Source organism: Propithecus coquereli, unplaced genomic scaffold (assembly GCF_000956105.1).
Source record: "Propithecus coquereli isolate 6110/MARCELLA unplaced genomic scaffold, Pcoq_1.0 Scaffold10, whole genome shotgun sequence".
Taxonomy (NCBI): domain Eukaryota; kingdom Metazoa; phylum Chordata; class Mammalia; order Primates; family Indriidae; genus Propithecus; species Propithecus coquereli.
Genome location: NW_012133858.1, coordinates 19062018 through 19132182, shown reverse-complemented (window position 1 = coordinate 19132182; position 70165 = coordinate 19062018). Strand labels below are relative to the sequence as shown.

Sequence of the window (70165 nt, the reverse complement as noted above, 5' to 3'; positions counted from 1 at the left end):
ATCAGAAATCAATAGCAATAAGACAGTCAGAAAATCACCAAATATTTGGAAATTAAACAAGGTGTTTCTAAATAAATTATGGATCAAAGAAGAAATCACAAGAGAAATTAGAAAACAGTTAAAGCTGAATGATAATGGAAATATAAAACAATGAACTTTGTGAAATGCTCCCAAGCAGTAGTTGGAGGAAAGGTTATAGGTTTAAATGCTTGTATCATAAAAGAGACAAGGGTTTAAAATCATCGTCTAAGTTTCCACATTAAGAAACAAGAATAATGAAGATAAGGGCAAAGGTCAATAATATAGACAACGGTCAAATAATAGAGGCAATGGATAAAGCCAAAAGGCAGCTCCGTGAGAAGATTGATAAAAGCGATAAATCTTCCATAAGACTTACCAAGTTAAAAAAAGAGAGAGAGAGATAGCAAATCTCTATTCTGGGGGTTGTGGGGGAAGAGAGAAGACACAAATTACTAATTTCAGGAACAAAAGAGGGAAGCTTTATCTTTAAGCCTTACTTTTATTATTGGCAGGGATATGGAGCCACTAGAATCATCCTAAATTATTACTAGTACCTGTGTAAAATGCTACAACACTTCGGAAAAATTTTTTGCAGTTTCTTATATGAAGATAAACATACACCTAGTTTATGATCCAAGTGTTGTAGACAGAATAATATTCCCCTAAAGACGTCCACATCCTAATCCCTAGAACCTGTGACTATGTTATGTGGCAAAAGGGACTTCGCAAATGTGATTAAGTTAAGGACCTTAAAATTGGGAGTTTATCTTGGATTATTGAGGTGGGCTTGATGTCCTTGCAAGGGTCCTTAAAAGTGGAAGAAGGAGGCAAAAAGAACAGGCTGGAGTGACGCAATGTGAGAAGGGTTCTACTGGCTGTTGTTGGCTTTGAAGGTGGAGGAAGGGGCCATGACCCAAGGAATGTGCACAGCCTCTAGAAACTGGAAACGGCAAGGGAACAGATTCCCCCCTAGAGCTTCCAGGAAGGAACACAGCCCTGATGGATGCTTTGATTTTAGCCTCGCGAGACCTGTGTTAGACTTGTGACCTTCTGCTGGTAAGAGGTGGAGCCTGGATTTGAACTCAGGCAGCCGAACAGTAGAGCACATGGTTGAAACCTCTCCTCTATGCTGCAGTCATTTAAATGTTGCATAATCTTCCAAATGGTTGGATGAACCAAATTTTATTTAACCGTTTTTATATTGTTAGAGATTTAGATTGTATTATATTTCTTGGGGCTCTGCAAATAATATATTGCTGAACATCTTGAAGTTATTCCCTCCTCCCCCCTCCCGCCCATGTTATGGAGAGATTCCTTAGAATTCTTTATTTTGTAAAGTTTGCTAAATTAGGCTGAAAAAGTCTGTTTCCTCTCTGAATTATGTATTGCATACAAATGACCTCATTATTGACAAGACATTCATCACTGGATGTTAAGTGTTTTGGTTCAGCTCTCTCAGTTTGCAAATTATTCTCTATAAAATATTAATCTGCTTTTGTTGATGTTTGGGCCCTGAAGATAGTTGAGTAGACAGACACAAATTCTTCGTCTTATGTAACAGAGAAACAGAATTTTTCACTGGAAAAGGATCTCACAGTTTATCTGATCCAATTCTTTAGCTGATGGAGAAAGATAGTTCTAAAAACAGATGGGCAAAAATAGAAATTTTATAAATTGAATCACATTTTTTACTTACAAGGCAAGCTTGCTCTCAAAGAGAGTCTGTGATGAATGCGTCAGTAAGTGAAAATTTAGCTTGTGAACAATTAACAGCCATTAAAGCCAAGATGCAGAAAGGGACCAAACTGCAAGCTGACAAATTGGACCTCAGCTTTTGAAGTGATTTGGCTGTTACAAAATCACAGTTAACGTTTACTGAGTGCTTAACTGCACATCAAACACTGTGCTCAGCACTTTACGGACTTCCTCTCATTTAATCTCAGAGCAAACCTATGAAGTCTATATTGTTAATATCCCTATTGTACAAATGAGGAAACGAGCTTGGGGAGGTTAAATGAGGATACATTACTTTTCAAGAGCAGAAAACACTCCCAACTAAATAGTTCATGAAATCTCATTAACATGAGATTTATATCTTAGATTCTTTGTACAACAGGGTTGGAGATGGAGTGGGAAATTCCACTCAGGTTAGATAAGCCCAAATCCTAAAATTGTCTTAGTTTCCCAGGTTAAAAAAAAAAAAAAGGCTAGAAAGCTAACTAGTATGGTGAAAATCTAGCTTTTCTTGAAAGCTGAAGTTGGAAGCGAGGTCTGATGGATTGATTGATTGATGACCTTTCCAGAAGGGGAGGCCCACCAAGAAGTCTGTTGTAGAGTTTCTGTTCTCTGTCGCTGGCTCCTTCTCTGTTTCACAGCCCTCCCACCAAGTGTCCCGGGGTCCCTCCCTCCTCCCTTTTCTTTCTTTCCTCCTCCCACACCTTTCTCCCAGGGCCTCTTCCCAGGCCCAGCCTTCCCTGCCGGCCTCAGTCCTTCCCTGTCATTCAACCCTGTGGAAGCTTCTTGAACTCAGAAAGGAGAGGCTGACTTCCAACAGGCTGAACCTGTATACATGAGCAATTCCTCCCCAGAGCCCAGCCCTTATCCCAAGGAGCACAGTACCTGTTGTTCCTCGTGGGGAGCAGAGGTGTATGACGTGGGCTGCCTGTTCACTAAGGATTGTCCTTCAGGCTCAGGTGCCACAGGAGGCTGAGTGCTCACTCGGAGGGAGTCAGAGGGGGAGGCAGATCCCAGGGATAAGGAACTGTGGTGTCCTTCGTGGAGCAGAGAACAGCCAGACACTTACTCTCCCTCACTTAGATGGAAACTGCATCAATAGAAAGCCCATGCTCTCTCTTAGGACCAGAAATCCAACTGTTGGCAAGATTGAGCCAGAATCCAAATCATTTGATTTGGAAGGTTTTGGGTTCAGGCCCAGCCTCTCTGGCCAGCTGTGTAACCTGGAACAAGTCAGCTAAAGTCTCTGAGCCTGTCTTTTGATGAGATGAGGATGACAATACCAACATCTCAAGATTGTTTTGAAGCTTCACTACAAAAAAATCTACCTGAGGTGCTGTGAAAACCTTAAAATCCCTAATGCAATATAATGTATTCTTAAACAAAAAAGAAAACAGAAAACAACGTTCTCTCCACCCCCTCAATCCAGCATTAGTCAAGCTCTTTAACCTACTCTTGGATGTACAAGGAGCCTTCTTCTCTCAGCCTGTCCTGGGTAGATGTGGATTCTCTCTCCCTCTCTCCCCAGTTCCTGAAGTTTCCATGGCTCCACTCTCCGTAACAAGGAAAAGAGAAATCCACCCTCCTCCCTCCTGGAGTTTCTGCACAGGTGAGCCCTTTGCCTCCAAAGGATGTACCTGTTCAGCCATCGCCCCCTCGTGGTGACTCCTACGATGCTCTCTGATTTCCCTGGCAGCGAGGTAGCTTGGACATTCAGGGGAGGAAGTATCCGGATGGAGCTTGATAAGGGGGAATTGAGCTGTTGGGTCCATGTGTGACCTCCACTTCTGCACTGTAGCCACTGTGCCCATCATGCCGGCAGCAGGGTGTGCCTCTCTCATAGTGGGTGCTCTCTGGCAGGTGCTAACATGTGCTAGAAAGATCTTCACCCTTTGGCCCACTCCAAATATCCATCCACGTCCTCTACCCCAGATCTCCTGGTCCTCATCTAATCTCTTTCCTTCTACACCCCTGCCCAGTGTGCCAAGCCATTAGCCACTGCCACAGGCTGTGCATATTTTAACTTCAGGATACTTGTCTTTCCACACAAAGGGGATGATTAAATGCACCATCTGAAACTCTGCCTGTTTATTGGAGGATTTTCTCCATGTTTTTTCAAGGCTACCCCTGAGTGACGCTGTAGCGCAGCTACCATCACGTTCAGTTTGCACTTACATATGAAGCGGACACATTTGTGCCCCAAGCTCAGGCTTTTCCATACTCCTTCGGCCGGCTGGACAGGAACCCATAAGGTCATGAGCATGAGCTCAGGCAGGGGCCACGCAGCTGGCCTGTGACTTCCGGTCTTCCGGTCTGCTCATGTTCAACCCTGCGAGTGCCATCTCCATGTCATAGTGTGTTCCTGCAGGCCCGCTTGACTTAGTGCGGTAGGTCTGACATGATCCAGCTCACGATGGGCCGTCCTGGCTGCACGGTCACTTGGTGCCCCCCATGGAAGTTTTTGATTTTATTTTTCTTCCTTTTCTTTTGTTTTTTGGCACATAGTTCTCTGCTGCAGATGGCACGACCTTGCTAGAGAATCTCAGGGGCCCCACTGGAGCTTGCCCCAGACATGGCCAAACTCCATAGGCATCTTTTCTCGCTGCTGGGTCAGATGGCTCAGGTGACAGGGCTGCATCTCTGGGTGACACAGGGCCACTTGGAGACATTAGGGTGGGGGGCCTGAGCAGGGGCTTCCCCTTCCTTCTCAGGTGAAGCTCTTGTGAATGCAAACTGAATATGTTAAGTCAGGGCGGTGGGGCAGGGAGGGAAAAGGAGAAAGAGAAAAGAAGAAGGAAAATGAAGTTGCTCTTTGCTGGATCCTCTTGTGTTGTTTTGGATCTTTTTATGTAGATATCACCCCAATTAACTGTGAGCTCCTTCAGGGCTCCTCTAGCTACTAGCCACGTGATCCTGGGCAAGCCACTTCACTTCTCCGAGCCTTGGTGCCCTCCTCTGTAAAATGGGGCTGGTATCTCAGCCCGTATCACCGAGGTGCTGTGAGCATTGAGAGAGAGCCGGCGAAGCCCTGGCACGGTGTCTGTACCCAATCAGCACTCCTCACACGCCGGGTGGCATTCTTCTCCCCTGTGACCCTCTGACTAGAGATCCCTCACACCAACCTCAGCTCTCAGTAAATCTGTGCTAATGTGTTAGCGGGTATTGATGAGTTCATATAACCCTTGGGTAACATGTGGTTAACATGTGTGCATTTTAGTAGGACTCTTTACAGTGACTCTAATGATGTGTGGATTGTCTGGGGGCCGTGGCGTTGTTCTCTCAAGTTGTAAACTCACCACTGTTCTGCTTCTCATTCTCCTCGGAGCGTCTGACCTACCTCCACTGCAGCCCGGGGCCTGCCCACAGCTGGCTCCGCACAGGTGCGCAAAGCCTGGGGCTGCATGGTGTGTGTATTGGTTTCGTGACGTATGCATATATGTGTGTGTTGTTTGTGTGATGTGAGTGTGGGTGTTGCTTGTATGTTGTTTGCATGAACATGTGTTATGTAAGGTATGTATATGTATTGTGTGTTGTGTGTATTTGTGTATCCTATAAAGTCCCCGGAGCTGACCCTGCCTGGGTGCCACCTCCTCAGCCCCTCCGCGGGCTCTGAACCCCCCCTCTCGCCCCCAACACAGCAGTGGGCAGCACCTGTGCCCTGCCTCATCTTTGTATCTCAGCGTCTAGCCCAGGGCATTGTGCCTAAAGGGAGCTCTACATGGTAGTACTTGGCGGATTGAATGCAAAGCAGCGTTGGGATGGTCTTTTCAGGACGGTGCTGCAGTGCCCTCTAGCGGATTTTCTCTGAACCTCTCGAGCTTTGCGGTTCCTCTTGTCCTTGAGCGGTAAACTCAGAAGTTAGCCTGGGAGCCCAGCCAGCGCTCGGCCTTCTGGTCACACCGCCGCCTTCCAGAGGGCGGGACCCCGGAGGAGCTGGGGCTGTGTGCCCGAGGCTGGAGTCCGGCTGGGGAGGGGTTGCTTTTGGGAGACCAGACCTCTCCTCCTCATCTCCTCTTTTTTCTTTTCAGGCAGAAATGCCTCAACAGATGTCCTGATTCTCCGTGTGGAAAAAGAAGGGAGAAACGGATGTTTGCATATCAGACACTTTTATAAGTAATTTGTTGAAAGGGGGAAAGGAAAATAAGATAGATGATAAGAAACAAAACTTGATAAATCCAGCAAGTCAGGAATGAGAAACAAGGTAACAACTAGAAAAACGACTAGTACAATAACCAGAAAATATAATCAAACGAAAAGACAGGTATTATGTCAATGATCGCAGTAATTGTGAGTAGATTAAACTATCCATTATATTAATATGAATTTTTAAAATTTAGCTATTTCTTGTTGATAAAAATGGCACTGGGCTGGATGTGGTGGCTCATGCTTGTAATCCCAGCACTTTGGGAGGCTGAGGCCAGGACTTTGAAACCAGCCTGGGCAACAAAGTGAGACTCCATTTCTACAAAAAATAAAATAAATTAGCCAGGCATGGTGGCACGTGCCTGGAGCTACTCGAGAGGTTGAGGTGGAAAGTGCCTGAGCCAGGAGTTTGAGGCTACAGTGAGCTATGATCACTGCAAATGAAGTGAGCATGCCAGCCTGGGTGACAGAACGAGACCCTGTCTCAAAAAAAAAAAAAAAAAAATGACAGAACGAGACCCTGTCTCAAAAAAAAAAAAAAATGGCACCTAAAAGAAGATGACACAGAAAGGCCAAAATTCTCTCATACCAGGTGAATATTCACACGGCCACTTCTAATCCGTCAGCGTGTCTTATTGGCTCTAGGTCCAAAACACACGCCGTGTCCACCTTCACTGCCGTCTCCGCTGCCCAAGCCACCGTCATCTCCGGCTTGAATCACCCCAGTAGCTTCCCAGCCCTCCTCTGGGTTCCACTCTTACTCCCCTATAATCCAGGCTTCACACAGTACCAGAACATTCTTTTGGAATCATAAATGAAATCACGTTGCCACCCCCTGTTTAATAATTATTAATTCGTCTCCTATTTCACTTGAAATAAAATCCAAACTCGTCGCTGTGGCCTGCACGACCCTACGGGTGGGACAAAAGAATGATGCCACTCCAGAGGGCGGGATCGGGGCCGAATGATAAGAGTTGCAGAGCATGAACTTTGACCCAAAGAAGGAGGAATTTTCTAATAATCGAGACCATCCAGGCTGACTGCGCAATGAGGGGTAAGGCTCCCACCTGGAGAATGAGGAGCTGCAGCTGAGAGGATTTCTGCGTGGGGCTGGCTGGAGGCTGGAGTAGAAGATCTCCGTCTTGCCTTCGTGCACAAGATTCTGTAACTCTAGGAATAAGAAATGTGAGAAGGAAATAAATGCCCATTTTAGTCATGGTGGAGAGATAAACAAATAGAATCTGAACATGGGCAATAGCCCTTTATGAAGCATCAGCCTCTGCTTCTTATTGAATACTTCTTCCAACAGGGAGCTCAGTACCTGCAGGCGGCCCTTCCTTTTGGTTATCACTTTAAATATTGGGCAAGCCAAGGCCGTCTGCTTCCCTGAAACTTCCTCTTCTCAGTTTCAGTTTTTCTCTCTTGCAGAGTTCTGAGCACTCTTCCAAAACTGTGCCAGAGATTGTGCTCCAGAGATTACTGGGGACATAAAGATGAAAAGTGCAAACTCTGTTGTCAAGAAATTCACAGACTAGAGGGAGCTGGAGCACCATAAGGAGGGTTGGACTGGTGGGGGTTGCAAGGGGCAGAGCAGGAGCTGCAGTGCAGGATACCTCAACCCTGGCTGGGCAGAAACAGCGCCCAGAGAGCTCTGAAAAATACCACCCCTGTGTGGCTGTGGTATCCAGAGATTTTGAGGGCAAAGCCTAGGCTTTGGTGTTTTTTGAAGATCCCCAGGAAGTCCTAAGGTGACTAAGCTTGTGGACCCCTGGCTTAGTTGGGAAGTGCTTCATCTTTGAGACACTTGGATTAGATTCCAAGTTTTGCCACTTGTCAGCTGGGTGACCTTGGCACTCACCTCTCTAGTCCTGTGAATGAGAAGGAGAAGAAACAGAAAGGAGGGAGGGAGAGAGAGGGAGAGAAGGAGAGATATCTTGAGCAGTGTTCCTGGCGAGAGAACACCAGAGCAGGGGTGGGGGTGACTTTGCAAATGGCCACATCACCCCAGGCCCAGCTGCATCCCAGGCCACCCGCACAGTCGTGGGCACCCACTCAGTCCAGTTTCCGTTTCTGGAGCACCTGCCGTCAAGGTTTATTGCAGGAGGAGCCAAGATCATACCCATATGTAAGGAACAAAGTAAATCCTTACAGAACATTACGAAAGGATTTTCACAGGCACCCTGTGAGGCAGGTGCTGTGAGTACCCCCGTTACAGAGAAGGAAGGGATTAGGCAGTATGTCTAAGGCCACCTGAAGCTAAGGACTGGACTGGAATTAGAACACAGATGTGCACGCAAAAGCCTGGAATGAGTCTTGTGTATCCACCCCCCAGCTTAAGAAATACAATATCTCAGGCAGATGAAGCTGTCTGTGTTCCTCCCCTGATCCTTGTCATCTCTCTCCCCTCCTCTCTCCCCTCCTGAATTTGGAAGTTCATCATTTTCATGAGTGTTTATATACCTTTGCCATATATACAAGAATCCATCAACAGTGCATAGTATCCTATTGCATATTCTTGAGCCTTTTTTTTTTTTTTTTTTTGAGACAGAATCTCACTGTGTTGCCTGGGCTAGAGTGCCGTGGTCATCTTAGCTCACAGCAACCTCAAACTCCTGGGCTCAAGCGATCCTCCTGCCTCAGCCTCCCGAGTAGCTGGGACTACAGGTATGAGCCACCATGCCCGGCTAATTTTTTCTATATATATTTTTAGTTGTCTGATTAATTTCTTTCTATTTTTAGTAGAGACAGGGTCTCGCTCTTGCTCAGGCTGGTTTTGAACTCCCGAGCTCAAACAATCCGCCCGCCTCGGCCTCCCAGAGAGCTAGGATTACAGGCGTGAGCCACCGCGCCCGGCCCTCTGAGCCTTTTATAGACAGCATCATAGTAAAGAAATCCTCCTCCTGCATATTGTGTTTTTCTCTTAAAATTGTTTTTGGCATTTGTCCATGTGAGTACATTTATCTCCAATTCATGCATTGTTACTGTTTTTTAAAGTTCATGACTCTGTTGACAGAACTTTAGGTCGCTTCCAGGTTTTACTATTATAGATAATGCCGTTGCAAACATTTTTGTTCGGCGTCCTGCACATGTGTGAGAGTTTCACGGGGGTACGCGGGGGGGTGGAGTTATTGGCGGAGGGTACTGTGTTCTCCCTGTCTGCTGTGCAGTTACTGTCATGCCAGCAGTGTGCCAGTTTCTCTCGCCCTGTGCCCTCGCCCACACTTGGTGTGGCCAGATTTCACATGTACAAGGCTGTATTCTTTCTACTGTGCTTAATAGCCTTTTATGATAAAAACAATGGCAGAACAGTTACACGGGGAACCGCAACTGGACTATGTTCTTGGCTATGACATCCTCAGCAAAGTCTGGATGGAGGTCATGAAGGCAAGCCGTGCCACTCTTAATTCAGAACATCCTGTTCCAAAACATGGAGCGAAAGATATGAAGCTAAAGAGGCACTTGGAAAGGCTTGTTGGTCATCTCCACCAACAGTCTGCTCCAGGGCCTCATCCTTTTGTCTTGACCTTTTGTTTGAGGGAATCAGTAGGGAGGCCAAACTCGTGTGTTTGTCTGGGGTGGTCCCAGTTCGTGTTGGTTGTCCCAGTGTAATTATTAATAGCACCTCCTTTGACTCTTCAAAGTGTTCAGGTTTGAAAGATAATTTATATGGTCACCCGCTATATGAGGGTGGCAGTTCAGATCAATTTTCTAGCCACAGATACTCTGCTGTGGTCACTGTGGATACGACTGAGAGCCGGACAGCCTGTGATCTGTGCAAATCCCAGGGGAAGGAGTGCAATTGTTTCTGCGACAACAAGGTTTAAGAGGGAAGTAGGAGCCCTCGGAAGCTTTCAGAGAAGAAGCTGACCACAGCTCAGAAGCCGTTTCCCAAGAAGGCCTGGCCCCACCCCTGTGGTGTCCCGGCCATGCTTCTTGGTCACTGCCCATGGGACAGCCAGCTTCCAGGCAGGTGGTGCTGGGCAGCCTGGCGGCTGTCCCCCTCCCAGTCTCCTCAAGATGAGAATCTGTTCCAGGCCACCAGACAGAGCTCCCTGCCAGCACTTTCACTAGAGCAGTTCCTGGATGTGTTTCGGGAGTTGTGGCCAAGCTCTTGTGACAACACCTCCTAGAATAACAAAGGGATCCTTTGTGGGCAACCGGTTCCAGCTAACAGCTTGTGGGTGGCTGGACTCCCTTTGGCACGTTCTTTTCTAGACAGCGCCCCCATTCCCATCCATTCAGTCCAAGACAATCTGGGATCCTATATAGATAATTGGGCCATTTGATCAACCTGAAGAGGTAGGTCAGGGCGGCCTTCTAATGTCAAAACTTCCGGAGGAAATGACAGGACACAATGGGAGACCTGTGGGGGAGACAGCTCAGGGCCTCAGCATCCAGTGGTTCCCGTCCAGCATTGTGCCACCTCCCAGTAAAAGCCTTCAGCTCAGCAGCGTGCTCATGTGACAAGGGCTTATCCTTACAAATAAGTCCACAGAGGATTTCCAACTGAGCAGCTTTGGAAGCCTGGGCTTTTATGCGAAGGGCAGATCCACTGAGGATTACTCCTGTCAGTGGAGTTTCGAGACGCCTCTGGGGGTCACTACCTCCATGAGGTCTTGTTGAGGTGCCCCCTGCCCAGTGTTGGCCCAGAGATGGTAGCTGCGCCCTCTTGCTCTTGTGCCGCCTGCATTGCCCACTATGAGTGTGTGTGTACACATGTACATATGCCTGTCACAGCACAGCTATTCCCCCAGGGACAGTGACACTACCTTACTATTTTCTCTATTCTTCTTTATGACTAGGAGCTCAATAAAAGTTTGTTAAATGAAGAAAAGAGTCAATCTTTCACCTGAGGGGGTTGGTTCCAGAAGCGGACTGGATAGAGGAATTCAAATGATGTTGTCAAGTCTCTTTTTGCCTTCTGCATTCCTCTGTTTCCTTTTGTGTTACTGCAGGTGGGCTTTCTCCACGTCTGGGGAAGACGGCCACCAGCAACACCCACTGACAGCATTTCGCCTTGGAAATGAAGGCAGCTCCGTGGTCCCGGCCCTGTGGCCATGGGGCAGGGTACCATGACTAGGGGGTCCACTAGAATGACAAGATCAGAGTAGGGAAGCAGCAGTTTCGCAAAGTCTGGGGAATGAGGTGGTTCTGAAGAGACAAAAGCAACAGACATCCAGAACATACACATGGACATTTGAGGAGTTCCTAGGAAGACAGATTCTGACCTGGAGACCAGGATGGCTCCTGTGAGAAGGATGATTCTGGAACCTTTGATAACCACAGGCTGAGGAACTTGGGCCGGGCCAGGTTTTACAAAGACCATCCCCTCCGAAAGAAGGGCGAGTAATAGAATCTGCAGACTCTGAACATCAGTCAACAGCAAATTGTTGTTTACTGAAGACCTACTAAATGCCAGGTGCTGTGCAGGGGTGGGAGAGTCAGTGGTCAGCAAGCCAGACACAATCCCTGCCCCAGTACTAGATGCCCATGGTCCCTTAGACAGCCCCACTGAGACAAACCTCCCACTGGGCTGGCTCCAGGGTGCTCGGGCCGGTGGCCTTCATAACAACAGCTAAGATTCTTGGAACTAGGCTACATGGGCACTGCCCCATTTCATCCTGGCAGCAGTGCTATGATGTAGATTTTAGGATTTAGGGTCAGGCCCTAACTTAAGCAGAGAAAGAGAAGGAGGGAGGGAAGAGGTAGAAAGAAAGAGAGAGAGAGAGAGAGAGAGAGAATGCTAGAAGTACACTGGACAGTTTGCAGAATTGAAGGAGAATATGAACAGCCAGGTTTGGGATGGACTGGGACAAGACCAAGGTTCACACTCCACTGACTCAACACCAACCACCTTCCGTCCCTGGGACTGCCCTCCAGATCCAGTTCCCAAGAGAAAGGTTCTGGCCAGCCTAACTTGGGCCTATGCCCACCCCCATGACTGGGGACAGGCTCTGTGTTTGGCAACCCCACCATGTGGAGCTGAGGGGGGCAGTCACCCAAAGGAAAGGTCAGATGGAAGGAAGGATATTGTGGGCAGGCACAACCAGCAGCCCTTAGGTACCTGTTAGCTAATAGCACAGAGGTGCTATTATCTGCTCTGTTTTCCAGTTGAGGAAACAGGCTTAGAGAGATGGCATGACTTGCTTGAGGTCACACTGACAGTAAGTAACAGGACTTGAGCCCTTCTTGCTTGACTGCAGAGCCTGCATTTTGTTTTTGTTTTTTTTTTTTTGAGACAGAGTCTTGCTCTGTCACCTGGGCTATAGTGCAGTGGAATCATCATAGCTCACTGGAACCTCAAATTCCTGGGCTCAAGTGATCCTCCTGCCTCAGCCTCCCGAGTAGCTGGGACTATAGGTGCATGCCACCATGCCTGGCTAAAGAGCCTGCATTCTTAATCACTATATCTGTTCCCCACCCAACCAAGGATGGGAGACTGGTGGGGACAACGCACTTGATCACAAATAGTCAAGAGTTTGGGGACCAGTTAGAAGGTAATTGCAATCAAACAGGTAAGAGAGGAAGGACTAACCTGCATGGAGGCAGTACTAAGAGGATGGGAGACACGAATGACTAGATGCCAAGAGAGCATGAAGAGAAATGTTGAGTAACTGAAATCTGTCATGACTGAGAGCAAACAGGATGTGTGGCGGGAGGAAGGAGAAGCGTCTAGAGACATCAGGGTTCTGGTTTGGGCACCGGGTGAATGGAACTGTCCTTCACTGAGATGCAGAACCCAGCAGGAGGAAGTGGGGAGTGGGTTGGAATGGGGATGGGTGTAATTTTGGACATGCTGGATCCGAGGTGTGAGAAGGACACTCCCATGGAGATGCCCAGGAGCCAGTGGGTACATGGGGTCTGGAGCACGAGAAAGAGCCGTAGGGGTAGCTGGTGCCCCTAAGGGCATTGTGTAGTATGAGACTGGCAAAGGCTTGAGGACTGAGCCTGGGTATCTCAGCATTGAGGAGCAGGTGAGTTCAGAACACTCTCTGGCCTTAGTAATTTTGTGAGAAAGTATCAGGGAGGGTGGCTCATTCATTACTGGGCATCAGTGAGATTCCTGCCCTGCCCACTCTCCCCACCTTGCTCTGCTTGGGAGGTCATTCCTAGCATTTCAGTTCCTCTGCATAGCCTTGCCTGGTCTCCCAAACATGCTTTTATAACCTCCCACAATTTTCCTGCATAGCACTTATTACATTGTAACAACTTAGTCATGCTGCTAATTATTGTTCCTGCGAGTCTGTAAGCCCCATGAAGGCAGGGACCAGGCCTACCTTGCTCATTGCTGCATCCCTGTGGGAGATAGAGAAACTCTCCTTGCCCCGCCTCTTGCAGGGATGCTGATTTACCTGTCAGTTTCCAAGGCGCAGACAATGACAGAGTCCCCGTGTACAGAAACTCACCTACATTTCTGTGGTCTGTCTTCAGCTTCCTTCACTGGTGCCACTGGGTCAGTAAGACAACCTTGGCTCTCTTGCAGGCTGGCATCTTCTCTCTCCTGTCTTCCCAGAGTGCCAGGGCATTTGGCAGGGCTCTTCATTTGGGCCTGCAGCCCCTGGTAAAGCTCCAGTCTGTGCTGTGAGGCTGGAGCAGGTTTCTGCCGCCCCTGCCCCCAGCTCCAAAAGCAGCCTGCTTCCAGGGAATCATGCACTCACCCCAGGTCCTAATAAAGTGGCACCTCGGTTTCTCATTTATTTTTACTCTCACGGCCTTGGGAACTTTATGGAAAGGGGGATGACTGGAGGCCAAGATTTGGCCATACCTGGATTCTCTGGTCAAATTCCATCAAATAAACCCTTCTCATTTAAGTCCTCCTCGGTGAATGAAGGAAAGAAGGAGGGAAGAAATGCACAAACCAGAGCTGGCTTCTACCCTGTTTGTAGTCAGGACCATTTATGGGGATTTGTCCCTGGAAGGATCTTCCCTTCGACTGGTCAAATGCCATATAGATCCAGGGCTTTGCCTTCAGGGCACTGCAGCCGGACGATGGGCCATGTTACAAAGTTCCCAGGCTTCATCCAGGCAGTGGTGTAAACCTCCATAACCTGCGCAGGTCAAAAGGCCTGTGGGTCTGTTAGATATTTAGCATTTTTTTGGCCCATGAGTAGCCTCCAGATCTAATAAAAAGTCTCTCACGTCTCTCAAACTGCCAGCATGCTGGTATACACATCAACCCCACAGGCGGGGTGGCACATCTTCTTATTTTACAAACGGGGCCACTGAAGCTCAAAGAAATTTTGTAATTAGGCAGAGCACTCACCACAAGTAATAATAATAATTAACATTAATTAAGAATAGTAAATGGTGCTACCATTTATTGAAGACCTACCATATGCTAGGTACTCCAGATTTTACATGTTTCTCTCATTTAATCCTTACAACTGTCCCATGAGGTTGGTGTCATTCTTTTACAAATGAGGAAACTGAGAATCAGAGATTCAGTGACTTGCTAGAGGTCACAAAGCTAATGAGAAGTGGGGTCAAGTTTCCAATCCAAGACTGTCCCTAAAGCCTTTCTTCTCCCTGCAGCTGGTAACAGGAGGTACAGCCGGGATTACAGCCGGATTCTGTGAGTAGCGGCAGGGAGCCAGCCAGGCCTGACCGAATGCATTCTGAAGGAGAAGGCTGTTAGGCCTGGCCCCGGGTGGTAGCTTTGGAAAACAGGGAGAAGAAATTGCCTCACTTGTACTGTGTGTGCAGATGAGGTGCCATTTCTGACAGTGCTGGGAAAGAAGCCCAGGGTGAAATTGGCCAGATGTGGCACATGGGCAGATGTTGGGGAGCAGGGACAAGAGAGGAGAAGGGGCTGGGCATTTGGATAACCATTCCCCACCCAAGTCAGGAGCAAAGGATTCCCTGCCCAGGGACATAGGCAGGGCCTGCCAAAGGCCTGTAGCTCTGCAGAGGAAAGGAGAGGGCTGAGGAGATGGGCCAGGATACCTCGAAGGTCCTATTGACTCTGGTGGTACAGAGTGAACCTCTCTGGAGTCCTTCTACATCAGCAGCAGGAGGAGGGAGGGAGAGGAAATACTGAGTTAAGATTTTCCTAAAAGGCTCGGGTTTATAAAGCAATGTGACTGGCTTATGCCTATGCTTGAAGCCTTAAAACCCATCTGGGACTTCCTATCTCCCTGGGGCTGAACTCCAAACTCCTTCAAACAGCTACTAAAGTCCTCTACGATATGGTCACTGCTGAGCCCACCAGCTCCTCCTGGACTGCCCTCTCCTCAATACATATTTTTTTATGATCTAGTGGCTCACCCTACTTCCCCTCCCCGCCTCCCAACCCGAGACCGCCTGGGAAGCTTCTAAACTGCCCTGCCCAAGACCAGTGCCTCTGGGCCTGGGCATCGTCATTTTAATAAGCTCCCCGGGTCATTCCAGTGTGTATCTAGGGCTGAGACCTCTGGCCTGTCCCCTCTGTCATCCTCCCCTGGCCAACTCTTCTCATTCTCCAGGTCTCAGCCAGGTCTCAGTGCAGGTTCTACTTCCCGGGGAGACCTTCCATGACCCTCTCCCCGAGTCGTCCTCGGCAGGCTGGGTCGGGTGCCCCATCTATGCGTACACTGGCTTTCTCCCCGTGACTGCGACCTCCCTGAGGACAGGGGCCTTGTCTACTGGTTTACCGTTATATTCCTGCACGTGGCATAGGATAATCATTCAATAAACGAGCTGAAATGTGAAATATAAAGGTAAAAATCTGTCTTCCTAAAAATGTCCCCTAGTCCCTGATATTCCCTCCTTCCAAATTAAACATGAAAGCCCAAGTCTTTTCAATTTTTTAAGTTTCCCCAAATGTCTCTGGGTATTGGTCCTTAATTAGCACTTTTGGATCCCTCTGGGTCCTGCCTGTCCTCCTGAGCAGAGAACTGGCTCTCTGTTCCTGCAAACATTAGTGTTTCCCCAAATAGCTCCTAGGAAAGGAAGTGTAGCTTCTCCACAAGAAAAGACAGTTTGCAAACAAGAGCTCTGCACAGGCAGGTTCAAAGGCAACTGAAACGCTCCCCTCTCTGGGAGATGTTTAAAGCACCTCTATTTAAGATCACAGAGAGGTTTAGTCAATACTCATCCATTTCCTCCTCCACCCTTCCTCAAGGGAAGCCAGAACTGAGCTCTTGTCAGAGAGGGTACTGGTTGCAGAATAGCTTCAAGAGCGTGCAAGGGATGATCCATGTTGGATCGGAAGAAGATGAAGGTGAGAAGCTTCCAACAGGGCATTAATTGGCTTGGAACAGCTAAGAGCCTTCCCCTGGCCCAAACAACCTGAGGCAATTTCTGAAAGCAACTGTGGAGGAAGAGGCCTGCGCCTTTCTCACCTCCTTTGAATGGGTGGCTCAGAAGTGGGAGACAGAGCCAGGAACCCACAGGGCATCCTTCTCCCGCCAACTGCCGGGGGCTGGAGGGAAGCCAGGCTGCTCACCTCCTGGGGTTTGGGAGAGTGCCCAGGTATGAGGAGCTGTGGCCCCTGTATCTCCATCATTGGGAGGAGGTATTGACTGGTGCCCCAGCAGAGCCGGGGGACAGGGATGGTGGCTACTAAGATGCTGGCTGTGGACAACTAGTCTTTGTTGGGTTTCTGGCTCCATTGATTTTCCTTCTCTGAGCTCAGTTTCCTCATCCGAAATGGGGGATTTTTTGGACCAATATCAAAGGTCCCTTCTAGCCTTGCCTTCTGGGGCTGGTGACAAAACAGGGAAGCAGGAGAGGGAAGTCCTGAGCGGTTTCCAGAGAAAGATGGGAACTGAGCTTCCTGGCTATGGGATTGGACACATCTGCATTGTGGATCCAGGTCCTTGACTGGGGGCCCAGGCATAAAGGGAGTGAAAATTCTACCCCTACATCTTTTTTTTTTTTTTTTTTTTTGAGACAGGGACTTGATCTGTTGCCCAGGCTAGAGTGCAATGGTGTCATCATACCTCACTGCAGCCTCACACTTCTGGGCTCAAGCAGTCCTCCTGCCTCAGCCTCACAAGTAGCTGGGACTACAGGCACGCATTACCACAATGCCCAGCTAATTTTTCTATTTTTAGTAGAGATGGCTCTCACTCTTGCTCAGGCTGGTCTCGAGCTCCTGACCGCAAGCCATCGTCCCGCCTCGGCCTCCCAGAGTGCTAGGATTACAGGCATGAGCCATCGCGCCTGGCTGACCCCTCCATCTTGTATGAGACATCACCTGAGGAAACCAAGGTCCGAAGAGCTTTAAAAAGACTCACACAAGGTCACATGGGTAGCAAGCAGGGGAGCTTTATCCATCACAGGGATGGCAGGTAGATTTAACCGCATGCTCCAACTCTTGTAGATTGGCCAAGGCTATTGGGGGCAGCATGTGGAGGAGACAGTGTGTGATCTATTAGCAGCGTCTGCCACAGGCTTGGGAAACACAGAAGTGGCAGCATGGCTTACCGATTCTCTTAGTATATTGTCATTGAGAGGCTACTTCACTTGGGGCACTGGTCCTCATGCTGGAGATTTAGTGGTAAATAAGACCAGCCCCTGCCCTCAGGACGTTTACATTCTAGAAGGGAAGACAAACAATACACATATGAGCGAATGACCAAATAATGTAATCTCAGCTAGTGCTGGTAGTATAAGGAAAATAAAATAGTGCAGTGGGGTAGACAGTGACAGTGTGCATGGGGCGGGGGATCAGGGTGGTCGGCGTAACATTTAGGCTGAGACCTAAATACTGAGAAGGAGGCATCCTGTGAAGAGCTGGAGGAAGGACATCCAGGGAGAGGGACCCTCCACAGCACCGGGAGACCAGAGTTGGGCAGGGGAGGAGGTGAGTGGGGAGGTGGGAGTGTCGAGGAGGCCAGCAGTCTGCTCAGTGTGCCCGTCTGGATGCCTCACAGGTCTCCCGAACTCAGCATTGTAGAACAAACCCCTCAGCCCCATCCCCCTTCCCCGTTCACACACAACTAAAGCTGGTCCTCCCCAAGTCCTTCCCTTCCCTTCTCAGTAAATGATGCCACCAGCCACCCCACTGCTCAGGCCACTGTGCTATAACCAATCAAGCCAATCCCACCATCACTTACTGACCCCAAGCTCTCTTCTTCCCAGTTTTGTCTTTTTTGAACTATCTCCAACCCACAAATCCAGGGACAGATTCTTTATTATCTTTTTAAAAGAGAATCTGGGGCCGGGCGCGGTGGCTCACGCCTGTAATCCTAGCACTCTGGGAGGCCGAGGCGGGAGGATCGTTTGAGCTCAGGAGTTTGAGACCAGCCTGAGCAAGAGCGAGACCCTGTCTATATACTAAAAATAGAAAGAAATTATCTGGACAGCTAAAATTACATAGAAAAAAATTAGCCGGGCATGGTGGTACATGCCTGTAGTCCCAGCTACTGGGGAGGCTGAGGCAGAAGGATTGCTTGAGCCCAGGAGTTTGCGGTTGCTATGAGCTAGGCTGATGCCACGGCACTCTAGCCTGGGCAACAGAGCGGGACTCTGTCTCATAAAAATAAAAAAGAGAATCTGGGGTTGGTTATAGCCACAGGAGCAGTAAGCCCCAATTAAACTCACACACATTCCTCTAGTTGTCTCCAAACAGTGTTTCCAGAGTGGATCTGGTGATGAGGCATTTATTATCACAGGGACCATTTATCAGGCTCTGGCAGCGCTCCTGGCTCCCTTGCCAGAGCATCACAATAGCCCTGCGAGGGTGGTATGATCATCACCCCACTTTCATCCACATGGATACTTAGAAAGTTTCAGCTTCTTATCATAAATCCCACATGGATAATGGCTGAGCCAGAATTCGGACTTAGGTCTCTCTAATGCCAAAGCCCAAGCTCTTGCTTCTGCATCAAATTTCCTCCAGACTCAGTTGAGCAAAGGATGATAGGCTCAGAAACACTCCCTGACCCCAGGCTGAACATTTCCCTTAATTCCAAAATCAAAGGTCAGAGCCTGCTGCCTGGGTTCTTTGGGGCTTCCTCAGCCTGGAAAGATAGGAGGGTTCAGATCTTCTGCCCACTTATCCCCAAAGAAACAGAGGTGTCCCAGCCCTCCTTATCTGGCTTGGCTTTCAGTCCTCATCCTTCTACCTGCCCCCCTCCCAAGTCCTCTCTGTCACCAGGTGGTCAGCTTTTGGCTGTTGTAGATAGTATCCTGGTGCTCTCCAGCCTGTCGGCCTCTTGATTGGGAGGCATTCCCGTGGGAACCATGGTGCCAATATCCGGTGTGGAAAGGCCTTCCGTTACCTGCCGGCCCTGTTGCCTCTGCTATCGGCCCAAGAACAAAGGAGCCTGGTGCCTGCCGCCTGGCTGGCTATGTTTGTCCAGGGTGAGGCCTTGCCTGGCACAGATGCTGAGCAAACAGGAGTGCCGGCCTCACAGATCCGCCTTACAACAAGCAGGGTTTTAGCTGGGAGGTGTTGCTGCCAGGCCACCTGCTGAAATCTCATCCTGCCCAACCCCAACCAGCACCCCAAGGCAGAGGGGACTGGAGGCCAAGCAGTCCCGTCTCTTGGCCTTAGGCTGTCCTGCTCTACAATGGGAGAGTGGGGACAAGATGATCTCCAAGAGCCTTTTTGTAGTCTGGAGCCTTGATTGGTGTTTCTGAAAGCGTTCAGGGCTTGAGAACAGATGTGGGATGCAGACATGCATGGGGACTGGGGTGGAATCAGGACCCCTGAATTGTGGCACTCCCCCAACCCATCCCCACATGTGCCTCTGTCTCTGGCTGGGTGTCTGTCAGAGCAATGTATTGGAGCAGTGGATTCATGACCTCATTCACCCTAAAGGAGCTTCCAGGACAGGAACTAGGGTACTTCACAGTCAGAGGACTAAATATGTCTATCTTGCTTCTGAGGCCACCTAGAATCTGACCTCTCACTTTGTGCCCCCAGAAATCTGAGAGTAGCTGGGGGAGGCTCCATGGGACCACGGAGGGTCATTTCTCCAGTTAGGGTAGTGAGAAGCTGCATAGTGATAGTGGTTCTCAGAATTTAGTGTCATCAGAAGCACCTGCTTGTTAAAAATGCAGAATTCTGGGCCTCACACCCGAGAGATTCTGAGTCCCAAGGTCCAAGGTGGGGAAGGGTAGTTCAGGATTCTGAGTTTTTAACAAGCACCTCAGTGCTCCTTAGGTCTCTGATGAAGTGGAATGAGTGTGTCTAAAAGCTATAGTCCTGGGTTCAAATCCCACGTCTGCCACTTTTTAGCTGTGTGACTTAGGGCAAGTCACTACGCCTTTCTGATGTCAGTTTTGTCTGTGAAATGAGGCTATAATACCTCTCAATAAGTGTGGGCTATTGTTTCAAAGTGTTTATTGCACTTTGTATGTTTGTGGAATGAATAGGGGAGAAGTCCATTTGCCCAAACCAGAAACCTAGGAGTTCTTGATGTCTTCATTTACCATATATATGAAGCACTCAACCACAAATTTCCATGAACTCTACCTCCTAAATATGTCTTAAACCTGCCTGTCTCCATGCGTTTGGTCACCACTCTACTCCAAGCCAGCATCTCCCACTACCTGACCACTTGCACGGCTTCCTCACAGGCCCCACTTTTCCATTCTTGCCTGGCCCATTCATCCTCCCCCATCAGCCATGCTAATCTGATAAGGTCATGCCCTTGCTTCAAATCCTAGCTCTCAGGAAGGCCTTATCATGAGCTGCCCCCCAAAAAACTCCTTTGGTCTCCCACACCTACTTCTAAGCCTCCTTTCAGCCCCTCTTACATGCAAGCTATTCTGAACTTCTTTCCAATTCACTCAATGAATCACAGTTTCTCTCGCCCCCAGGTCTTCACACAAAGTGCATATGTTCCCCCCGGCCCCCAACGCACATTCTTTCCTCACTACTCATCTTTCCTATTGCAGGTTGGATGTCATTTCCTCAGGGCCAGACATTAGGTGTCCCCCTCACATGTGCTCCGTGAACTGTTCTTCCTCTACAATAACGCTTGTTACAGTTTAACCAGGATGACTTAAGCCTACCTGCCTCCACCGCTAAACTAGCTCCAAGACAACACAAACCTCTGTCTAGTATCGTGGTAGCACCATAGAGTCTTGACACACTGTAGATGCTCAAAAATATTTGTTGAATGAACGATTAAATACACAGCTGAATGAGAGAACGAATAGACGAAGGAGAAGGCCCCAGTCCCAGGATATGTCCTGGCGGGCGCCCCCAGGCAGCGCCTAAGCTGCAGCCACACGGGGGCGTCCCAGCGCACGCGCCGGCCACCGGGGGGCGCCCCCGGCTCGTTGTAGCTGGCTGGCAGGTCCTCCGACTCAGCTTCGATTACTAATCGCCAATGTGCAACAGGGGGCGGGGTTCTCCTTCTGATGGACAGTATCGCTCCGCCCAATCTAATTCATCTTTTCCTTGGCCCCGCCCACTCCAGGGCCCGAGACCCCGAGGGTGGACCCGACGGAGGCGCCGCCAACTGAACTCCAGCTGAGTGCTCTCGAGGCCGAACCAGCCGGCCAGACGGTCTGTGAGTGGGCGGCCAATCGCTAGGGGCGTGGCCGCGGCGTTGACGGGCAGGAGGGCGGTCCCGCCCCTCTCGCCCAGAGCGGCAGCGCCAGCGCAGGGCACAGCAGAAGTGAGTACGTGAGCGGCGCAGCAAGATCCCAGCTCGGACCCCGGACGGCACGCGCGCCCGAAGCCCCGGATCCGAGTCAGGCCCGCGGCGAACCGCCAGATTACTGTGCACCCTGAACCACGACCACCTGCAGCCTTCCGTCCCGGCCCTACTCCTCGAGCCCTCCGGCACGGAGCTCCCTAGCACCCCGGATACTCTTGGACCGGTCCGTCCAGATTCCCGCGGGACCGACCTGCCCGCACCTCCCGGAATCGGCGGCTCGGGGCACCGCCTCGGTTCCGGAGCTGCCTGTCTGGATTGCACCCCCTCCTTGCCCGGATCTCCTAGGACCATACGCAAACCTTCCCCGGAGCCCCCAGAGCGGACCCTCCCTTGGGTGCTCGCAGCCCCGCCGGCGGGGCCCGGCCCGGTGCGGCCCGGCTTGGCTCCCGGAGCCGCCCCGGCCATGGCCAGAGCCCGCCCGCTGTCGCCGCCACCGCCGCCACCGGGGCTCCTGCCACTGCTCCCTCCGCTGCTGCTGCTGCCGCTGCTGCTGCCCGCGGGCTGCGGGGCTCTGGAAGGTGAGAGGCGTTGGGGGCGCGCCCGGGGTAAGGTGCCCCGGGTCGCCGGACTGCGGGCCAGAGACGGCCGACAGTGTGGGTCCGATGCGAGCTGAGTGCACGTCGGAGGCGGCCGCGCCACCCGCGCTCGCTTCAGGGCCGGAGGATGGGGTGGGGTGGACGCCCCCGGAGCCGCCTAGGAGGCTAGAGGCACTCTGCGGGTTGGGAGACCGCGGGCAGCTGGACTCGGGATGAGCGTCCCCGAAAGTCGTGGCCCGGCTGTGAGCTTTTGTGGGACTACCTCACACTCGCGGCAGAGAAGCTGGGGCCCTCGACACCTCTCGGAGGCGAGGAAGTGTGGGCGACCCATCAGGCAAGGCGGGGGCCGCGGGGCAGTGGCGGGTGGGGGCGAAGCGCATTGTCCCGATGGGGGGAGCAGCGCTGATGAGGAACCCGCTGGAGTTAACTGGGAGAGTGTGAGTACGTGCACCCCGCTTTGTCAGGGTACTGCTGCGGGGGTGGCGAGGCGGGGGGCGGGGGCTGTTATTGTTTATGGTTCACTGAGCGCCAGCTACATACGAGGTGCTGTGTGCGTGGGCACTGCACCCTTCTCTGAGGCTCTCCCTCCGTCTTCCAGCAGGGCACCCCGAACTTGGGTCTTCCTTGAACCCCTGAAGTTGTGGGGTTTGCCCTAGGTAGCACGGAAGCCGGTGCGTTACTCATTAAGCGGTGGGAAAAGGCCCGGCTTCTCAATGGGTTCTGTGAAACCTGCCAAGACTGCTGCTGAGGGGGTAGCTCCAGCTTCCAAATGATTGTACTTGGATGAACAGCCCAAGTGTTGTTGGCCTTGGCAGGAGAGCTCACACATGCCACTTGACACAAGCCTGCCCCGGACAGGGGCACCAACACAGGTCACAAACAATAGGGAGGCCCACACACATTTACACACATCCCGTTTTCAACGAATTTTGGAGCCATTAAATGAGAGGGGTAAACACCTTCCTTAAGGTAGTGAGAGGGACGCCACAGAAATTTGGAGGAAATTGGAATATAGGCAGTACTTATTTGGGCATCTTTAACAGATCGAGTCACTTTCTTAGTTTAGGAACAAAAGCATGCATTCTGTGTAACTTGATTTGTTCATATGTTCGCAATCGGGAAACTTAAAGGTTGGAAGGAAAAAAGAACACAGTTCAGAGAGAAAGGCATCTTGTGGTGCTTTCTCATTTTCTCCATGGGAAAACTGTTCTTATGATCCCTGTCCCCTTTTATCTCTAAGCCCTCTGTGCTGACAGATCGATTCCCACGGGTGGGCACATGCAAATTCAGACCTACCCACCAAGGTCGCGCCCACACTGTCGAACACTCACCCACAAGTGTGTGATAGGATCGCAGGCGTGAGAAAACCGTGTGGGGCTTTGTTGTTGATTGCCTTAAGGGTGTGAGCCAGGGAGCCTGTTGCAGTTGCCAGGTCTGTGTCTGGGTCTGTGTCTTCGCCCAGGAGAAGAGACATTGACATGCGTGCACTCATCCACACACTTAGGGGGCTGTGTGCCACTCATGTGTGTCAGGCCCCAAGGCCCTTGTTGTGGGTGTGGTAGGTGCCAGTGCTGAGAGTGGAGTGGGGGGTGTGGTTTGGGGCAGGTGAGCAAGGGCTACCTGAGGAGGCTAACCCCTTCCTTCCTCCCTCCTTCCCTCTTTCCTTTCCTCTCTTCCTCCTTTTCCTCCCTCACACCCTCCCAGACCCTCTGAGGCAGGCCTTAGCAGGAGCTGGTGTCCAAGTCTCCAGGCCAAGGAGCTGGGACGACCAGGAGACAGAGTGCCATTTGCTCCCCACTCCCTCCTTTTTCCTCCACCATCAAGTGGGAGCTCGGGCTACTCCCTGGGTGGGAGGCCAGGCCAGTGTGGGGTGTCCCTAGGAAGTAGCAATGCTTACAAGGGTGGCTCTCACCAATTCCTTCACTTCTGCAACACCTCAGACCCTGTGCTCTTCGGTTTGTGTGCGTGTGAGACTGTAAGAAAGAGATACCAGGTGCTAATCCCAGACCTTCCACCTACCTACTGTCCGGTTCTCCCTCATCGTGAGTTGGGATAGTTACAGCACCAACCTCCTGGGTAGTTGTGAAGACTGAGTTGTTAACTATGTATAAAGAGCTTGGCACATAGTCATTGTTATTCAAGGCTTGGCTGTTGTTATTATTATTATATTATTATTATCCTGAGGTCTGCTCCTGGGGAGCCTCAGTGAAACTGGTGTGTGCCCCTGCTGTGCTGGAGGCAAGTTAGAGGACACAATGATGGTAGGTGGGTTGGGCGGGGATGTCTCTCCCCATTTCCCTGCAGCTCCAAGCAGGGAAGAAATGGGAAGAGAGCTGGGTCAATGGGCAGCTATTCTCCGCCTATGCCCAATCCCCTATTCCGGAGCTTGAAGTGTGGGATGAATGGACTTCGAGGTCCTGGGCTATGACCAGATGGCAAGGGCTATGTGGGTTCCTTAGCACTGAAGATCTCTTTAGGCTCCAGGCTTTACAGGTAGGGGTTCCAGCTTCCCCAATCCAACTTTCCATTTGCTTTTCACTTTGCCTTTGGCTCTCTGCATCTAAGGGTCATTATATTTAGGCCCAGGGTCCATGAGCTATGGGTGCTGCCCATCATATACCCACTTGTTAGATGCTATCTGACACCTGGGTTCTCTTCCTTCCTTGAACGCTGAGGGTTCACCAAGACTCTGCATCCAAGGATCTCAGGATCTCATCAGTTTTTCATGTGGATGGAGCCAGGCTCCTTGCTTGTCTTCCCTGGTTGAAAAAACACCCCTCCCTTTACCCTCTAATTGATTACCCCTCCCCCCTCAAATTGCCCTTGGATGTACCCACAGATACAGGGAAATGGGGCCCCCTTGTCACTCACTCTCCTTTTAAGTAATGCTCCCCAGTTCCCCAAAGCCAAGATCATTCTCCTGTTCAGGACCATGAGTGGGTGCAGGAGAGGGGTCCAGTAGGGAGAGTAGACCAGGAATGGGGCCTGGGCTGAGGAATGGTGTCTGAACCACAGGGCCCTTGTGCCTGAGATAGGGTGGGGAGGTCCCTACTAGGAACAGATCCTTTTGAGAAAAGAGAAAAGTTACCAGATCCTGAGAGGTGGGGCGGACACATCCCCCTCCAGCCAAGCCATGCTGGCTGGGTTGTCACTGCAGTGGAAACTGTCCCTAAGGGAACAAGGAGTGTGTGAGTCCACCTCTTCCTCAGAGGCAGCAGGAGTGACCACTGAGGCTGTGGGAGCTGAGGGGGACAACAAGCCGGGATTTGGGGGGCTCGCTCACTTATTTGAACTGCCTCTGGAACCCCCCACCCCAGCCCTTCTTGTCAGGAGCTGGTGCTTCAGAACTGCCGATGAGGGACTGCGCGGACTACGTGGGTATTTGGGGGAACCAGTTTGCTTGTCACTGCCCTCCATTTAGCCAGAGCTGCTGCCTCCACCACTGCAGCCTCGGCGGTTGCGAGCTGAAGCCGAAGCTGCCATGGGCAAGGCCTCTGTCACCCGGCCTTCCACTAATTAAACAGCATGAAGAGGCTGAATCACCAGGCCTGCATAGTTTGAAAATTGTAGCCCTGCCTGTTGTGCTGAGTCAAACTGGTTTGTCGGGATTGGGCAGCTGGGGGTGGGGGGTGGAGGGAGACTGGGTACAGCTGGGCACCTGATGAGGTGGGGAGGCCCCCTGCCCCAAGGGGTGGCCCTGGTGCCTGGCCTTCTGTCCCCTCTGGCTCCAGCCTCCTGGCCAGACCCCCTAGGTCAGCATCCCAGAGTAGGGCTGGAAGGGCTCATGGAAGGGGCTAGCTGTCCGTCCATCCTTCTGGCTGGCTGGCAGGGCCAGGGCTGGGGTAGGGGCACGGATGAGCACTGAGGCATCCGGGCTCTCTGCCCTGGCTTCTCCCCTCTTCTCTTTCCTCTCAGGTTTATTTAATTATAAATCCCCATGATCTGAGGGGAAGAATGAAAAACAAAATGTGTTCTCCGTTCAGAGATGCTCCCCTCCCCTCCATCCCAGCCTAGGGGGTCAAGGGGCTGTGGCAGGGGAGGAGGAGGTGGCCTTGAGTGAGTCAAGCTCCCCCACAACATGTATCCTCTCCAGGTCCTGTGGCAGGTTCCCCCCAAGACCCCTTTCTCTAGCTGACCACCCTGAGTATACTGGCTGGTACATGCGTGTGCACACAGACACATGGGGGAGGACTGGGAACCAGATCCTTCTGCTTGGTGGCTGAGGTGGGGACTCCATGAAGAGGGGGAGGGCATTTACCTCAGGGGCAGCATGGCATGGAGCTTTCTCCCCCTCTCTTTGCAGGCAGGGCTTCAGGGTGCTCCTCCCTGCCCAGACCCTGGCCTCTGCCCTCCTGCCCCAGCACACTCTGCAGGCCCAGCCTGGGGCCTGACCTTTCCTTCTATCTCCACATCTCCAGTCTAGAGTTTGGGCTGGAGGTTTCTTGCTCTGTCTTCAGTTTTGTTTTCTTGTTGTTGTTGTTTGTTTTTTGGTTTCCTAGGTCTCAGTGACACTCCTGCTCCCAGGATGGGGTGCTCTGGGTGCTTGGGCCTGGGGTGCTATGGGGCCTGGCTGTTCACCAGAGCAGATGGCAGGTGCCCCTCCTACAGGTCAGGGTGCCTGTGGTGTCCTCCTCATGCCCTCCTCGTCCTCAACTTGCATATGGAAGAGCCTTGCTCAAAGCTCCTGGGGACAAATCTCTTCAATGGTGCCGCCCCTCCCCAAGGGCTCAGGGGCCCTTGAGACTGTGCCATTGTGCTGGCAGGGAAGTGGCTTGCTGCTTGGGCAGGGTCTATACCTGGGGAGGCCGCACCCAGCCACACCCAGAATCATCTTCATGCCCCTGCCCCACCCCTAGCCTCGTGACCTGATGACAGCTCCTGCCTGCGCCAGGACAACAGGAAGCAGGGCAGGGGCTTGCTCCTTCCCAGTGCCTCCAGCCAAGGCTGACCGTTGCAAGAGTGGCCTGTGTGGCTGCCCTGCCTGAGCAAGAGGCACCATTATGGGGGCAGGATGAGGGTACTACCCTCTCCCAACTCTTTCCATACCACTTGAAGACATGCCATAAAGAGAACATGCTTGTAGTGTGTGTGTGTGTGTGTGTGTGTGCGCACGCGCGCGCGTGTGTATGTTGCATGTGCATGCAAGATGCACCTCTGAGGCTTTACAAACTCTAGGTATTGATAATTACACTATGTCTGTGTGTTCTTTGGGGGGGTTGGTGGCAAGTTCCAGTGCCATGGGCATCTGTGTGTATGCAGCTGATTGCAGTCTGGCTGTGTAAGAGCATGTCACCAAGTCTGCACAGGGAAACTGGTGTTTGTGCTTATACTTTACACTGAAGACTGGCTTGTGGCTGGCAATAGTGTGTGCAATTGGGTGTGTAAGGAGAGCGTACTGTTGGATTGGGAGTGCATGCCCTCTGTGTATGCATATGTTTCAGAAAGTCTGTATATAGGAAGGCTGTAGGCGTGGGTCTGCCCAAGGCAAGCCAGATCTGTGTGTAAGGAAGATTCACTGTATGTGACTGTCTAAGGAAGACTAATCTGTTTGTACCATATGCATCTGCGTATCTGAGAAAGACAGACCATGGCTCTGTGTGAAGCTGTGTGCATGTTTGTGGGCGGCTGTAGCTTTGTGTGTTTTTGTCCACCATATGTGTTGACTTGTCACTCTTTAGCCCCAGCATTGGGGAATGAGCCCAGCCACTGAGAACTGGACGCTGTGCATGCATCTGGGTGTTTGTGTACAGGCGAGGGCCACACAGCTGCTGCCACGTGGCTGCTCTCCATGGCCCTGTGGAAAACCTGAAAGAGGTGTTGCTTCACCCCTGAGCATCAGAGCTCCAGTCCCAGAAAGACCCCAGGCCTGGTGCCCACTTCCCTGGTGTCTTTTGGGGGGCAGGTATGGTTCCCTGCCTGCCAGAGCCCTGTCTCTAGGGTGGCCAGCCTCCCCTCTCATCTCCCTCCTTCAGACACGTGGTCGGCAGAGGGGAGTGGGGTGCACCAGGCAGCTGGTAGAGTTTGGAGATTGCTCATTCACTCCTCTTTTGTCCTTATCCCTGTACCTCACATCCTCTGCCCCAGCCTGTGTGCATTCGCACATGCACAGGCACATGCCACACACAGAGCAAAGGTGGGCAGGGGCTGTCCCTCCCCATGCCACAGACAGATGGGCTCTATGACCCCCCTCCCCCCACGTCCTTCCTGAGGCTCGGACACTGGCAGCTCAGGGCCTGAGCAGGTCCTTGCCTCTCCTCCCGTGCCGGGGCAGGCTGGAGGGAGCAGGCTCCTCCCCTCCCCCAGAGAAGCGGGGAAACGGAGAGCACGCCCGCCCCTCCCCACCGGAGTGACCGGAGCCCTTCCTCAGGCACACATGACTCGAAATCCAAGTCCTCTCCTCATTAATGGGAAAAATGTGCCGAGATTGAGCGATGGCCAAGGCTGAGCGATGGCCAAGGGCCGATCCCCTCCCTCCCTCTCTCGCTCCCCAGAAATTAAACAGAAATGAAGAGCCTCCCTGCCTCCCTCCCTCCTGCCGCCCGCCTCCCACCGTCCCCTCCTCCTCTCCCTCCTCTGAGAGCCAGCGCAGGGCTTGTTTTAAACTGTGGAGGAATCTGGCTGGAGGGGGAGGGGGCTGAATATTTGGGTTTAAACAGTTCCAGATGGGTTTGGCACAGGCTGAGCAGAAGGAAGTGAGGGAGAGGGAGGAGGGAGCAGCCGAGGAGCGCAGGGAGCCCTCGCCTGCTCGGGCAGCGGGCGGGCTGGGGGAGGGGCGCCCGGCTCGGCCGGCTCCCAGGGACAGGGACGCTCCGGGCTGCTGGCTGGGGAAGCGGCCACTTGGCAACCTCCCTCTCTGCCTCTGTCTCCTTGGGCCTCCTTGTCTCTCCATCTCACTGTCTTTTGTAGTCCGCCGCCGGCCATCCCGGCTGTCTGAGCCCAACCCGTCGGCGCTGCACATCCCTCCAGCTCGGCCTCCCGCCCGCCTCGGCGAGGCCCTTGCTCCGCCCGCCTCTGTTGCCGCCCGTCTCTGGGCCCTGCTTCTGAGCATCTCTGCTTCCTTCCAGTACTTTGCTTCCCTCGAGTACCCGCAGCCAAATGTCTGCGTCTGTCTGTCTGTCTGTCTGTCTCCCAGAGGGGCCGTCAGGCCCCGAGGAGGAGGCTGGGAGAGCTCACCTTGTGGCCCAGCTATCCAGGGACTGGTGGCTGTTTCGGCAGGAGGGAGCCTTGCTCGGGGCAGTGAACCGCTGCTTCCCTGCCCCCTGGCCTCACATGGGGGACTTGAGTCACAGCTGCCCTGTCCACCCACTGGGCCCTCCACTGTCCTGGGCTCAGTCCCAGACTCCAGGAAACTACTGAAGGGTGCAGTCCTGTAGCCTATGGGGTTTGGGTCTTTCCCCACCTGGCCATCCCCCGCTGCCCCACTGTTGAGTTAGAGGCCTCCTGAAGTTCCTGGTGACCCTGCCCCATTCCAGCTCAGAGTTGAGGGAAGAATTGCTGGCTGCCCTGCCTCCCAGGCTACAGGAAAGGAGTTGGAACCTCTTTCCTCCCTTTCCTGCTCCCAGGTCTGATCTTGGGGTCACACTGTCTTTCAGAGAATAGATTGTCCAGCTAGAACTCAGAACCAGGTTCTTAGGGGAGTGAGTTTATGTCAGAAATATTAATGGGACCCTCCTATGACTGAGCAAGAGGAAAACAGAGAAGAAACTGCAGCTCAGAACATAAGATTGTGTTATGACAAAGCCTCTGGCACTTAATGCACAGAAGGCGGCATCTAACCCTGACTTGGAGGTTCAGGGAAGGCTTCCTGGGGGAGGTAGCGGCTTGGTTGGGACTTAAAGGATACTCAGGAGTTCTCCAGGCTTTCTCCTGTCTCTCCTTTGTAGAGGGGTATGTTGCAGTCAGAGTGCCAGAGGTTAGTTTTGGAGTCGGACAGACCTGAATTTGAGCCACCCTTCATCCTCTCACCGCTAGTCCCAGCAGTTTTACCTTAGGCAATATATTTACTTTATTTGGGCATCTCTGTAAAAGGGATACACCAATAGTCACTTCTTCCAAGGACTGCAGGGGGAATTGAACCAGGAGCTGGTCCTGGGTCTTGGGAACTCTCCACCCCACCCTCACAGAGCACTCCTGCCCCATCCCCCATAGGGGGCTGAGTAGGAGGCTGGGTAGGGGCTGGCTCTGGCCTGTAACTGCCCTCCCCTTTCCCTGGGCCGTGTGTGGGGCTGGGCCTTTGTGCTGGGAATGGAGTCAGGGGAGGCCAGGGCCAGGGTCTGAAGCACACAGCCCTTTGTTCCAGGATAAAGGCCCTGTGGGCCCCTTTGTGTGGAGATTAGCAGAGCCTGTAGGTGTGTGAACCGGCCTCTGCTCCCGCCTCATTAACCCAGGCTTGGGGTCAGCAGGGACACCCACCCCTAGCCTGCCCGACCTGACATCTTTGGGGCTGTGACATCTCTGGGGATGGCCACAGGGTCTCCTCTGGGGTAGGGAAACTGGGGACTTTGAGGCCTTGCGGCGGCGGCGGAAGGAGGTTACCTGGTAGGAGTCATCTCTCCTGGGTCCTGGCCTTTCCTGAGCGACCTCTTCTTTTTCCCCATCCTGACATTAGCCCTTGACCTTTCTCTTCTGTTGTTCCCCCAGAGACCCTCATGGACACAAGATGGGTGACGTCTGAGTTGGCATGGACAGCTCATCCAGAAAGTGGGGTGAGACTTTCCCATCATTCTCCTGAGCACTGGTTGCCATTAGGCTGCCCCCCACCTCCGAGCACCCGTGCCCCTCACCTCATCAGGGCCTGGGACGGGCTGCCTCTGCTTGTCACCCTCACCTCCTGTGGCATCCCCACCTCCGTGTCACCTTCCAAAGCACCTGATGGTCCTCCTCTGCCAGTGCTTTTCTCCTGCACTCTTCTGCCTGCCTGTGTCCACCCCCTCCACACCATGCATCCCATCTTTGTCTCAGTCTTCCTCAACCTGTCTTCAGTCTGTTCCCATCCCTCTGCCCTCTGCTGCCTGGCCGCCCTCTGCTGCCTGGCCGCCCTCTGCATGTCCATCCCTATCATCTCCTTCCTGGGTCTCTGGAAGAGGCCTGGCTTAGAAACGAGGAAACCTTGGTTCCAGATCTCTAACTTGCTGTGTGACCTTGAGCAAGGCAGTTTACTTTTCTGGGCCTCCATTTCTTGACTATTAAATTCTTGTAGTCCAAATTAACCCCTGTGGCCTTCATGGCTGCATCAAGCCTTATAACCCTGGAGTACGATGGCACTACAGGCCCTGCAGTCACCAGGCCTGACTGTGTCACCTTGGGCAACTCTCTCCCTTCTGTGAGCCTTGGCTTCCTCATCTCTAAAATGAGGACAACAGATGCACTTCCTCATGGACTCGTTGTGCAGATTAAATGTGATGGTAGCACTGACAGCCAGTGTTTGTTGAATGCCTGCTCTCTGTCAGGCACTATTATAAGCCCCTTACCTATTTTAGACTGATTTAATTCCTCATAGCCCCATTTAATTCCAATCAGCCCCATTTTACAGATGATGAAACTGAGGTATAAAGATAATAAATATTATAGCTGATGCTTATATAGTACTTACCAAGTTGCCAGCCCTGTTCTAAGTGCTTTATTCATTTAAAGTCATTATTCCTTACGTGTCTATTATCCCCATGTTACAGGTGGGGAAACTGAGGCACGGGGCAGTTAAGTGACTTACCCGTAGTCACACAGCAAGCAGAGAGCTGGGACTCGAACCTATATAGCCTGTGTGCTCAGCCACTACACCACAGAAACTTCTCTGTGAAGTAAATGTAGCAGATCTGGGCACGAGGGAAACACTTGGCAAATGTTGGCACTCACTCTCTTTGTCATTGTTCCACGTGCAGTGGGAGGAGGTGAGTGGCTATGATGAGGCCATGAACCCCATCCGCACATACCAGGTGTGTAATGTGCACGAGTCAAGCCAGAACAACTGGCTTCGCACGGGGTTCATCTGGCGGCGAGATGTGCAGCGGGTCTACGTGGAGCTCAAATTCACTGTGCGTGACTGCAATAGCATCCCCAACATCCCTGGCTCCTGCAAGGAGACCTTCAACCTTTTCTACTATGAGGCTGACAGCGATGTGGCCTCCGCCTCCTCCCCCTTCTGGATGGAGAACCCCTACGTGAAAGTGGACACCATTGCGCCTGATGAGAGCTTCTCGCGGCTCGATACTGGCCGTGTCAACACCAAGGTGCGCAGCTTCGGGCCACTTTCCAAGGCTGGCTTCTACCTGGCCTTCCAGGACCAGGGTGCCTGCATGTCACTCATCTCTGTGCGTGCCTTCTACAAGAAGTGTGCATCCACCACCGCAGGCTTTGCGCTCTTCCCCGAGACCCTCACTGGGGCGGAGCCCACCTCGCTGGTCATTGCTCCTGGCACCTGCATCTCTAATGCTGTGGAGGTGTCGGTGCCACTCAAGCTCTACTGCAATGGCGACGGGGAGTGGATGGTGCCTGTGGGCGCCTGCACCTGTGCCACCGGCCATGAGCCAGCTGCCAAGGAGTCCCAGTGCCGCCGTGAGTGGGGGCTGGCCTTGGGGGGATGGGAAGGGCCTTGGCCACAGCCACCTACTGCCCCCAGCCGCTGCTTGATGTCTGTCTAGAGGCCTAGCATCGGGTCTGGGAAGACTGGGTATCAGATGTGGAGAATGTAGGGTAAGAGAAGGGAGAAGAGAGAGAAGCTTAGGAGAGACACAGGATAGTAAGAGAAAAAATGAAACTAAAGAGAGAGGAAGAGAGACATGGAGAATCCTTGACAAGCAGGCATCTGGAGCACCTGGTCAAAGGCCTAGGAGGCCGGCAGAGTTGCTCGCTTTGTCCTGCCCCCAGTGTATGCTTCACACTGGAAGTACAGGGCTGTGGGCACCTCGTGTGATGGCCTTTTTGCCTTGGGGACTCATAGAGAGGTAGTATGTATAGCACAGTGGTTAGGTGCCGGGCCCTAAAGTCCTGAGTCCTGACTCTGTCACTTGTGACCTTGGGCAAGTTACTTAGCTCTTTGAACCGTGGTTTGCTCATTTGTAAAATGAAGACATTAAGGGGCTCCTTCCTAGGGTTGTAGTGAGGCTTAAGTGAGCAATGCTGCGCCCTTAGGACAGTGCCTGGCACATGTAGGCGCAAACACCATGTAAAAATTGGCCAGGAGTCTTGGGAGCCCTGGGATGCATGGGAGACAGGGACTTTCTTTGCCTTTGTTTTATACATGAGGAGGTTAGGAGGCTGGCCTCTGGTGGCTTGTTGAGGCTCATGAGACCTTACAGTGTAGTAGGCTTCCCAGTTATAAAACCCATTTGTGTAGGGGTCTCTCATTTGAGCCTCACTGCACCTTGTAAGGTAGATTCCCGTGATCTCCCTATTTGGCCATCAGGGAAATTGGGTCTCAGAGAGGCTCTGTACTCAAGGCCTCACAGCTAGGAAACGTGGGGCTCGGCATTAAAGCTTCATCCGGGGCTCTAGCATGCAGGACAAGGGGCCGAGGGCCTTGTCTTCATTTCTTTTGCCCGATTCTCTTCCCTGGGGCTTGCAGCCTATAGCTCTGAGTGGTGGGAGATGGCTCTTACCGCAGCCCTAGTGTGAGGGGGCTTGGCGACATGCAACTGGCTGTGAGGCCTGGTGTTGTCGTGGGAAGGTGAATAGTGCCTTACCTGGTCCCTCTCCACTTCTCTATGGGAACCTGCCCTGAGATTTCCTCTTCCTAAGTGGAGAAAGGGGGTGGGGTGATGAGCCTGACAGCCTGAAGAGGGGCTGACACTCTGCAGGTCCCTGGCAGGAAATGCATGCTGGTTCCCATAGCAACCATGCTGGCCTGGCCTCTGCCCCCTCCCCCACTGGCTCAAAAGAGCTAGGATGGAATATCACCTTGGTGAGGGGAGATTAAACCCTAGAGAAGGGCAAGTCCCAGCTCTGGGCATTCTACACTCTGCATGATCCCCCTCCAGAAGTAGTCACATGGGTAGGCTGACAATATTTAGTGTGTCCAGGACAGTTGTGGTTTATGCCCATTGTCCTAACATAATTATTCCTAGTGCCCCCTTTCACTCTCAGATGCTCCAATTTGAATAATCAATTATATGGCCACCCTAGACAAGGGGAATCTACAGAGCCCATGCCCAGGGGGCCAAGTGTCAATGGCAGGAGAAGTGACTGCGCTGTTCAGACACTGGGCTCTGGGCTCGCGCTGGGGTGAGTCTCCTTGTGGATGCTCTGAGGCCCCTGAACTCTGGGTGACCCCAGCCTTCCTGCCTGCTTTCTTTCTCTCCTTTTCTCACCCCTCCTCAGTGCCCACCCTGCCCAAGGGCAGAAAGGAGCTGCCGCCCTGTTCCTAGTAGGCAGGGAGAGAATTTGGGTGTGAAATTTGGAGGCCCCACCTCCTGGATGTTCTAGGATGTCCCTGAGGGTCCTCAGGAATGATTTTCCTAGAGCTTCAGGGAGGGGTGCGGGCATCGCAACAGAGTCCAGGGTGCTGCTAGCCTGCTGGTGGTCTCTTCCCCATGCCCCTTTTTGCCTTTTTGCCTTGGGGATGCATCTGCTCCTTGAGAAGTAGTCTATGTGCACAGTGGTTAGGGTAGTTAGGTAGTATATATAGCACACCCCCTCCACTTCCTCCTCCTTCCTCTCACTTCCCTGCCTCAACAAGCCCAGGCCGTCCAGGTGATGGGCTGACGTCTTCGTCCGTGAGGCCCCGGGCTTGGGCTGAGGGGGGCAGGGGTGGGAGGAATCTGCTGACGTGGGGTTTCCACGGGGCAAAAGGGCCTTTTGTAGCTGCAGCTGAAGTTAGGCAATCCCAGCGTTGCCCCCACAGTCTAGGAGGCGGAGGGGCTGAGACCCAGGCTGGGGACGAGCCAGGTTCTCACGGAGCTGTGGAGGCCTGGTGTCTGCAGGGATAGGACTGAGCACCGTCCATCCTCTTCTCCCCCACAGCCTGTCCCCCTGGGAGCTACAAGGCGAAGCAGGGAGAGGGGCCTTGCCTCCCCTGCCCCCCCAACAGCCGCACCACCTCACCAGCTGCCAGCATCTGCACCTGCCACAATAACTTCTACCGCGCAGACTCGGACTCTGCAGACAGTGCCTGTACCAGTGAGTGAACGCAGTCCTCACACTCGCCCTCCCAGGCCTTCGCCCTGGGGGCCAGCCCGGCGGGGCTGAAGCAGTCACTATGTATCCCCATTTTCCAGATGGGGATCTGAGGCTCAGGGAGGTTAGATGTGCTCAAGATGGCACAGCAAGGAGGTGACTGCCCCTGAGTCAGAATCCAGGTCAGCTGGCTCATCCCTTCCCCCAGCACTTAATAAGCACCTGCTAGCTCCTAGCTGGCATTAGGAACCGACTGGGGCCCTCTAGCTCATGGCTCCTTCTTCTGTAGAGAACTGCTGCTCTGCTGGCCCAACTCTAACCATGGAGGGAGCCTCATATCCCTAGTGAAGACTTCATGTCCCACTTTCTCCCTGCTCTGGCCTTTGATGTACCAGGCATTGTGCTGGAGATGTAGAAGAGAAGAAGATATAGTCACTGCCCTAAAGGAGCTCACAACCTGGAGAAACAGATGTGAAAACAGATAATGAGCATGTAACATGCTAAGTGCTGGGCCAGAAGGCTGTCCCGGGATTGTGTTACAGTAGGAATGCAAAAGATGGGGAGAGGATGAATCAAGGAAGGCTTCAAAGAGGAGGTGACATCAAAAGTTGAGTCTTGAAGGATAAATGGAGTCTGTGAAGAAGTATAGGAAAGGTATTCTGCTTACTAAAGCAGAAGAAGGCAAGGAGGTAGGAAGAGGTTGGAGTGTGCAGGACCTCTGGGCAGAAGGGTGGTCCTGGGTTCCCCAGCTCACTGCCTTCTCCCTCCATGTTCCCCTCAGCGGTGCCATCTCCACCCCGGGGTGTGATCTCCAATGTGAATGAGACCTCGCTGATCCTTGAGTGGAGTGAGCCCCGTGATCTGGGTGGCCGCGATGACCTCCTGTACAACGTCATCTGCAAGAAATGCCATGGGGGCCCTGGGGCTGGGGGGCCCTCGACCTGTTCACGCTGCGATGACAACGTGGAGTTTGTGCCTCGGCAGCTGGGCCTGACAGAACGCCGGGTCTACATCAGCCATCTGCTGGCCCACACGCGCTACACCTTTGAGGTGCAGGCAGTCAACGGTGTCTCGGGCAAGAGCCCTCTGCCGCCCCGCTATGCTGCTGTGAATATCACCACCAACCAGGCTGGTGAGGAGGGGGCACAGGAGGGCAGGGCCTGCCAAGGGACCAAGGGTCCTGCCAGGGGTCCCGTGGGAGCTGGGTCTTTGGGAAGGATGCAAGGGCCCAAAGAGCCCCTGGTGAGCACCTGCTTTTCTCCAGCCCCATCCGAAGTGCCTACACTGCACCTGCACAGCAGCTCAGGAAGCAGCCTGACCCTGTCCTGGGCACCCCCGGAGCGGCCTAACGGAGTCATCCTGGACTATGAGATGAAGTACTTTGAGAAGGTCAGAGCCTCACGGGGCAGGAGGAGGCCTTAGGCTGAGCTGGGCTGAGAAGATTCCCCCCAGATAGTGTCAAGGGCCCTTGGGAGCAAGGCCTTGGATACTGAGGGGCCATGGGCCAGGCCTAGGTATGGACGGGGGCTGGTGAGTCTCAGGACCTGCCTGAGGAAGCCGCTTCCCTCCTGGCATTGCAGAGTGAGGGCATCGCCTCCACAGTGACCAGCCAGAAGAACTCTGTGCAGCTGGACGGGCTGCGGCCAGACGCCCGCTACGTGGTCCAGGTCCGTGCCCGCACAGTAGCTGGCTACGGGCAGTACAGCCGCCCAGCCGAGTTTGAGACCACAAGTGAGAGAGGTACGTAGCCCCGCTGCGCCTGGCCCTGCTGTGCCCATGCTGCCCACCCTCCACTCACCAGCCCCTTCTCCTCTCTAGGCTCCGGGGCCCAGCAGCTCCAGGAGCAGCTTCCCCTCATTGTGGGCTCTGCTACAGCTGGACTTGTCTTCCTGGCGGCTGTCGTGGTCATCGCTATTGTCTGCCTCAGGTACTCCCAGGCCCATGGCTGCTCCCATGGGCTGGCCAGAGCTTCCCTTTAGCACCCTGGAGCCCTCAGGCCACATAAATGAGCCACCACCTCCCTCAGACCCAGGGCCATGGCCTTGTTGAGCCCAGGCTCTCCTTCCTGGCAAGGCCCTCTGCAGCCCGTGCCCATGTCTTCATCCTCTCCTGGTCCCCGACACCCCGTCCCCTGAATCTACTGGCAGATCTCTCTGGCACTGAGTCCTCTGAGCCCCTTGCCCAGAGACCCAGAGGCTGCTGTGACCACCAAATATGGGACCAGATACCAGGCCAACCCCTGTGCCTTCTCTGCCTCTTCTGTGAGCCCAAGGGTCCCTGAACAAAGGGAGCCGTGGGACTTATCTCAGACCTACCCACCACCCTTCTTCTCTAGGAAGCAGCGGCACGGCTCTGATTCGGAGTACACGGAGAAGCTGCAGCAATACAGTGAGTCTGTCTCCTCACCCCTGCCTCCCCAAGTTCCCCCAGCCCTCTGCAGGGCTTGGAGACACCCCTTTCCCTGCCTGGGACTTCCTTCCTCGTAGATGGGTCCTGAATGCCCCTCTCTCGCTTCCAGGCAAGTGCCATTTCCTGACCCCTACCTCACTCCAGGTACCCTGAGCCCCGACCTCACTCCTTCTAGCCCCAGAGATGACTGAGATGTGACCCCTGCCCCCAAAGGCAGTTAATCCTGTGGGAGAGACAAGAGACATACACGCAGGAAGCAATTAGAGAGCAATTAAGTGTTGAGCCGGGTGTTCCTGTTGTAAAGGGCAATAGAGTTTAGAGAAGAGAAAGGCTTCCTGGAGGAGGTGAGCTTGAGTTGAGACAGGCAGGATGAGCAAGCAGGGTTTTGAGAAGTGGGGGGAAGGAGCCTCTGGAAGGTCATGGGTGGGGTGTGGAGAGAGCCTAACTGTGGGGGCAGTGAGAAGACTGGTTTGACAGCTGCTGGGTAGCACGGCTGGGTAGTTGCGGCCAGTCCTTGGAGGGTCGTGAAAGGCAGGCAGAGGGGTTTGGACTTGACTCTACCACAGGTAGTTGGAAAGGCTCTCAAGCCGGGAGTAATACAATGAAAGTATTGTGTTAGGAAGACAGAGGTATGCACGATAGCTGATGGGAAAAGTCCAGAGGCAGAGAGCCCAGCTGGGAGGCTATTGCAATAGTCTGAGTGTTGAAGGCCTGAACAAGGTTGGGGCACTGGGAACAAGGGGAGGTTTGGGCATGACGAGACATGAGGGAGAAAGAAGAGGAGAAGAATCCTAGGTGTCCAGCCTTTGTGGCCACTGGCAGTTCTCGTGAGGGCTGGGAGTAGGGCATCGGCGCAGAGAGAATGTGGATTAGGCTCAGCAGGGAGTTGTGGGCCCATCAGGACTGAGAGTCTGAGGTTGAGGCTTGAGGAGCTGTCCCATTGTCCCCAGCCTGAGAGGCTGGCCTGAAGATCTGTGACCCTCTCATGTCCACCTCTTCTCCCTCCAGTTGCTCCTGGAATGAAGGTATATATTGACCCTTTTACCTACGAGGACCCTAACGAGGCTGTTCGGGAGTTTGCCAAGGAGATCGACGTGTCCTGTGTCAAGATCGAGGAGGTGATTGGAGCTGGTGAGTTCCCTGGGGCACAGTGGGGTGGGGGCTGAGGTGGATTGGGTGCAGGGGTGATCCCAGAAGTAGCTCATGACCTGTGCCCTGTGACCTGCAGGGGAGTTTGGGGAAGTGTGCCGTGGTCGGCTTAAACAGCCCGGCCGCCGCGAGGTCTTTGTGGCCATCAAGACGCTGAAGGTGGGCTACACTGAGAGGCAGCGGCGGGACTTCCTGAGCGAGGCCTCCATCATGGGTCAGTTTGATCACCCCAACATAATCCGGCTGGAGGGTGTGGTCACCAAAAGTCGGCCGGTTATGATCCTCACTGAGTTCATGGAGAACTGCGCCCTGGACTCCTTCCTGAGGGTAAGAGCCACCTCCCGGCCCTTCTCCTTCCCCCAGAGAGCTGGGTCAGGCCAGCCACCCCCTCCCGCAGGTCAGATAGACCCTACTCAAGTCCACAAATGTTTACTGAGGTGAAACGGTACAGAAGCAGAGGGCCTTCAGAGCCAGAGTGATCAGAGTTCACATCCTGACTCTGCTCCTTACTGCCTGTGTGACCTCAGGCAAGTTGCTTAACCTCTCTGAGTCTCAGCTACCTTGGTTGTAGAATGGGAGTGGTAAGAGCTATTGAGCCCTCATGGGGATTAATTGGGATGTTGTATATAAGATGCATGACACGTACTAGGGCAGCTTACTTGCCACCCTTGATACACTCTGGACATGGTTGCAGGATAGATGGGGCATAGTCTCTGAGGATTGGAGAGGGCGGGCAGGCAGGCAGGCCAGGGGCCAGGAGAAGTGATGGGCCCACGTGAGCCTGCTTGTTGCCTCCAGCTCAACGATGGGCAGTTCACAGTCATCCAGCTGGTGGGCATGTTGCGGGGCATTGCTGCCGGCATGAAGTACCTGTCCGAGATGAACTACGTGCACCGTGACCTTGCTGCCCGCAACATCCTTGTCAACAGCAACCTGGTGTGCAAAGTCTCAGACTTTGGCCTCTCCCGCTTCCTGGAGGATGACCCCTCAGATCCTACCTACACCAGCTCCCTGGTACAGGAAGCAGCCGGGAGGGAGACTGGGGGCGGGGCCGACCAGGCAGGGGCTCAGGGCTGGGGGGCAGCCCTGAGTCACAGGGTGAAGGGCGTGTGCCCCCCCCACCAGGGCGGAAAGATCCCCATTCGCTGGACTGCCCCGGAGGCCATAGCCTATCGGAAATTCACTTCTGCTAGTGATGTCTGGAGCTACGGAATTGTCATGTGGGAGGTCATGAGCTATGGAGAGCGACCCTACTGGGACATGAGCAACCAGGATGTGAGTGGGGCCAAGCCAGAGCGGTTGAGTGGGTGGGAGCTGGCTGGGGAGCAGAGTGGTGGCTCACTCCCGCTTTCCCTGCCCTCACCCAGGTCATCAATGCCGTGGAGCAGGATTACCGACTGCCCCCACCCATGGACTGCCCGACGGCACTGCACCAGCTCATGCTGGACTGCTGGGTGCGGGACCGGAACCTCAGGCCCAAGTTCTCCCAGATTGTCAATACCCTGGACAAGCTCATCCGCAACGCTGCCAGCCTCAAGGTCATCGCCAGTGCACAGTCTGGGTCAGTACCTCTGCCTCTGCTCCCACCAAGCCAGCAGCCCTATCCCTGCATCCCATCCTCAGGACTCACCATACCTTTCTCTTCCCACAGCATGTCACAGCCACTCCTGGACCGCACGGTCCCAGATTATACAACCTTCACGACAGTTGGTGATTGGCTGGATGCCATCAAGATGGGGCGGTACAAGGAGAGCTTTGTCAGCTCGGGGTTTGCATCCTTTGACCTGGTGGCCCAGATGACCGCAGAGTAAGTGTGCCTCAGATTTGGAGTGACAGGGCAGGGGGCTCTAGACTGGGCCCAGGGTAGTAGACAGGAGGGAAAGGACTGATCCTGCTTTTGCTCCATCTGCAGAGACCTGCTCCGGATCGGGGTCACCTTAGCTGGCCACCAGAAGAAGATCCTCAGCAGTATCCAAGACATGCGGCTGCAAATGAACCAGACGCTGCCTGTGCAGGTCTGACACCCAGCTCCCACTGGGGGAACCCCCCAAGGACTGTGCAGGGATTCTGACCAGCCGGCTGGACTTTTGGACTTTTGGATGCCTGGCCTTAGGCTGTGGCCCAGAAGATGGAAATTTTGGGGAGGGCCCAAGCTGGGACTTCTCCAGGCCTGTGCTCCCTCCCCAGGAAGTGTGCCCCAAACCTCTTCATATTGAAGATGGATTAGGAGAGGGGGTGATGACCCCTCCCCAGACCCCTTGGGGCTCAGGCCTTCCTGCTTTCCAGTGGGGGATCCCTACAACCTCAGACTTGTCTATTCTTCAGTGCTGGAGGTCCTGGCAGGGTCAGGTGGGGAGTAAGCCTGGGTTCCTCCGGGCCCAGCCCTGGCAGGGGTCTGGCCCCCCAGGTAGGCAGAGCTGTCCCTCCCTCAGGAACTGGAGGAGGGGACTCTGGGAATGGGGAAATGTGACACCCCCCATCCTGAAGACAGCTGACACCTCCAGTTTGCACAGGGACTTGTTCTAGGGGCTGAGGGCCCTGTCCCCACCCCCGCCCTTGGTGCTGTCATAAAAGGGCAGGCAGGGGCAGGCTGAGGAGCAGCCCCCGCGCCCCCAGAGACTGACTCTCAGAGCCAGAGATGGGATGTGTGTGAGTGTGTGTATGTGTGTGTGTGTGTGTGTGTGTGTGTGCACGCACTGGCCTGCACAGAGAGCATGGATGAGTGTGTAAAAGGCTTGGCCCTGTGCCCTGTGGTGGGGCCAGCTGGGCCGACAACGGAATAAAGGCAATAAGATGATTCTCTGGCCCCTTATTATTCCTCCTCCTCAAGCAGGATTCCTGATTCCCTCAAGTTCGCAAACCCAGGTTGCCGACCCTTCACGATTCCCTGGAATCATTGGGAGACCAGGAGTCAGGCCTGTCCAGACTCAATTTCCCTTTTGTGCTCCAGCCTTATTGCTCTGAGCATCTAACAAACTTCTTGGAAGTGGGGCCTTAACGATGGAGAGCAAACCACCCCAGAGCTCTTTCCTTGTGGGGCACAGAGGATTGCTGGGCCGGACCCGGATGCTTCCAGGCAGGGCAGAGCTTCTTAGGGGAATCCTAAGTGGCCGGCTGCAGCTAGGGGTTAGCTCATTACAGGCCTGGAAGCACTGGCTGCCTGGCCTTAGGCTGTGACCTTCCTGGGGCCGGGGCAGACACAGGAGTCTGGAGGGTGCTTCCTTTCACACACATTCTCTCTAAAGGAGCCCAGGGGAGAAGGGCTTGGTCAGTTCCCAGGGTCACGTGGCCAACGACAAAGGGGGTGAGAGCCACTAGTGTTCAGAGGAGGAGGCATGAAGCACTCTGAAGCATGGCTCCTCTTTACTGAGTGCTCAATATGCCCAGGCACTGGGCTACATGCCCCATTTATACACAGATCTTATTTAATCTCACAACAGCCCAGCCTGGGAAGGAAATATTTTTATCTCCTTTTTACGGAGGAGGAAAAGGAGAGGTTAAGTAACTTGCCCGAAGTCGCTGAGCCAGTAAGTGAGGCCCGCGGCTGGGATTCCCACCCAGAGACTGCCTGCACACTTGAAAGGTTCAGAGGATAAATAACAAGAAGCAGGGAGAGGGTTAGGAAAATAGCTTCTGGAAATGTCAAAGGAGAAAGCAGTGGGGAAGCGCTCAGAGGCGCCCTGGACGCAGAATCCGGCCTGGGCGGAGGCGGAGGCGGTGGCGGGGGCAGGTGCGGTCATTTTCCCAGTGTCGCTAGGGGCCCTTGGGTTGGCACGGCTTGGAACAGCTTCCCGAGGTACCCGCATATCCTAAATCAGAGCACTGTTGGGCAGGACCCGGTAGGCGCAGAAGCATGGACAGACACCGCGGAACGTAGATGTGGGAGTTCACATGTCGCGCCCCCAGGTCTCCCGGGCTGCTTCCAGGCAGGGCAGAGCTTCCTAGGGGGATTCTAAGTGGGGGCTGCAGCTAGGAGCTAGCGCAGCTGCAGGCCTGGAAGCAGGCAGCCGCTGTTTCAGGTGCTGGGGTCGAGGTCGCGGGTGCAGGCGAGGGCGGGGGCGGCCGGTGTCGGAAGGTTGCGAGTTCGGTCCAGCGCCTGGGCGGCGGCTGCCGGCAGCGAGCAGAGAGCCGGGAGCGGCCCTGGCGCGGCTGGCGTTGGCGCGGGCTCTCCAGGCCGCCCCGGTCCCTTGCCGCGCGCTCCCGCGGCGCCGGCTCCTTAGTATTCCCCCCACGGAGCCCAGCGCCGCGCCGCAGCGGCGGGCCCGGGCAGGGGCGCCCAGCAGGGTTCTGGCCCTGGGCGTCCCCCCTCGCTCGGGGTGGGGGAGGGGGACGGAGCCCTTCCCCCGCCCTGCCCAGGCCTCCTTCTTTCCCCGGTTGGGGCGGAGGGAGAGGCTCTGTCGGTGGTGGGGGTGTGGGCGGGGGCTATGCAGGGGCCAGAGGTCACCCTTGGGCCCAGGCGCCGGAGCTGTCAACGGAACTAGGTGTTGCGAGCGGCCAGGGGAGGGGACGCGGGCCCCAGTGGCGTCCTGCACACCCTGCTCGGCATTCCCGGCCGAGGGCACACATAAAGGGGAGGGGGCGCTCCAAGGTCTCGCTCGTGGCCGTTTCCTAACCCGGAGGCTCAGGAATGGGGAGTCGGTGGCCCACGACTCCTGAGGAGACTCCCTCACCGGCGGTGACCCTATCCCATCACCTTGACCAGTATGGAGGGAGTCTGGGCGGAGACGCTGGGGTGGGGGCTCCACCTGCGGAGGTGTGACATCGCCTCCTACTGGGTCCGCAGGGAGGGCGGGACCGTAGACGTTAAGCGCCATAGGAGGAGGGGCCCTGGGAGCCTGACAAGCAGGCGGACACTTGATATGTGCTCCCCAGGCCAAGGATCTTGAGGGACATCTTGAGCCCAGAAATCCGGGGTGAATATGGTACTCTGTGGGATGTGTCTTCTGCAGCACGCCATACACTCCTCCCTCCTCGTGTATCCAGACATCCTCTCCTTGCAAGGACACCACTTTCCTGCCACTCGGCAGACAGTGGCACATCACACCTCACCAAGCTACACGCACACCATGCCCCTTACTCCCTTACTCAGGTTCGCTCATCCTCAGCCGCTGGACCCTCCCTGGTCCCACCTCCTGGCCCATGTACTCGAAGAACTTTCCAAGACTGAGAAAAGGTGGGGGAAGGGATGCAAAGAAGGAAGGAGAAAAGCTATCCCTTCCTGGAAGGCTCTTCCCCAGTGCATTCCTACCTGAGTGGCCTAACCCTGCTACCCTAGGTCTTACGGAGCCCGCTGGGATGATGCCTCAAACCCAGCAGGGTTGCAAGGAGGGGCGGGGCCCTGGTTAGGGCAGAGGAAGAAAGAGGGCATCTCCGGAGTTGTCTGGCTTTTCTGGAGGCAGATAAGGAGTGAGGGGGAATGAGGTTTTAGTCTGCCTAGTGTTCGCTAATTACACACTTCCTGGGGGCAGAAAATTAGATGTCCCAAGTTACTGCTTAAAAAGGGAAGCCAGTGAGAGCTGGGTGTTGAGGCTTGGAAGGAGGGGACTCCCTCTCTCTTCCCTCATTCCACGTGCCTCATGGGGGCAGTTGCAGCCCCCAAGGAGCCATTTCTTGTCCTCTCTGAGCTTGGAGAGTGGGCACAGCAAGGGAGGGTAAGCTGCTTTGGACTGTACTCAGCCCCTGACCAAATCTCCTCCTCCAGGGTGGCACCAGGGAGAGGAACCTGGACAGCAATCCTTAGCTCTAAGCCTGTGTGGCCAGACCCGTGATTAGAATCCGGAAAATGAGGGGTGACTGGGTAGTGCAGTGGGAAGGGATGCCAATTTAAGAGTTTAGGCAGACCTGGGTTCAAAGCCCAGCTCTGGTTTCTTACACCTCTCTGCCTCAATGCCCTCATCTGTAAAAAGGTGTGGTGATCATTTCTATCTCACGAGATTGTTAAATCTGTTAACACATGTAGAGTATGTGCCAGGATCATAGTAAGTGCTCAAAAATGTTAGCTAATATTTTTTATTAGTATGAAGTTTAAATAAAATATAGAGACAGGAAAATGCTCAACAGTGCTTGGCACATAGCAGGGACTGAATAAACCAAGGTACTTGGGGAAATTTATCAACCCCATTCAGATCTCTGGAAGGGAGAGTTTGGGGGCTCCCTCTGGAAGGGAAGAGGACGAGGAAGGTGGCAATAAGAGTGCAGAAGCCCTTTAAGGGGTAGAGAATGCAGCAAGTTGCTCGGGGAGTGAGCGTAGCAGTTCGTGGCTTCTGCATTTCTCCCCTAAGCGAACTGATCCTGGGTCTGGTTGGGGGAATAGGCTCCTTCCCTCCAGTGTTCATTCATTTATTCCTCAAGTATTTCCTGGACAACTACTAAGTGCCAGGCATTGTACTGAGCACCAGGGAAAACTGTGATGAGCAAGCATAGAGAAAGCCAGTGCTTCAAAGACTTAAAGTCTAACAGGGGACAAGGATGTCATTCAAATAATCATATAAAGAATTATATAATTCCAAGTTGGGGTAAACGTTACAGAAGAAAAGTTGTGTTGTGGGATTGAAACACAGATAGTCTTGGGCAGGGTTGGGGGCTCTCTAACCAGTTATCTGATGCCCAACAGAGGGAGCTAGGGCTCCCATTACCCTCTGGGGCCCTTTAACCTTTTGCTGTCTGACCCTGAGCATATCTTCATTCACTCCCTCGCTCATTCACTTACTCAACATACCTTCATTGGACCTTCCGTAAGCCAGTTCCAGTGTAAGGAGCTGGGGATATGGGCAGGAACCAGCTATAGCTCCCACTCCCCAGAGGTGTGCACAGCTGGGAGCGGGACACTGATATATAAACCAACTAATACAGTGTGGTAAGTGCTACAGTGTAAGTGCTATAGCTAGGTAAGCACTTCCAGGTGCTGTAAGGAAGGGACCTAGGCTGGGAACACTGCCAAGAAAGGCTGCCTGAGATGATGATTCTTAAATATAGTCATGGAGGCTATGTGGCAGTTAGCAAGAGGCAAGAAGGGAGCAGTATATGCAAAGGTCCTGGTGCAGGTGAGAGCAGGGCAGGCTAAGGACCATCATTCCAACTCAGAGGATGAGGAAGGAACAGGGTCATGTGCATATGATATTGACCAAGCCTTCCCTTTCCCATAATTCATCCCCATCTGGGGCCACCTACTTCTCACAGCCCAGAGGGCCAGTCTTGGGCATCTGGTCCCAGCAGTTCTACACTTCCACAGTATTCCTTGGGGACCCTCTATGTTGCTACTTCCATAGTCCTCTGCTCTACTTCTTCCCTGCTACAAGCCATGTTTGTCCACAAATGTTTCTGAGTGCATGATGCATTCTATTCCCATTTCTAAGGGAGAGCTCAGAGAGGTTAAATGGCTTGCCTAAGGTCACAGAGACAATCACTGGCAAAGCCAAAATCCAAATCCAGCCTAACCTACCCACAATTCTGTGTTCTTCCCCCTACCTTGGGATACCTTGGAAGGGGACCCAGGGGAACTCAGTAGTGCTGCACCTTGATGGCACACATTAGGCTCTTTCTGGGGCACTTCAGAGTGATAACCCTCACCTCCCAGGTCATTTTCATGGGCTGCCTCAGCTTTCCTTTTTCAGAGAGGGGAGGAGAGGGGAGGGAGGAGAGGGGAGCTGGGCACCCAGGTGCTGCAGGTACTTGTCAGGAGGGCAGCCCAGGAAGGGATTGGTATGTGGGGCACAGGGCAGACAGTGGCTCTCTCCCTCCACTTTCCATCCCTGCCCCTCTGTTTCTCCTTAATTATTCCCATCTCATAAAGTAGGAGTGAAAACATACTCAGGGGCTGGCTGGAGGCCTTCTGTGACATCAGCCCCAGAGGTGGCTGCCCTGACCCTGACCGATGGGGGCTGGGAAGACCCCTTTCCTACTTTGTCATGGCCTGACAGAGAGAAGGAGAAAGCAGGGATTAACTCTCCCCAATCCCTCTCCCTTGCTGGGGACTCAACTTGGGGCAGGTATGAGAGGTGGTGCTTGCCTGGGGGGACCAGAAGGGTGTGTCGGCAGGAATGTGAATGTGGTGGGTACTGGAACTGACTTTCCCCAGACACCACTGCCTCCCACACACCCTGCCACACCTTCCCCACAGCCACCCCAGCACCGCTCCTGGCCATTGTTCTCCAAACATCCCCTCCACTTACTTTTGGAGCCACCTCCACTAAGTCTTCCCTTACACTGCCTTCCTCCCATCCTCACCTCCCTCGTCCTGTCTGAGCCTCAGGTCACAGTCAGGCTTCTTCTGGGACTTGGTTCTGGTCCAACCAGATTCTTCTTGGCTTTCCCACCCAGATGTTGACCTGTCACCTCTGGCAACCTCCTCGTGACAGCACGCCAGGCTGCACCGTGAGCCTGGTCATCACTTATCCATCTTCTCCAAGATCACACGTGTGATCTTCCAGGCTTCCACCAGTTCCTCCTGTCTGCCTAGTTTCCAAATCTCTGGTCCCCAAACCCTCCTTCTCCAGTAGCATTCCCCCATAGCAGCTGGTGCAGACCTTTCTATACTACTCAAACCCTTAGTTGCACCTTCATCTGTTCTCAGTAGTTTCTCACCTTCGACTTGACTGAAATAATGCATCCTCTCAATACACACTCACTGAGACTTCTTTCTTGCCAGGCACTGAGCCTCAGGCAATGGAGATAAGTGAGCCACCCTTAAGGAGCCCGTGGTCCAGTGGGGGAGAAAGACACGTGTCAGGGTGACATAGGAATATTCCAGGTGTCACTGCTGGATTGGGAGGAGAATGCCATCATGAGAATAGTGCTTTGGGAAGTGGAGCGAGCCAGGTGTAGGATGGACTGGAGGATGTAGAGAAGGTGGCAGGAAGGAAGGGAAGAACACCAAGGTCTAGGTGAAGGGTAATAAGGTCCTGGCTGGAGATGAGGTGAGGAGAAGGAGGTGCTGAGGTGACAGGTATGGGGGCTCTCACAAAGGTAAGTAGCAACATGCTTAGTGACTGATGGAGTGTGGGAGGGGAGAGACAATAGATGTTTCTGGGGACTGGCAGTTGGGCGTACTTGGGCATCATTTATGGATACAGAAAGCACAGGAGAGGGAACAGTACATGTGAAAGAGAACAAAGAGCTCAGTTTGAGGCTTGCAAGGAGAGATGGCTAGTAAGCCACTGCACATGTGGACCCAGAGGTCAGGAGTGGGATCTGAGCTGGAGTCATCAGGCACAGCATGGAGGCTGGGAATGAGGTTCAGATAGTGGGCAGGACTGCCTAGGAGAGTTGCAAAGAGGAGTAGAGACTGAGGTGGGTAGGAGGGGAATGCCTTCTCACTGCTCCTACAGGCGTCATCCATGCCTCTCTGCACATTCTTTCCACACTGGACTGTAAATGTCCCTGCTTGCCTTCTCTGCCTTGATGGGCACTCCTTGAAGGAGGCACCATGTCTTTATAATCCTTCTACCCCAGGAAGATATTCCAGGATCTGCCACAAGATAGGGGTCAGAAATGTCTGTGGGATGGATGGATGGTAATAATACTCATGTGTTGAGTGCTTACTGTGTACCAGGCATCATTCTAAGTGTTTGCATTTAGTAATTCATCTAATCTTCAGAACAATTCTGTGAAGTAGGTATTCTTACCATTTCCATTTTATAGATGGGAAAGCTCAGCTAAGAGAAGTTGAGTAACTTGTTCAAGGTCACAGAACTAGTAAGTGGCAGAGCCAAGATTTGAATCCAGGTAGTCTAGCTCCAGAGCTGATTTTTTTCTTTTCGAAGACATGGTCTTGCTATGTTGCCCAGACTGGAGTGCAGTGGTTATTCACAGTGCAATCATAGCATACTATAGCCTTTAACTCCTGAGCTCAAGCCTCCTGCCTCAGCCTCCCGAGTAGCTGGAACTATAGACATGGGCCCCCATGCCCTGCCAGAGCTGAGGTTTTTACTCCCCCCACTATTCTGTGTCACAAATAAAATCTTAGAATAAGAAAAACAACAAAAACTATAATTACCATTATTGAATGCTTACTGTGCCGGGTGCTGTGCTAATAACTTTTGATAGATTATTTCATTTATCATGCATGAGTTAATAGATCAATGAATTTATGGGTGTGAGGATATAGTATCCGTATGTATAGATGAGTAAAATATGTAAGCATTGATGTACATATGGACAAGTAGATGAATGGATGGGTGAGTGAATAGGGAGATGAGAAGATAAATGAAAGAATAGATGGAGGAGTAGATAGATAAACAAGTGAACATAAGTATGAATGAAGAATAGTTGGATGAATGGATGATGAGTAAGTAAATGGACAGAGAAATGGATATGTGCATGGATGGGTGGATAGGAGAATGGTAGGATTGATGAAAGAATAAACAAGCAGGTGTGTGGATGACAGAAGGCATAGATGGAAGGATGGGTGGATGGATGAGTAGGTAGGGAAATACATGAATAGGTGGAGGAGTAAGTGAATGGATGAATGGATAGAAAGATGGATGGAGAAATGGAAAGATGAATGGATAAACAAGCATAAATGAGAAGATAGTAGATGAATGAATGGATGGATAGAGGAGAAGATGAATGAATGTGTGGATGGAAAGATGGATGAATGGATAGACAATAGGCATATGGATAAAAGGATGAAAGAATGGATGGATAATTAAATGATTGGATGGCAGGATAGCTGGATGAATGAATGGTTAGATGAACTAATGAATGAGTAAATGGATGGATAAATGGATGTATAAATGGATGGATGAGCAGATGTTTAGATAGTTAAATGGATAAAGGAATGAATTTTTATATTTGAGGCCATAAAAGAGAAAAAGAAAACCCATAAATTATAGTCCCTACACTTTTCCCTCAATATATCTATGCCTTCCTTTAGCCATTTCTTCCACATTGGCACATAGCATCTGTCCTGCCCTATCCCCCCTTCTCTACCATACACACACACGCGCACACACACACACACACACACACACACACACACACACAGAAGTAGGTGCCAAAGAAGCTTGGTCCTCACTCTCCCCGTACAGAGACGTCTTAGAATGGTTTCTAGCCATCCTGATTTCTTTCTTGCTCTTCTGCCTTGATGTCCAGGGAAAGCACCTTCCAAGCAACCAGCCTAGGAAGAAGGCAAGTGGTAATACGGGGCTCTTCCTTCTGTCCTGTTGTGGTTTCTTTAACAGTCCTAATCCTGGAACCCAAGGGCCTGAGCAGATGCCAGGATTGCAGCAGGGTTGTGAGAGTGAGAGTGAGAGATTAATAGGCACCACAGAAAGTGCTAAGGAAGGGTACAGTGTCACGGGAAGGGTTTTTTTTGGTTTTTTTTGTGGGGCTGGCAGGACAGCCGTGTCTATCCCCAGGTAGAGAAGGGGTTTTATTTATTTTTAAATTTTTATTTATATGTTTATTTATTTATTTATTGAGACAGGGTCTTACTCTGTTACCTGGGCTAGAGTGCAGTGGCATCATCATAGCTCACTGCAACCTCAAACTCCTGGGCTCAAGTGATCCTCCTGCCTCAGCCTCTTAAAGTGTTAGGATTACAGGCGTGAGCCACTTCACCTGGCCTATTTTTTATTTTTGTAATTTTTATTTTTTATTTTTTTTGAGACAGGATTTCACTCTGTTGCCTGGGCTAGAGTGCAGTGGCATTATCACAGCTCATTGCAACCTCGAACTCCTGAGCTCAAGCCATACTCTCACCTCACCGTCCCGAGTAGCTGGGACTACAGGCACGTACCGCCACACTTGGCTAATTTTTCCATTTTTTGTAGAGACAGGGTCTCACTCTGTTGCCCAGGCTGGTCTCAAACTCCTGGCCACAAGCCACCTTCCCACCTTGCCCTCCCAAAGTGCTAGGATTACAGGCATGAGCCACTGTACCTGGACTGGAGAAGGGGTTTTAGGAAATAACATTGAGGCAGGCTGGAATGAATGAGGCCTCGATGAGTTAGATAGCAGGATCTACCTCGGAAGGCATCTGGAGTAGAGGAGGTAGCTATCCCCAAACCATAGTCTGATAGACCCAATTGCAGATAATTTCAGTTCTATTACATGGGAGCTGTGTGACTTGGGCAATTCACTTAGCCTTTCTGACTTTCCTCACCTGTAAAATGAACTAATAACATTCACCTCACATGGTCACTGAGAGAATGAAATAAGATAATGCAAAGAAGCACAAATGCTTTCAAGACATAATTAAATATGTAGATTTCAATGGGAGGGGGAAGATAAACCGAGGAACCTCTGCTCTGTTTCTATTTAGGAAGAAGTGTGGGTTTGGGGGATGATGACATCATAAGTGCCTTAGTCTGTTTATGTTGCTATAAAGGAATATCTGAAGCTTAGTAATTTATAAGGAAAAGAGGTTTATTTGGCTCACAGTTCTGCAGGCTGCACAGGAAGCTTGGCACCAGCATCTGATCCTGGTGAGGGCCTCAGGCTGCTGCCACTCATTGCAGAAAGGGGGCGGGTGAGAGAGAGAGAGAGAGAGAGAGAGAGAGAGAGAGAGAGAGAGAGAGAGAGAGAACCAGCTCTCTCAGGAACTAACAGAATGAGAACTTACTCATTACCAAGAGAAATGGCACCAAGCCATTCATGAGGGATCCACTCCCATGACCCAAACAGTTCCCATTAGACCCCACCTCCAACATTGGGGATGGAATTTCAACTTAAGATTTGAAGGGATCAAACAAACCAAACTATAGCAATGAGTCTGGGGTAGCTGTGGCCTCTGGGCACCAGCACAGCCACCAGGAGTCCTCCTGGAGATGCCCACACTGCTTCCTGCCCCCCAGGCTCAGGTCCCAGAGATTTCCCCAGGCAAGAGAGGGAGGTGCAGGTTGGGGCAGGAGCTAGCGTTGGAGCCCCCACCCTAGCCTGAACCTCTGTCTCTGGGCCAGGTGCCAGTAGGCAGGGGACCCAGCCCTGTGCTAAACAGAAAAGAGCTGCTTGTTGTGGAGGATGCATCATTGAGACCCCAGAATGGCCCTGGGAGGAAAGAGGGGGAGAGGGCTCCTCCCCTGCCGGGGCACAGGACTTCTCCCACAGCCCGACCTCACTGTGGAGCATGGGGATTAAAGGAAGCCAGAAACTGGGGTTTGTCCCTTTTCCTCCCCCACTGCTTTCTTTCACCTCTTTTGTCCCATGGTATCCCCACCATGTTGACATGTTTTCAGGTGGAAGAGCAGAGGCTACCTTGGGTCTCACGATGTCTGCAATACAGAATAGCTGGACTTCTGTCGACTCTGCTGAGGGCACTTTCTCCTCCTAAACTGGGCTTGTACTGGTCTTGAACATAGGATAGGTGAAGGGAATGATTGTGTCTTGTGCTAGAATTTTATGTAGTTTCATCCCCATAGCAAGCCTGCAAGGATGACCATTACCTCATTTTACAGATAAGGAAACAGAGGCTCGGGAAGATACTTACCCGAGGTCACGTGTCTGGTGAAGGTTAGAGCCCAGATAGAACCCAGGGTGCCTGACTCCCGACCAGAGTGGTACCTTAGAGAGCTGTCTGGAAGACAGGGACCCCACAGGGGCTCTGGGGGGCCAGGGAGGACTGGGGTACTGTTCTGTTTGACTCAGTGCCAGGGCTCCTGGTTCTGCACGTGGCTCTGCACCAGGAGCCCCAGCTCTGCGTGTGCAAAACGAAGATGCTGAAACAGTGCCAACAGGGTCATACCCAGCCCCAACCCCCACCTGAGGGCTCAGGAAATGACACACCTGAAGGTAGAACAGATTGTTGGACCGGGCTCCAGGATCACCTCCCAGGGGAGGGTTTTGCAGATGGCTGCTCAGCAGCCCCGAGGGAGTGGGGGTGGCGGGGAGCGCTCTCCCTGCTCATCCAGCCCCTGCAATGTCTGGGGTCAGGTCCTGCTGTGTGACCTTAGACAATCTGCAAACATCTCTGGGCCTCCTACTTCTCTTTTGAAAACAAAGGAGGAGATTTTTTTCTGCCTACCTTCTGGGCAAAGAGCCTGGAGAAAGACCTCTACCCCACAGGAGTCTAGCTCTGGGTCAGAACGCAGCCTCCGGAAAGAGGTGGGGGAGTGAGGGCTCTGCACGATCTGCCTGTTGGTAAGGAGCGTCAGGAAGCGTGAAACAGCACCCTGGGGGCTGCCTGTAACTTTTTTCACAAGTCTGGCTGTGCCTGAGGGGCAGCTTCCTCTTGATGCCCTTGCTATGGCATCTGAAGCACAGAGCTTTTTTTGCTCCTCGGGGACGGAGAAGGTGTTAAGGGGCAGGTGGGGCTGGCCAGTGGGATAGTGATGGGTTCTAATATGGCAGCTAAACTCTCCTGTGATTGAGGCTGGGCGCTGGGCTCAGCTCTAGAACATCATCTGCTCCTGGCACAGGTAGGGTGACTGAGGCACCTGAGGGGACGGCCAGCAGAGCTCAAGCACCCACATTCTCCGGCCTGAGACGAGAGCTCGGAGTGGTCAGCCTGCGGGGCCTCTCTTCGAGAGCTCCCACTGTGTGGAGGCAGAAGTGCCCAGGAGTGGGGGGACAGCTGGTGTCACTCTGAGTGTGTGTGTGGGTCATCCCTTCTCCTTCCACACCAGCCTTGGCTGAGGCAGCAGCTCAGGCAGAAGGGAGGCTGGGGGGAGGGGAGGGCTGAGCTTTGCAAAGGAGGAGGCAGGAATTCTGGTTGGAAATCATTCAAATGAGGCTATGAAACCAGAACCCTGTCTCAGAACAAATTGGCCAGATTTGGCCTGGGGCCGGGGGTACGGGGGGAGTGGAGGAGGTTGGGCCCTGGCCCAGAGCGGGAGGGGTTGGCCAGGACTCCGATGTGTGGCCTCAGAGAAGCCCAGGCTTGGGCTGTGACGGTAAAAGGGGTAGTCATCTCTGTTCCCCTTCGTGCCATCCTGGGGACTGCCTGCCTTGATCTAGGAGGGAGAGGCCAGGTGCCCCAGCCACCCTCTGGCGTGTCCTGGAGAGAAGAGGTCTAGTCCATCGATGACACCCTCTAGGGCTCTGCCACAGCCCTGTCCCAGTTGCTATTCCTGCTTTACATTGGGAGCAGAGGAGTCCCAGTGGCTCCCCACTTACCAAGTACCCATTCCAGCTTTTCTGTTTCCCTTTTAATTCCCATGTTCTGTGCTAAGCCAGGGGGTCCAAGGATGAACCCATCTGGGGGGCTAGGAAGGGAGGAGTCAATCTCTGAGGCTTTGGGGTGTACCTTAAAAATGGGTTCTCATTCCGTGACCTAACTGGAGAGGTGTTAGGGGGCTTTCCACAGGGCAGAGCTGCCCTGGGCTGCTTCGGGATGCCTCTCCTCCCCAGTCTGACTAGGGATAGGCCTGGGTCAGAAATAGGGGAGGGGTGGGCACCCGGTGGGGGATTCACTGTGGGTCCAGGCAGGAGTGTGCATGGGGAAAACTGAGGCCTTCAGAGACCCATCAAAGGAGCTGCTGTGTGACAGAGGCAACCTTGGAGGGGCCACAGGGGGGTAGGGTTTCACACTGGCTGCTGGAGAGGAGTGGCCAGGCACGGGACTGTAGTCTCCCCATCCAGGACCAGCTTCCTGTCCAGCTGGCGGGCGCAGGCAGAACCCCAGGGAACTCTTTCTAGCTCTGTCTGCCTACAGTGGTCTGAGTGTCTGGGCCCCTTCTCGGGGAAGAAATGGGGCTCCTTGGCCACTCCACCCCCATACCTCCTCTTCTAGACTGAAGAGCCAAAGTCAAGTCTCAGAGCCAGGAGGAAGCATGACCCACCCGCTTCCTGCCTGACCCTTCCCTACCCTGTCCCAGCCCCAGGTCTCTCTGACACTACCGTCATCACGTCATCATGCAGGACTCTGCCTTTGTTTCTGTGACAGGCTTCTACTTTCCATCCCTGTCTCCTTGCCTGTGACTCAAGTCCCCATGGAAAGGAACCCAGAGGCTGACTGGGGTCCCCTTCCCCATTCTTACCTGAGCCCACTAGCCATCCGGAGGAGACTTTATCCCCCACCCACTCCAGGGTGGGTGTCTCAGAGGCCTCTCTGACCTTTCCCGTCCCAGCCTCAGCAGAGGCTCCCAGAATCTTCTCTGCCTCTCCTTCCCTGTAGATTTCCAGGGTCTTCTCTGACTTGTTCCTCTGGGTGTGGGTCTTAGTCTTGCTCATTACTTTCGACATCCCCCACCCCCTCAGCAAGCTCTCTGCTCTCCCTGCACCCCAGTGTAGACTTCCAAAGTCCTCTGTGCACTTCCCAGTGAAGCCCCAGGAGAAAGCCACTTCTCCGGGAATGGAGGGGGTGGCTGCCCTTGGCTCCTGATGGGAGAGACTTCAGCTTCTGGCCCTTCCTTGGGGATCAGGCTGGGCCTGGACCTCCACTCTCAACCCCTCCTCTCCACAGAGGGGGCCGCTGTGGCAGGCGAGTGAGTGGGAGGGGGATGGGAAGGGCAGGAGAGGTGGGGGAACCGGTCTTATGTTGTTCTTGGCATGGAGCCCCCAGCCCCAGGGAAATCCTGACTCTGTGGAAAACTGAGCAGGCAGTCAGGCAGAGGAGGAGCCAGGAGAGGAAGAGGAGGAGAAGGGGGAGGAGGACCAAGGGCTCAGGAGGAGGCGGGGGTAGGGGCTCTTCTCACAAATCAATCCCTCCAGCGTCTCAGGCCTGACAAAAACCAGAGACCCAGGGTCCCCTGGGGGCTGGGCCCAGAGCGGGGCGCAGACCATCGGATGGTCTTCTGGGGAGGAGAGGCTGAAATGAGGGGCAGCATCCTGCTTGGAGGGCTCTGCCTCCAGCCCCCCAAAACAACAGGTGTGTGGGGTGGGGGAGGGTCTGAGAAAACAACTTCACAACTCTGGAGCCCAACCAGAGTGGCGGTCACAGATTGATGGGGGAGGGGCGCCCCACTGGCCTGCAATTCAGAACACTTTTATTGCCCTGAATTCTGGTCTGGTTCAACTCCTGAGCAACTGTGTGACTTCAGAAAAGTGTTTCACCTCTCCTGGCCTCAGTCTCCTCAGATGTCAGAGGCTGCGGGATGGGGGGGCCCACGGAGTTAGAGTGGGTGTTTACGAAGGTCCAATCTCACTCTGGCATCCTCTGACACGACACTACAGCCCCTCTCCATGCTTGGCTGAGAAAAGAATATTGTTCTGGAGCCAGTGGGACAATAGTTAATCTAGGCTCTACTATTTAATAACTGTGGCCTTGGGCAGGTCCCATAATCTCTCAAATCCTCAGTTTCTACATCTGTAAAATGGGCATAACAATGCCTCGCTGGCAGGGCTGTTATGCCAGTGAGTTAGACAATTAATGTACAGTGCCTGGCCTGGCGGATTCTCAGTTGAAGGTCATCGGTGATTTTGTGTCAGCCACTTGGAGGTTTGCAGGTCTCAAATACTCAAGTGTTAATGCTAATCAAATGGCTTCAGCTCCCAAACCAGTGACATAGAAAACCCTCCCAACCGACTGCCTCAGTTTTTCCAAGACCCTTGAGATTTCTGTGCTTCTCCTGCTCCCACTTGTCCCTCTCGCCATGGCTGGTGTCTTCCTGTACCAAGTGTCACCCCACTTGGCCACTGCCCCACTTGGTACACATGAACTTTGCGTGTGCCTTGCTGACCATCGCTGAGGTCTGGGCTGTGGAAGGAGGATGCAGCCAGCACGGTGCAGCCAACAACGTGCACTTCAACATTAGTTGCCACTGCTGTCCTCACTCCTGAGTGTTGCCGGCCACTGGCCTTGTTCCTTCAAAGGTCCATCAGCAGCCATTTTCTCTGCTCCCCCCATCTCTCGTCACAATGTCCCACTCCTGCCCCCACTCCATCCCCAGCCAGATTCCTGTGGCTGTTGGCAGAGCCATGCGGCACCCCTTTGTACAGCTCTCCTGTCCCTGCTAGCCCCAGGCCCCACCTAGTTTCAACCAGATTCTCATCTCAGTAAAAGGGGCTGACTTTTGTCCCTCTGAGAGAATGCTGAAGGGCAGCAGTGTGTTCATTTCCTAGATAATAATCTTTTCTTGCAACTACAGTATATTATCACTTTTTGGGAAAATGACTTTGACCAACACTTCCTCTGCCCTAAGTGTCCCCTCCCCACACCAGGCTCACCTTCTTCTCCAGGTCTCAGTCTCTTTCTTCATGGGAGTTCCCTAGGGTGTGTGTGGGTGATTCAGCAGTGGGGAGTCACTGGCTCAAGTCACTCTGGGTCCCTACGCTGGTTTGAACACAGCCAGTGGCCGGGCCAAGCCTGGGGCACAGCTGTGGAGAACTGGGGGTCTGGTCTAATCCTTCTTGAAGCCTTTAGATGGGATCCCCTTTCCCAGAAGCCTTTGCCTACCTCCAGGATTTCACACACTGTGCAGCCCCAAAGGTCCATGTTCCAAGATGCAGGGGACAATGGCATCAGAGCCTGTGAGGCCCGGACCTTGCTGGGTGGCTCTCGTACAGACCAGAACTGCTGTAGTTTGAAGGGGAAGGCTCTCAGGGGGAAGAGGTGTGAGAACCCTGGGAGAGTGGATGGCTTATAGGTTCCCAAACATATATACTTTACATATTTGTCTTGTCCACTAGATGCCAGGCCTCAAGGGTGGGGTCAACACATGTGGCGGTGGCGCTTTGGCCCTCGGGCATCCTGATTGCTAGGTCTCACCTTCATGTGGGTTGGCCGAGGGCTGTGAGGAGTCCGGCTGAGTCAGCTGGAAATGCATGGAGAGACCATTTCTTAGATAGTAGGGTCCCCGCTCCCCTAGCAGGGGCAGAAGGCCCCTCTGCAACCTCTGTGACAAGTGGGCATTCAGTCTCTGCCTGAGCACTCCCAGGGACAGGGCACTCATTACCTCCCCGGGCAGCCCCCTCAAGGCTCGGCAGCTGGCATGACTGGAAAGTTCAAAGCGGAGAATCCAACAAGCGTTTCTTGCTTGTCCCTCTGTGGGAGTGAAGACGGGATCAGGGGGCACAGCTGTGGATGTCTCCATGACGAAGTAGGTGAGTCCCAGGGTCCCGGGGAAAAGGCTCAGGCCAGGGGAGCAAGGGCTAGGGTTTTAGTCTCTGCTCCGCCATTAACTCACTGTGTGGCCTGGAGAGTGGCCCTCCTTAGGCCTCAGTTTCCACAACTGTAAACCTTAGGGGCTGGGCTTGGGGGCTTTAAGAGCCCCGCTCCTGGTGACCAATGCTCTTCTGTGAGTCTATGAATAGCTGGCGCAGAGGGATCAAGCCTTGGTCCACTGGGGCTGGGCTGGCTCGAGAGTGCTTGGAGAATGAGCCCTGTGTGGGACAAGACAAAGTTCCCTTTCATTTCTTGAGGCCTTGGCAGCAGCCCAGGGCCCACAGGCTCTCCCTCCTGCCAAGGTCAACCCGACCCTGACCCGGGGGGCACAACTTCCTGGGGCAGTTGAGGTCAGGAGCTGGTGACTTGGTTGAGAGGAAGCCTAGCACAGACGTGCAGACTCCCATCCCCTGGGCTGGGGTCAGGGTCTGAGCAACTGTAACTCTGGGGGCTTTGTGTTCCTGACAGTGACCCAGAGCTCTTCCCCCTACCCCACTTGCAGCCCTAGTGGTCCCTTGAAAGACCCCCACTGGCCTTGGTGTCTGACAGGCCTGGTGTGGAATCCAGACCTGCCACTTACAAGGCGAATAGCCTTGGGCAAGTCACTGCCCCTCCTCATCTGGAAGTCAGGGACTCTAATTTCTACCTTGTGTGGTTGCTGGGAAGATAAGGCAGATGAGTAAGCATCATCCCACAGCATGTGCGCCATGAAGAGTGGCAATGATTATATTACCAGAGGCCCAGCTAAGCAGAGAAGGTGACAAGGAACCAGCACGAGCCTGGTCTCTTCCTGCTGCCTCAGCCCTCTGTCTCTCGGTCTGTTCATCCATCAGGGCACTGGGGCTTCCAATTCGCAGGCCCTAAAACCTGCACAATTTAAAGTAGTCAAAACAAACCCTCCACTCACTCTATTTATGCTGAGAGGGAACAAGCGCCTGGCCAGGCCTAATGGGTTCCAGGTGTGCTCTGTGCCCTGCAGTGGCTGAACTGGGAACCGGCAGCAGTGGCAGTGGCTGTGACTTTGCCCGGCTGGCTGGGAAGGCTCAGCTAGGCCAGACCTCTCTAGCCCGGCGCTCCAGCCTGTGAAAACTGTAGAGTTGGATCAGGCCCTACCCAGTATGGTGGACGGATTTTAGCCGTGTGCTCAGAGATCCTTGGGTTTGAAGCCAGGAGGTGCTGTGCCCAACCCCAGCAGCACACATGGGGGCCTCCCAGACTCCCATGCCTTTATCTCCACAGGTTCTGGGGCTGCTCAGGTGATTTTCACAGATCTGTAAAACTCCCTCTCACAGGAGGTCGATTGTGGGAGTGACCTCCTAGAGAGGCTCAGGGAACCAGGTGGAAGCCCAGAGGGCATAAGTGAGGTTTCTTTTATTAGCATGATACAGTAATTATCCTGTTATATACTCCAAGTGACAGCTGTCGATTATTAATGGCCAGCCATGGGCCAGGCACTGTTTTTGGTGCTTTCCATCCATGAGCTCATCAAATGCTCACAGCCACACATGACGATGGTTGGCTAATGTTATCCTAAAAAATGGAGAGGGACAGGGAGGCTCAGGGGTACCAAAAGCCTTGCTTGGGGTCACACAGTCAGGATCTGGCTGAAGAAGGATTTGCGAACACGGCTGTCCGACCTCAAGGCTGAGGTCTGCTCATCATACTGGGCAGGGCCTTTCTGGTGCTACATTTTTCATTGGCTGATCCAGCCCTTCCCTGAAGGGTCAGGGAGAGTGTGTGTATGTCCGTGTATGGAGTGATTTCTCCCTGGGGTGACGATGCCAGAGGCTCGATTACCCATCAGCTGGGAACATGGAACCCTCCCCCAGCCCAGGCTTTCCTTCCCCCAAGTCCTCCCAGTCCCAAGCCTCAGCCCTGCTCTGCTTCCTGGGTGAACACTCTATCTCTCTGCCTCTTCATCACCCCTGGACTGGGCCAGCCCCAACCCTGCCCTGGGTAGCAGAGGGGACTGTTGGCATTGGGGCCACCATCTGATCATTCCATTCTCACTCATATCAGCTGGGCCCTGTAGGACGGACTGGGCTGTTCACCACTGGGGAGGACTGGAGACCTATCCTGGAATCACTGGTGGGCATAACTGCAAGTGAGGGCTTGCCTTGGCCCTATTGTTTGGGTAATTACTAGTAATAATAATTTTTAGCCTCTGTAGTCTCAATAATCATCCCATATATACAGTGTTCTTACTGTTATAACTTCTCAAAGCACTTGGTACTTTCTTTCATAGCACTTACCCATTCGTAATTATAAATTTATTTACATATCTGTTTAGTTAATTCTGCCTTCTCCCAGACAGCAAGCTCTAAAAGAGCAGTCTGCTTTCTGCTGTGTCCCTAGTGCCTGACACAGCGTTGACACATAGTAGTGGGTACCTGGAAGATTTTGTTGAGTGCATTTATGGATGAGTGAGTGAAATGGAGTCAGTAGGAAGCTAAGAGGAGGGGCAGGACTGCGGAAGAAGCCTGGGAAGGGGGAGGTGAATGAGGATGAAGCTTTAGGAGTCTGTATATGGAGCTGGGCTGGGGGCATATTGAATAGGGGAGGGGAGGAGGGAGGCTGCATTATTGGTGCCCCCTGGGAGCCAGGTGTGGTTTTGGGATGGAGTGGCTAAGCTGTAGGGCCCCTTGTCCGCCTATAGCTGAACTGTGACCTCCTACAGGTAGGAAATCAGAGGCCACCTGTGGATTAAGGTTTTGGTAGCATCTCCAGATTGTTACAACCCAGAAGGGCCACCAGCCAACATTTGACCCCTTCCACTGACATTCTCAATAGGGAATTCTGGAAGGACCTCAGTATTTGGGCTATTTCAGGAAGGCCATGGAGAGGGGACCTAATTATTAAAGTTGCAGGAGGGATGTTTCCCACCCCTCATGTCTCTAGAGCTGTTAAGTGTATGACACTTTCTCAGTCAGTCTCTGCTCCTTAGCCCAATATTCTGGGAGTCGGGGTCGGGTGGGGAGTAGAAAGGGAAATTGTCTTGGGAGTCAGGAAGATCTGGGTTCAAAACCAGCTCTACCACTTTGTGGCTGGGAGACCTTGGGCACACTTAGCTTCTCCAAGCCTCAATTTCCTCATCTCTAGATGATAATACCCACATTGCAGTGTCGCTGAAGGGTTAAACAAGCTCATGTGTGCAGATCTATCCCAGTGCCTGGCACAACACTGGCCAGTGCTCAGTGGCCAGCGGGGCTCTCATTCCTGCTCTCACCATCTAGCTGTGTGATTTGGGGCAGGACTCATTACCTTCCTGGGTCTCACCTTCCTCATCTGTCAAACAAGAGGGTTGGATCCCGTAATTTAGAAGGCCCCTTCCAGCTCTGACTTGCTTGGTTCTATTCTGAGCAGGGGCCCCACCCCTGGGGAGGGGGAGCACGAACATTCTTTCAGCTCGGATTCAACCCCAGGCACATGCTTGCCCAGCCCCATCCCTCACATTTAGCCTGTAGCTGTTGCCACATGGGCCGCACCCTTGGCACCACGCTCTTCCCCCACCCCCACCTCACTTGCCAGGGCCACAGGTGGGTGGCTCCGCTCTTGTGGGGCTGAAGGAGCCTGGGAGGACAGAGGATGGGAGAGAAGAGGGAAGAGTGGAGGGGCTGGAGAGGTATCGAGGTGGAAAGGGCGGGGCGGAGCCCAGTAGGGTTCTAAGCCACTTTCTAGCGGTGTATGTCCTGGGGCAAGCGGCTTTAACCGCTTAGAAGCCTGTTTCCTCGTTTATGAACTAATAACAATAACAATTTAGAAAACCCATTAGATTGCTGCGGGGATTAAATGAAAGAATATGTGTCAACTGCCTGGCCTTGCAGAGTTTCTTCTTGGGGGAGGTAGGGACGTACACCTCCCCTGGGCCCCCGGGGAGGGGAAGTTCCACGCCGGCCCTGTGGGGGCGCTTTGGCGACTTGGAGGCTTGTGGGCCTCCGCCGCAGCCGGAGCCGCTTCCCCGAGGACCGGCAGTCTGGGGTCCTTGGCCTGGGAGCCCCAGCCACGGAGCAGTGGGGAGGCTGAGGCCCGAGCCAGCTCCCTGCCCCCGCCTGCACCGCCTTTGCCTCATACATGCGCCTTTGATCTGCAACCTTCAGGGGGATTAAGAGCCCGAGAGCCCCGCTCCCCGGAGTCCCCCGCTCCCGCCGCCCCCCCTCAGGGCTGACCTCCCAGTTGGGGGCCCGGGCTGGGGGCTGGCTCCGCCGCCGGTGGTCCCCGCAGCTCCCAGCCGCCGCGCCTCCGGGCAGGCCACTTGGATTACTGGGGGCCGCAGCCGGGCTGGCGGCTTGGCGGAGCCCTGGGGGCCGGGGCCCGGGGCCCGGGGGCGGGGCGGGAGGGGAGGGCTGGGAGCGGCGGGTGCCTCCTGGCCATTTTGGCCAAGGAATCTGTGTAAAGTGTTTGAAAAGAAAAACTCTCCGGAGGAGGACATAACCTTTTCTTAACATCTGGGGCTCAATTAGCTAATGACAGCAAAGCCTTCTCCGGTGTCGCTGACCCCTGGGCAGCAGCCCGGCTCCCCCACCCCCGGTATTTATACAGCTGCGGCCCCTCGCTGGGACGGGGGGCAGGGGGCTTGACTGGGTTATCTCGGCGGAGATCCGCCGCCCACCCCAAAAAGGAGAAAGAAAAGGCTTAGCACACTGTCCCACCCACCGGCCCCTCGGCCCTCCTCGTCGCTGCTCACTCTGCCCTCTCTCTTCCAGCTCTTCTAGCGCCTCGCCTTCCTCCCCATGGGCTTCTCTCTCCTCCCTCTCCTCTTCCCTTCTCTACTCTTGGTCCTCTCTCCTCTCCTCTTCTTTGTTACCTTTCCCTCTCGCCTTTCTCCATCCTCTGCTTTGTCTCTCATTTCAGCCCGTCTTCCTCACTCCTCCGCTCTCTCCCCCAGCTCTCCCTGTCTCCTCCCTCTCTCGCCCGCCACCCCCTTGCCTGTCTCTCTTTTCTCCCCTGTGTCTTTGCTCTCTCCCCAGCGACCTCCCTTCTCTCTCCCACTCTCTGAATAGCTCCCTTGTTCCCTCCTTGCGTTCCTGTCTCTCCCTCTCATTCTAGTCCTTCCTCCCCACCTTCGTCTCTCCCTGTCTCAACCTCTGAATGCCTCTCTGTCCTTCCAGAGGTGCGTCCTGCCCCTGGCTGCCAGGCATACACCCTAGGGGAAACAGCCACTTCCGGGCCAAGCGTCCTTCCCACAGCTGAGCTGGGCAGACCTGTGGCTGGGCACTTGAGGGCTGACCCGGATCAGCTCTCCATGGTTAGAGCCAGCAGGGATCCCCAGGGGCTTCCCTAGACACCCTGCTGCTCCAGCTAATGGAATCTGACCTTCCCTGGAGGCTCCTTCCCTGCCACTCCACCCATCCCCGCTCCCCTAACACCTTGCCTGGTATTTTGTACCCAGACACAAGTGCAGACACACATTTTCCTCTTTGTGTTCCTTGAACACAGTTAAAACAGGTTGGAGTCTCTTAAAAAAGTTCACCAATACTAAGAAAAAAAGTGATAAGTGCAGGAATTATAAATAGCACAAAATAGTCCGAGCCAAAGGCTGCGCAGAGTAGCAAAGAGCAGGGGATTTGGAATGAAAGGGGCTGGGTTCAACTAAGACGGTTGTTTAAACAGTTCTGTAATCTTGGGCTCCAGAGTCACTTGAGCCTTAGTTCCCTCATCTATCAAATGTGTATAATAATAGTTATTAAACAATAATGAAACTTTGTGATCTTTTGTTAGGGCATTTGCTTTTTTGTTTTCCTGGAGAAAATCTTGGAGTCTATACTTTTTCCAGGATAGAGCTGTGCTCCAAAACTACCTCTTACTCTTCCAGATACATTTGGAACTCTAGCACCCATTGCAGACTCCTCTACGAAGGCTTCAGACCCTTTTCACAGAAAAACGCAAACATGGGCAACCTTTGCAAACAATGAGTAGTGAGGGGCGGGGGAAGGGCGGATGGGGGACTCCTAGCGTTCCTGAACACTTTGGTTGATATTGGACAAGACCTGGGGCTTACTGCGGCAGATGCTTAGAGAATCTCCAAAAAGCAAATGAAGAGGGTACTATTGCCCCGGTTCACACCTGGAGAAACGGAGAAGTAGCTGTCCAAGGACCACAGCTATCTCGGGGCAGACATGAAACTGGAACCCAGGATCTCACCTCTGGAGCCCAGGAGGGTTTCTCCCGGAGGGGAAGGGGTAGAAGAGAGTTTGCTCGGAAACCTTCAGTAGCCAAGGACCTGGGTATTGGAGGGCACAGCTGCCACACTTTCTGGGAGGCAGAGGTAGGTGGGTTCCACCTACGACCTCGAGCCGGCCTGACCCCCGGCGCAGGCGGAAGGAGGGGCAGCAGAGAGCAAGGCGGAGGGTGCTGAGACCCTGGTGCTGCTGCTGTGCCCGCGCCCTCCGCCGCCCCCCAGCACCGGCTCCCCGCGCTGCTGGCCAGCTGCCGGCGCCGGATGGAGAGTCCTGAGAAGGCTTAATTTGCAGGAAGACATTCTCATCAGATCTCGTCTCCGGCAGCCGAGCGCTGCTGCTGCCTGGGGTCGGACTGGGCCCCTCCCAGCAACCCTCCCCGGGGTCCCCTGGGCGAGAAACAGAGACGGTGGCCGCCGAAACTAGAGCCCCGGCGCCGGGGCGGCCGCGAGCGGCCGAGGCCTTTGAGGGCTTTGCTGCCTCTTGTCAAGGTCAAGCGAACCGTCCCAGCTCGGGGAGCGCTGCGCCGCGGGGCGGCGAGGGCCCGTGACCGCCCGCCGGCCCCTCCCGGGCAGGTGCCCCGAGGCTCCCGCCCCGGGTAGGGTGCGGGGGGAGCTGTGGATAAAGCCCCCGACCCAGGCTGCCCGGAGACCCACCCGGGCGGAAATGGGTACTAATTAGGGACGTTTTTATGCTAATATGCACCTGGCTGGGCTTTTCGAGATCTGAGAAAGGGAGTGGAGCAGAAGGAAGAAGTTCCGGAAAGCCGGAAACTTCCGGAAGCGCTCGATTCCAAGATAAAAGACAACCCGGCTCTACTGCTCACCCGCTGTGTGGCCTTGGGGAAGTTACTTGGGGACTTTATGGAGCTTCAGCTTCCTTCTCTGAAAAAGAGAGTACACGGGTCAAGTTTCTGCCCAAGCTCAGTCACTGTGTCAGCAGAAAGATGGAAGTCTGGCTGTGAGGTTGCTCTCGGAGGACTGAGCGGAGACAGGATTGCGGGAGGTGTGCGTGGGACGGCAGAGCCCTGGGTAGGCGAGCATCCAGAGTCGCCCCAGCAGGTGCACCTTGCCAAGGGCCTGTGGCTGTCTCCTCTGTTGCCCAGAGGTCAAGGGTTGGGGCAGGAGAGGGAGGCTAAACAAAGGTCCCCGGATTGATGGCGGCAGGGTCAGAAGGAGGTGGCTGGGTGGTGAAAGGAGACAGATGATGGGGTGGGGAGCAGGGTAGGGACCGGGTAGTTTATGGTGGGACCCACCTGAACTTAATCATACTGTTGGCGCGGAGGGGAGGGATGGGTTGAAGATGCCAAGGAGAGAAAGGGGAGATGACCGACTAGTCAAGTCCTGAAGGAGGTTGGGTGGGAGCCAGGGAGCAGCTGGGAGGGAGCAGGAGATAGCTTGGGGGTGAGGGGTGCGGGAGGAGGAGAGGAGGGTGAAAGCCAGGAGATTCTGACCCGAGGGACACTCTCCACTGATCTTCCTCAGCTCAGCGTTGGAGGAGGCCTCCCAGTTGTTCACAGAGTAAGGAGTCAGCGTGGATCTGGAAAGAATCCACCATGGAGATGAATCAGGAGTAGGTTAGGGAGGATGGATAGGCTGATGAGTGGAGATGCCGCTGAGGGTGGGTTCCAGGAATTTGAAAGCAAGGTAATAGAAACCTTTGAGGAGATGGGAAAGAGCCAGCATTTACTCAGATCGACTTGTGCCCTTCTATGCATTGTTTCATTTACTCCCCACCACCCAGTGTAGTAAGTGTTATCAATTCCATTTTACAGATGGAGCAATTGAGGCTCAGAGAGGTCAAGAAACTTGCCCAAGGTCACTCAGCTGGTGATAATGGGATGAAGGCACGGTCTGAACCCAGATCTGTCTGCTCCTGAACTGAGGCTGCTTTCATTGTGCTCCACTGGGCAAGAGTCCTAGACCCTGGGGCCTCAGTGGTCCTTCCTCCCCCAGGTGTGGCCATCCTAGGGCACTGACCCATTTGGCTGGAAGGAAGGGGCTGAGCTTTTAACCCAGTGCAGCCTGCCCTGAGCCAGCCTGAACTTAGCAGGAAGCCTCCACCCAGCTGAAAGGAGAGGCAGGGAAAGGGTGGGCTTTTTTTTTTCCCTTAAATGAGATTGAATCCTATATTTTTTCTGCAACATGTTAGTTTTCTCTTAGTATTTCCAAGCTTCTATATAGAGGTCTATTTTTAAAGCCATGTAGTACTCCTTTGCATAGATATTATGTCTATTATTTATTCCTTTACTGAACATTTATATTGTCTCCCAAGTTTTGCAATCACAGTGAACATCCTTGTAAGAATATCTTTGTACAGATAGAAGTATTTCTAGAGATGGCACCAATGGGTGAAAGGTGTGCTTATTTTAAATTCTTACGGATAGTACTGGACTTCCCTCCAAAGAACCTATACCAGTTTACTCTCCCACCATTAAACCATGAGTGTGCCTACTCACATCCTTGCCACTAGGTATCTCATATATATGTGTGTGTGTATGTATATACGTACACACATAATGTGTGTATATATATATATTTTGGGGGAGGGCAATCTAGTGAGTGAAAAAGAACTTTTCACTTTCTTTTTCATTTGTGTTTCCCTGAGTCTCTGTGCCTCAGCCAAAGGCCCACTAGCTGAAGAAAACATTGTGAAGAAACAAAGAGCTCAAGAGTGAATAGCAGAGATTTGGGGAGGCTCTAAGGAAGAACTTGCTGTCAGTACCTAGGTAAGGGAGGCACTGGAATTCATTTCTGGGGGGAATCAGATGACCTTGGCAGCTTTGAGTACGGGCTGGCTACCTAGGGTTTCATGGCCAGCAGCCAGATGCTCATGGGGGGACACCTGGCTCCACACAGGCTGCAGGGACAACCTAACGGGCTGCATGGTACAGAAGATGGCAGTTTTCAGGGAGGGCACAGGAATGGGTTCAGCTTCCTGCAAGCGCCAGGGAAGATGAGGGTCACCAGGGTGGCATGAGGCTGGCTCTGGATGCTAAATGAAAATGGGGAGGTCCATAATCTGAGGAGGTGAATGATGGGGAGAGAATGGGACTCCAAACTAAGCTAGCAAAAGTGGTACTGGGGTAGATGGAAGCTGGAGGTAGCACTGCCCCCACCCCCTGTTCACATCCACCCAGCCTAGTAATGATGGTAACATACCTGATATTTTTTGAGTGCTTACTATATAAGATGTTGCTCTGTTACAATTTATTGAGTGACTTTATGCTTGCAACAATTCTATGAGATAAGTGTAATTATCATCCCCATTTTATAGATGAGGACGAAGAGGCATAAGCAGAAGTCACTTACCCAAGATCACACAGCTAGGAAGTAGCCTGGGATTCAGACTCAGGCCATGGGGCTTCAGAGTCCATACGTCCAACCACCACACACGTGGCTTTTCAGGGCCTTCCTTAGCCAATATAATAATAATGACTACCATTAATTGAGAGTGGACCAAGCACATTTAATTTTTTTGTCTCTAACGCTTACAACAAGCCTACGACATAGAAGGTGCTACCCTTAATTTACAGATGAGAAAAGTGAGATTCAGAGAGGCTGAGTACCTTGGCTGAGATCACCCAGATGAAAAAGAACTTGAGCCAGACTTTGCACATAGATCTGTATGAATCAAAAGCCCCTGCCCCTTCCACATCGCCACAGGGTCTTTGACAACATAAGGTGAGGAGAAATCACACAACCACAGAATGGTCACCTCCCCAAATGCCTCATCTCTGCAGAGATGAGAGCATGTGTGTACAGCCTGGTGGGAGCATCTACTACTCCTGCTTGTGTGTGTGTGGGAAGAGGGGTCAGGGGGTTGTATGCAGTACTGGAGAGAGCCTCCCACAATCAGCAGGGCTGATTGGGGAGCAGAGTGGCAGTTTGGGAGGAGGGCCTGGGGAAGCCATCCCTTTCCTGTTTCTCCACCCCGCCCACCCCCTCCATGTCCACCTGCAGCTTTAAGTAAAGCGTGAACTGGTGTCCTGGACAAAGCCTCTTTTGAAGAGCTCCAGGCTTTCACTTTGGTTGACCCAAAAAGGACTGTCATTTCACCTTATAGGGCTACCTGTTAAATTGAGCATTACCCTTTCTAAGGCTACATGTGAAAGTGTAAATTACCCTTGGACCTAGCAACATGGTGAAAAGGATATATCAGTCGTTCACACCTTCCTGTGAATTAGTTTGTCAGCCAGGACAGTATTTCTCAAACTAGGATATCTACTTTCAGAGTTCCCAAGTTCTCTGAAGATTTTAAAAGTTAGAATGTAAATTTCAATGATATTAACATATTTTAGCAGTTATAAAGACAGAACTCTTTGCACTTAAACATTTTCATAGACTAGAATTTCAGTTCCTTAAGTTGGTGTTGCTCAAATATGGGTCTGTGAACTTCTAGAAATTCCCAGATAGGATCATGAGAATTGCTTTTCCTTTTAAGAGGTCTGTTCATTACACAAGTTTGGGAGACACTAGGCAAGAACTAGAGGGGTGTGAGCTCTGTCACAATGGGTCTTTCCTGCCCCGGTGCCGTGGTTGCCAAGGTACTGGGGGCCCAGGGAGGTTCTAGTCTTGACCACTTGATCTGAGTTTTTTCAGGCATAAAATTCACTCACTCTTGCATCTTTGTGGCATCCTTTCTGCCAGGCCTGTGCTCGTTGCTGCGAGGGATGGAGGATGAATGAGATTTGAGTCCAGCCTGTGAGGCCCAGACAAGTTGATGAAGGTGCTGAGCACAGCCACCTTCTATCTGGAAGTTCAAGGCAGGAGAAGCACTTCTGTGGCAGAGGGGAGATAGAGGCTAGGGGTGCCTAGCAGAGGAAGAGGTTGCTTCTGCCTGCTGTGTGCAGTTCGGCTTTACAGCAGAACTGGCTTTGAGCTGGGCCCTGAGCCAGACCACAGCAGGCAAGGGGTCAGGCTCTCCAGGCAGAGAGGATGGGCGAAGTGGGTTGCGGGGAGAGCCAGGGTGTGAAGTACATTTAGAGGACTGGACCTATAGCCAAAGGACCTCAGAGACCATCTTCTTCAAGATGGTCTTCAAGATGGCCAACTCTTCTGGGTACAGGAGAATATCATGAGCCCAAATTGGTTCAAGGGCCTCTTCAAGATCACACAGCCAGCTGGGACCCTGCAGACAGCAAGGAGGTGGGCAAGAAGGTTTTCAATCTGGAGCTGAGTTCTCAGCCTCAAGAATGTTTTCGGGAGGTACAGCCCAAGTTGGCAACTGCCCTTCCACCGCACACCACATGGAGCCTACCCCAGGCTCCTGCAACCCACATCTCTCCAGCCCTCAGGGCTACTGAGGCCCTAGGCCCACATACCTGGGGGCATTTTAATTTTATTTCTACTCAACAAAACAGCCACATCCTGATAGAGACCAAGGCAGAGGGTCTTTAGCTCACCTTCCCCAGCCCCAAGCCTTGAGCTGCAGTAATAGAACTCAGAACCGAGGCTAGAGAGATGTGAAGTCAGATTCTGTAAAAGGTCTGTCCTGACCCCAGCTTGTACAACTTGTTGGGTAGGGAGTTGGGTGTGGCTCCAATAGCCTCCAGCTCACAGGGGCTGTAGCTTCCAGTCTTAGGCCTGGACAGCCTGCCTCTTCTGAGCCCCAGGAGACTTCTCCTCTCCTTGGCTGTGGGGGACTCTTAGGTTGTGCTAACCCCCTTGAGTCCGGAGAAAATCCTGCCCTCATTCAGGCTTCTCAGGGTCCACAGCTACCCATCCTGCGTGAGCAGAGAGGGGCCTCATTGCCACAGAATAACAGGATAGTGATTGCCAGTAAGAGGCTGAGCCCAAATGCCCTGGAGTCTTGTGCCCACTTCTCTCAGCAAAGATGGGGAAAGAATAGACTATCTGAGTGTCCATCACAGGTGCCTGAAAGGATGGCTGTGAAACCCAGGTTTGCCATCTCTAGTCTGGGTTTGGTTGCTGCTGCCATGGCCACCACAACCACGACCACTGGCACATTTCCACTGCTGCCACTATCACATTTCCATGTTCACCACCCCTGCCAGCCTCACCTCTACCTCGGCTGCCCGCTTGTCTTTACCATCATCACCACCTCGCACCCACCACCGTCAACTCCATCACATTCTTCACCATGATCTCCATCTCAGCCATCACCTCCAGCTCCACCATCCTCACTGCATCCATCGCCACTGCTGCCTCTACCACTTCTACCAGTATCACAGCCACAGACATTCCACCACCACCACCACCACCACCACCTGCACCAGTATCTGACCCACAGACATTCCACCACCACCACCACCACCACCACCACCTGCACCAGTATCACACCCACAGACAT

The 70165-nt window shown here is 53.3% G+C and overlaps 1 protein-coding gene across 1 annotated transcript; it reads left to right on the top strand.

Moving 5' to 3' along the window:
- The first annotated feature begins 21468 nt into the window (after positions 1 to 21468).
- On the top strand, positions 21469 to 41495 carry EPHB3 (EPH receptor B3). The gene is made up of 16 exons (XM_012640172.1): positions 21469 to 22015; positions 30674 to 30738; positions 31912 to 32584; positions 34988 to 35143; positions 35922 to 36272; positions 36405 to 36529; positions 36721 to 36880; positions 36959 to 37067; positions 37476 to 37528; positions 38558 to 38680; positions 38778 to 39025; positions 39497 to 39712; positions 39824 to 39973; positions 40066 to 40259; positions 40350 to 40505; positions 40611 to 41495. Exons 1-16 carry the CDS (start codon positions 21901 to 21903, stop codon positions 40717 to 40719), a joined length of 3003 nt encoding a protein of 1000 aa, XP_012495626.1. The 5' UTR covers positions 21469 to 21900; the 3' UTR covers positions 40720 to 41495.
- The last annotated feature ends 28670 nt before the right edge of the window (positions 41496 to 70165 follow it).

Bases quoted from the DNA above. Each gene is read 5' to 3' on its own strand.
- EPHB3 (XM_012640172.1), top strand. From the start codon at position 21,901: ATGGCCAGAGCCCGCCCGCTGTCGCCGCCACCGCCGCCACCGGGGCTC. The intron at 32,585-34,987 runs GTGAGTGGGGGC...TCTCCCCCACAG, and splicing joins CAAGGAGTCCCAGTGCCGCC to CCTGTCCCCCTGGGAGCTAC. The intron at 36,530-36,720 runs GTCAGAGCCTCA...CTGGCATTGCAG, and splicing joins AGATGAAGTACTTTGAGAAG to AGTGAGGGCATCGCCTCCAC.